Source organism: Equus caballus, chromosome 1 (genome assembly GCF_041296265.1).
Source record: "Equus caballus isolate H_3958 breed thoroughbred chromosome 1, TB-T2T, whole genome shotgun sequence".
NCBI classification, from domain to species: Eukaryota; Metazoa; Chordata; class Mammalia; order Perissodactyla; family Equidae; genus Equus; species Equus caballus.
Window position 1 is genome coordinate 135,781,721 of NC_091684.1, and position 70,776 is coordinate 135,852,496.

The following is a 70,776-nucleotide window of genomic DNA, read 5'->3' on the forward strand; positions in this document are numbered from 1 at the left end:
TTATAGTAATAGATTACGACTCACAGTAAAGGAAGAATCCCTGAGTCTATACTGATAGAAACAAATGAACAAATAAATGAGGAGAAGGGAAAGCTCTTACTTATAGAAAGATTCCAACCAATAAATGTAGAAGGAGTGCTGGAATTAGAAAATCACCCTTCAGCAACCACCATTGCAATAACTGTTTCAGGCAGGAGTCATCAATGGATGCTAAAATTGGCGGGCAAAGTGTCATGACAAACAAAATATTTCTGCAGTCTCGAGATATCTTCCCCCATAGTACTTCTCATTTTACGAAGGGAAACAGAGTAACTTTGCAGTGGAGGAAAGTGGCAGACAACTTAACCAAGTGATCAAGGTTGACGTCACTGGGAGGGGACAAGTCAACATCACGTGCTTCCTGAGATGATGCACCAAGGACAGCAGCATTTCTGTGTCAGCCTGCCAACATGGCACAACCCAACCCTGATCCTCTTCAACAATGTTGAGGCAATGAAAGCAAAGACAGGTCAAGAAACTATTACCAGCTAGAAGAGACTAAAGAGACACAGCTACCAAATGCAATTGGAATTCCGGATTGGACCCTGGATTAGAAAAAGGATATTAGGGGCCAGTCAGGTGGCACTGCAGTTAAGTTCGCACATTCCACTTCTCGGCGGCCTGGGGTTTGCCGGTTCGGATCCCGGGTGCGGACATGGGACCACTTGGCAAAAGCCATGCTGTGGTAAGCATCCCACATATAAAGTAGAGGAAGATGGGCATGGATGTTAGCTCAGGGCCAGTCTTCCTCAGCAAAAAGAGGAAGATTAGCAGTAGTTAGCTCAGGACTGATCTTCCTCAAAAAAAAAAAAGAAAGAAAAAGGATATTAGTGGGACAATTGGTGAAATCTAAATAAGGTCTTTAGATTAGATACTGTTGTAGAAATGTCAATTTCCTGATTTTGACAAGTGTACTGTGGTTGTTTAACAGAACTTTTTTCAGTGAAAACATGCTAAATATTTAGAGGCAAGGTCTCAAATGCTTCAGAAAAATTATGTAGATGTACACATGTATGTATAGATATACATGTATAGATATACATGTGTATACATATATTTGTAGAGAGGGAATTCTAAAGAAAATTGTAAAACAAGACTGTGGTAAAATGTTAACATTTGGGAATTACTTTGTATTATTTTTGCAGTATTTTTAAAAATCTGAAAATATTTTTATAAAGTTTAAAAAATAAAAAACTAATAGGGAAAAAAAGTTAGTAGGACTTTTCACATATAAGAAATTGCTGTTACTCATCTAACTGGTAATTCGAAACAACTTTGCATTCATTTCCTCAGGAACATCACGCTCAGGCTGCCCTCCCCAGGGTCGCGGCGCAGCCTGGACGTTGCCAAGGCGGGTTTAGGGAGTGGAGGAGGGAAGTGCAGTGGTGTCCCCCACCTGCCTCCTCAGTGCAGCCGTGGACTTACAAGGCCAGTCCTGGGTCAGCAGGAGTGGGAGAAGGGAATCTTTCTGTGGGACCTAATCTCTCCTAATCTTTCTCTCAAAACTATTCCCTTCCTGGAGAAACTGAAGGGCCCGATCAGACATGGCCCATGCAGACAGGCAGATTCCCCCGCTCTCTGGAGCGCCAAGGCAGGGCCTGGGCCAGGTCTGTGGGACCAGCTTCAGCTCTACTCCTTAGAAGCAGCTGACTGAGGCCTGAGATGGCCTGGGGCCTCTCCTGCCTCCCAGGCCTGTGCTCTGTACATATCACACAGCTTAGAACTAGGAGTGGAGAAGCCAGAGGTCTGATTTCCACTCTTCTTTAAACTAGCTGGGTGTCCATAAACAAAATCCTCAACAGTCAAGTTCTCACTTTCCTATCCATCAAGTGGGGCCGGTAACTCTTGCTTTGCTTCTCTCAGAACGGGCTTAGCAGGACCTGAGGAATAGAGAGGTTTTCTGGAAATGTAATATGTAAAGTTGTACTCTGGACCTTCAATGGGCAGGGCTCTGCACAGGGAAAATAAAAGTTCTACAGATGTAAGAGGCAGAGGACTTTGGCTGTTCTATCAAGTAGATGAACCATCCATTCACCCAGTCATCCATCCATCCTTCCATTCTGACATCCATGCATCCATCCATCCTTCCATCCATCCTTCCTTCCTTCTGTCCCTACATCTATCTATCCAGTCAGCCAGCCAACCAGCTAACATCCACCTATCCGTCCATCTAGTAACTATCCATCCAGATATTCAGCATCCATTCATTTATCCTTTCATCCTGTTATCCTTGTATCCAGCCAGCCAGCAAGCTAACATCCATCCATCCATCCATCTAACATTGATCCATCCATCCCTCTGTCCACCTTTTTTCTCGTTCACCAAACAGTATGTTGGTGCCAGACACTAGGCTGGATTCTGGAGATTAAATGATGACTGAAGCCAAATCACAGAGACAGCTCACAGTCTAAAAGAAAAGAGTGTATAAACTAAAACAATGCACTACGAGCTGCTATGAAGAATGAACCAGCTGCTTTTGGAACTTGAAGGCGAGGGTTGACATGGAGAGGGCAGCACCACTAAATTGGGTGACCCAAAAAGGAAAGTTGGAGGGGACAGTATAGAATATACTATAGAGCAAGATAGCAATGGCTGCATGTTTAAAGCAACAGGGTGGCCTGGAGAGTGAGGTAGATCCGGCGGGAGAGGCGACTATGAAGGGGGTGGTTCAGCTGGTGATGCAGCCAGGTGTGGAGTAGGCAGGGCCTTGGGGAACCACTAAATATAGGATGTGTCTGCCCATCCCCAGCAGTGCCATTCCAGGTCAGCCGTCTGCCCTGGAGGAGCGCCACTTGGCTCCAGACCCTCCACGGCAAGCCAGAGTAAGACCGCTCAGCCTTTGTGTCTGGAGTGACTGGAGATCCAGACTGCTGAGCTCCAAGTGGGAAAGTGGGGTTGACAAGGAACCCACCAGGTCAGGGCTGAGGTGCAGGTGGGCAGGGAGGGCGGCACCCAGGAATCTGGGTGGCCTGCTTGGAATCCTTGGTGGTTCCCTGCCTTGGGAAGCCGCCCTGTTCAGTTTGCTGGCTGCGGCGAGGCAGGGCCCACGCCCCAGGAAATCAGGTGTTGGCTCAGTTTCTCAGTGGCTTCCTAGCTGTGTGAGGGAGGGCAAGTCATTTCATTTCCCCGAGCCTTGGTTCCCCACTCTGTGAAAATGAAAGGAGTGAGATGAAACAGCCTGTGGGCTCCTCCCGGCTCTGAAATCCTCTCTCTGGGACCCACACTCAAGGGCAGGCACACTCTGGGCTCTGAATCTTTTCCTGCACGGATGGCCCAGGTGCTGGACGTCCTACCACTGGGGTGATTTGACTCGTTTCTTCTGGCCTGGGCCCCCAGATCTCCTTGAGAATGGTAACACCCATGAGTTCTGTTCTATACGTGGCCCTTCCTCGGCTTCTGCTCCCCTAACCCCGGCAGCTTTGGTATGAGGAGTTGAGTAGACCTAAAGCTGGCAGCTGAGATCTGGGCCCAGAGGGACTGGGGTTTGCTGGGACAGAGGTCCTGGCGGGATACAAGGAAGTGCCTGAGTTTTTAGAGGTGAGTGCCCTGAGGAGGGGAGGAGGGCATTTAGGGTGAGGCTGCCAGAGATAGACATTGCTGATCAGACAGCTGTGCCAGAGGCCCGCCTGGGGCCTGGGGACGCTGGTTTGGAGATCTGAGCTTGATCTCCTGGAATTTATTTTAAACCTAGCTAGCGGCTAAGGCAGCAAATGAAAGTTACACACATCTTTAGTCAGTAGCTAACGAAAGATCCACCATGGCGAGGCCTCCCGTCTGTCACCTGGTAACCACTTCATCTTCCAGCCACGGGCCTCTCACCACTAAGCCAGCCACCCCACAAGGGGCCCCAAGATGTACCCCTCAGTCATAGCTGGTTTCCATCTGAATGTGCCCTGGGTTTCCTGTGGGGCCCAGAGCTGCGGGCTTCCTTCCATCTCTTCTCTCTCCCAGCTTTCTCCAGGCAAGGCTTCAGGCAGTCCTCCACGCAGCCGGCCAGTGACGTGCTGGGGCTCTGGCCAGATCTTCCCACGTGGAGCCCTGAGCCTTCCTTGTGCGGTGGCCACCCCGTTCCTGGGACGCAAGCTTCAGTCACCGGAAGAATAGTGGTTACTGACACTTAGTGAGCACTTAGTCTGGCCAGGCGGTGTCTGAGTCTTTCCCATGGCCTGTTCTCTTCAACCCGGTGCTCATCATTCCCATCTGTGGGTAGCGTTATGCGTCAGCTTGGCCAGCCTGCAGCACCCAGTTACTCAGTTAAACACTAATTCTAGGTGTTGCTCTGAAGGCATGTTATAGATGTGGTTAACATCTGCAATCAGTTGTCTTTAAATAAAGGAGATTATCCTCCATAATCTGGGTGGGCCTGATGCAATCAGTTGAAAGACCTTAAGGAAAAAATTGAGGTTTGCCTGGAGAAGAAGAAATTCCACCAGTGGGCAGCAGCTTCAGCTTCTGCCGGAGAGTTCCAGCCTGCCTTCCTGAGGCCGGCCCTATGGATTCAGACACCAACCCCCACATCATGTAAGCCACCTCCTTTATGTGTAAACTCCTACTGGTTCTATTTCTCTAGAAGAACCTGAACTAATACACCATGTAACAGCAAATGAGCCTGTGTCACACAGTTAGTAAGCAGGGGGGCTGGGGTTCAGGTGTAGGCAGCCCAGTTTCTGAACATGGGTTCTTAACCTCTAGTCCGCTGTTTTACCCATGTTCACACATTGCATTCTTAGTTCTGTTTTATTGATGAGTCTCAGAAAGGTTAAATAACTTGTCCACAGTCGCACAGCTTATAAACGTCTGTCTGACTCCAGGGCCTGAGCACTTTCTGCTCTGTTCAGTGGTGTGCTGGTGAATGGTTAACAGTCAGAAATAAATATATGCGCACATCTCTACATAGATACATTTATTATGAATTTTACTTCTATAAAGGATTGTAGCACATGGTTTATAAATAGTAATAAAATATACAATACTTTTTATTATAAATTCCATCTAGTCAATTGATCCTCACAGAATGCTTTCATCGATATTTCCTAAACTCCTGTATCTGTAACCAACTTGTTGTTACAATTGACAAATGAGTGTAGTTCCTACATGAATGTTAGTTGATCTTCTCATTTACATTAATGAGCTAGATGGAAGTGAAACAATGAAGACGTTTGTTGAATTTCATTTGTTCAGCAATGACATGAATGAGTTTTTTGCTGAATCAGGTAATAGTTTTTGAATACTGGAAGAATACGTCCTCAGATTTTCTGTGCTATTCGTAATGGAATGGCTACAGACAAAACCCGTTTTTAAGTTTAACCTACATCATTATCATTTTCACCCTCATTTTCTTGAGTCTAGACGGTCACCAAAGCAATAGTCAAGCCCTGATGAGTAGCGTTTGCCAATTTCCATGGTGTAAATACTTCCATGGCTGATTTCCAGCCACCAGCGTGAGTGACTGGAGGAGGAGTTGGACAGAGCCGTGCACTAGCACACCGTGACACAGCGTTTCCACACACACACACAACTAGCACACCGTGACACAGCGTTTCTACACACAGATACAACTAGCACACCATGACACAGCGTTTCCACACACAGACACAACTAGCACACCATGACACAGCGTTTCCACACACAGACACAACTAGCACACCGTGACACAGCGTTTCTACACACAGATACAACTAGCACACCGTGACACAGCGTTTCTACACACAGATACAACTAGCACACCGTGACACAGCGTTTCCACACACAGACACAACAGCTGTGAACAACCTCAACATCATAGGGAGTCATAAATTACAATAAAGCAGAAAATGCTTTAGTAATCATTAGCTCTGTTATGAATGATGTAATTGATAATGATATAAATAATATAATTCATTTAATTATAAATTTATCTAAGTTAATTTTTTAATAATAGCTGTTTGACAATCAACTGACAAAATTCCTGAAAATTTAACAATCAGCTTATGAACCCATATGAGCTGTCTCTAGCACACCTAAGTCTGTGCTATTCTTGAAATCACTTATCCTCAGACCTTCTGCCAATGATTTATAGGCAAATGACAATATGGAGCAAATTGTGGGCTGGGGTAATCTAAAAAGGCATTTTGGAATGATTTTCACTTAACTCTAAAGAATGAGTGAGATTTGAATAGATTATAGAGAAGTCCAATAAGAACTAACACCAGTAGTGTCAACGCTTTCCGTAAGTTATTATGTATCATCCTTACAATGTTTTGTGGAAATGGGTGCTATAATTGTCCCCATTTTACAGATGAGAAAACTGAGACACCATGAGGTTTACCCAAGGTCAAAAGTCATATTGTGGGGGCTGGCCCCGTGGCCGAGTGGTTAAGTTCGCGCACTCCGCTGCAGGCGGCCCAGTGTTTCGGTGGTTCGAATCCTGGACATGACACTGCTCATCAAACCACGCTGAGGCAGCATCCCACATGCCACAACTAGAAGGACTCACAACGAAGAATATACAACTATGTACTGGGGGGCTTCGGGGAGAAAAAGGAAAAAAATAAAAATCTTTAAGAGTCTTAGAAGCCCAGGGTGAGGCCAGACTCCTTTAAAAAAAAAAAAAAAAGTTGTATTGTGGTGGAGCCAGGATTTGAACTCAGAGGGTTCCAGAGCCTACACTTTTAGAAGTTTATTAGAAATGAAGGAAATCTCCCAAATTTTTATTTAAAAGAAAGGACGAGAAAGGGACTGATGGTTGAGGCTCAGACTCCCTGCCTTCTGCTTGTTCCCCTGGACTTATTTCTACCCAGGGCTCTGGGGGGTTGGGGGTCGCCCCCTCTAGAAGATGAGCTCTTGGCCCAGCCCCTCTGAGCATCAGGAAAGTCGGCATGTACTGACTTCTCCAAAGATGCTTTGGCCTCTGTCACCCAGGTGTCCTTTAGCTCACATCCATAGCATTAAGCATAGAACAAGTTTCTGTCCCCGTACACCAGGGCCTGCCTCGGCTTCCTGCAGGACCACGTGGAGTTCAGGAGCCCTCCCAGAATAGCCCTTCACCTCCATGCCAGGCTGCTGAGCCCCGTGTCTGCTTGGAAGCCCATTGGGTAAACTGGGAAGGAAGCTTTGCTCAAGTCAAGTCAGCAAAGTCCTTCTGTGCATTCACTGTGTGCAGTCACCACTCTCGGTCATAGACAGTGGGCTAGAAGGAAGGAGGAGGAGAGAGTGATCCCTGAGGAGCCTGAAGCCCAGATGGGCAGCCAAGACCAAGACAACGGAAGAAAATGGTCCAGGATGCTGTCAGGCCATGGGCAAGGGTCTGGGTGTCCCATCTAGACATACCCCTCGGCGGCATTCCGAGAGATCAGACAGAATTAGGGCCTGGGAGTCAAGACATCAGACAGCCTATGTCCAAGTCCAGTTCTAGCCACTTCCTTGCTACAGGATCTTTCTTATATATGGAGACAAAATACGTCTAACCTGATGGGTGGGAGGACTGAATGAGGTAAAATGCCTGTTAAGTGCTTAGCAGGAGGAGATGCCCATTTAATCGTAGCCCACATTTTTCCATGTCCTCTAGCCCCTATTCAGTGAGTTTTCCCTAAGGACCTACTGTGTGCCCAGATCTTTTCTAGGTGTGGAGAGGAAGCCGAAGAACTAAGCGAGAGGTGGTGTGTGCAGTGGGCAAGCTCACAGGCTCCAGCCTGGCTGCCTGCCCTCACATCCTGGCTTTCCCTCCTATGAGTCCTGTGATCTGGGGCAAGTTTCTTTACCCCTCTGTGCCTCTGTTTCCTCATTTGTAAAATAGGGATAATTATAGTACCTACCTCGCAGGGTTTCATCTCTGTAAAGCAGGGGAAAGAATCTGTCTTGCCTTCCTCACAGAACCACTGGAAAAGTCAAGTGAGGTAATGGATGTGAGAGCACTCTGTCAGCTAAAAATGACCTGTGGTCATCAGAGACTAAACTTATTATTAACAGCAATAATAATAAAGCGCAGTCTCTGCGTGCAGAGGGTAAGACCTTGCCGGGGGACACCCAGAAGATCTTCATTCAGGGCGAATAAAGAACGCCCCTCAGTGCTGAGGAGGTTGTCGTTGGGCTGGAGTGTCTAAGGGAGCTCTTGGATGAGGAGCCGGCCCTCCGATCAGCCTGTCCCAGGACTTCCAGAGGGGACCTTTCTAACACACTACCCCATCCATGTCATTCTTTTCCAAATGACCTTCTGATGACTTTCCAAAGCCTGAAGGACCAATTCCAGACCCCCTTGAAGGCACACACAGACCCCCTTGAAGGCACACAAGGTTCTTCATGGTCTGGTTCCTGCCAACCTTGAAACCTCAGCCCTAGATTCGTGGCCTCTCCCTCCCACGTTCTCTCATCCTCCCTGAACTTGCCCAGCTATGTCCTCTGCCTGGGATGCTCTTCTTCTCTGCCTAGAAAACTTCTACTCATCCCTTAAGAAGCACTCAGGCGCCACCTCCTCTGTGAGGTCTTCCTTGATCTCCAACAGGCTGTTCGTCACTCCCTCTTCTGTAAGGACCTCTTGTGCACCTGTCATATTGTCATTTATTTGACATTTGCCTCTGCATCAATTGGGCTCTTGAGGATTGAAATCATAGCTCATTCATCTTTGTAATGTCCACAGCACCCAGCTCAGTGCCTAGCACTGGTCAAGTGCTCAAGAAAGTTTATTGATCAAATGCATACAACAGAGATTTTCAAACTATGTTTCCAAATGCTCAAGAATTCCACAGAGATATCTCTGGGGTCACCATAAGGCTGATGAGAAAGCTGAATGGGTGCAGTTCCAAAAGTCAAAACAAGGTGCCATGAAAAAGCAGCAATCAGTAAATGAGAAGGAGCTCCTGGAAATTACAGTTCTTACTGCCAAAAGTTGTAAAAATTAACAGAAAGGTTAGAATACAAAGTCAAGAAAATGTCCTAGAACGTTGAACAAATGGCATAAAATATGAGAGAAAAAAATATTCAAACAGGATCAGTTCAGAAGGTTCAACATCCAGCTGCTAGTAGTAGTTCCAGAACGAGAAAAGAAAGAAGATGGAGGAGACAGAATTATCATAGAAATAACAACATTAAAAAAAAAATCCACAGGAAAAAAAAAAGGGACACTGAGTCTCTACATTGAAAGGGCTGAGAGAATGCAAGGCAGACATAGAATTGAGCAATTTAAAAATATCAAAGATTAGAAAAGATCCTGAACATTTCCAGAGAAACCAGAATGTCGACTTACAAAGAACCAGAACATCTACTCCTTTGATTGACAAAGAAGCAGGATCAGACTGAGATCATCTTTCTCATCAGCACAATGGAGGCCAGACTAATAACTGCTTCCACTTACATGATGCTCACTACATGCAGGTGCTGTTTTAAGCAACTTACATACATAAACAAATTCAATCTTCATCACAACACCATGAGTTAGGTACTATTTTTACCTCTGTTTATAGATGAGAAAACTGAAGCAAAGAGAGATTAAGTGACTTACTGGGTCCAGTAAATGGTGAAGTTTAATATTTAACCCTGGCATCTCGTGCCAATGACTGGCCTTTGAATCTCCTGGCTATACTCCCTCTCTAAGTGCTAAGTGTAAATGGCTTTGAACCTGGAATTCTATACCCAGCCAAACTATCAGTCAAGAGTGAAGACAAAAAATAGCTCATATTCAGTCAAGGACCCAGAAATTTACTTCCCATGCTGCCTTTCTGAGAAATTATTTGAATATGTATTCAAGCAAACTGACTTGGAAACCATGAAGGATAAAGTTATGGGATGAAAACTGGTAGAATTAATCCAGGGATCTAGTGTAAACGAATTCGAGAATGACTGGTGTTCAGCCGGCCCATGAAAGCTTGAGAACAAATAATAGCAGAGGACCAGGAACCTAAATAGAATGAAATCAGAAAGAAGAGAGGAATAGATTCTAAACAATACATAAAAGAAGGCTGGAAGACTTTAGGAATATGGTGAAGAGTGGTGTGTTTCTCTTACAAAAACAAACAAAACCGTAAGAAATGCCAAGAGGTAGGGAGAAAGAAAAAACTTCCGCAAGAAATTAATGGCTCAAATATGAAACAAACTAAATTTTGACATGATTTGTAAGAATTGGTAGAGAGCAAGAAAATAAAATCCATTTAATGCTGATGTTAGAAGCATTTTCCTGAGAGTGGTGTGGGGCCAATAATACTGTGACCATAGAGAAGGGGCTGTGGTCACTCAGATCCGCTGCTTGGCTCACAAGGAACAAAGTTACACCATCAACACAATGTAAACACTGAGCCCTGGGTCTTTATGGGCAAAATAGGAAAGGCTTAAGAATGACTACAAAATAGAAGCAAATGCTATCAACCTTGATGAAATGAACAAAGATAAAAGAGATAAGAAATTGGGAGCTAGAAGAGGACAGAAATGGAGGGAAAAATAGGGATACTAATATCCTCATCTTACCAAGTGACCTCGGGAATAGGGGTTACAAATATTACTTAAATTTACAAAGTTAAGCAATGGAGAAACTAAAATAGGAAAAGAATTAGCAACACTTGGGAAGAGGAAGAGAGCTAGGGGTGGGGTATATAAGTCGAATCCTCATCCGTGAAGGCTGGGCATAAATAGAGAATGTTAGCTTGACCACATACCCTCATTTGCCGAGGACAGTCCCATTTTACACATGTTGTCCTGTGTAATAATTAGTTCTCTTCCGTTTTACTTTCAACAGTCACCTGGTTGGAGGATTAATGATATGCCATCTTATCTGAAGTTGATAGATGAAAAAGTATCAGTATAAACACATGACATGGAAAAACCACCAGAGAAAATAAAATGAAAACTGTTTAAAGTCATGTCTCATGGGAGGTGGGGGGTGGAGCAAAATGTGTCAAAACTCACCCAACTGTGCAGTTGAAAGGTGTGCATTTTATGGTATGTAAATTATACCTCAGTTAAGTTGGTTAAACCAAATATGGTGGCATTTGGGGATGGCAGGGTGGGTGAGAAGCCATTCTGTATTATTTGATTTTGTTTCAACCATGTACATTTTTACTCTAAGAAGAGTCTTAAAAACTTGTATTAAAACCTATTTTTAAAAACAGAGTTTGGGGTGGGGGTGCTGGATAATGCCTAAGGCTCAGATGCTCCCTGAGGTTTTAGACCAGAATTGGGGAGCAGGGAGTTTCCTCTGAGGCCCCTTTTTCCTCTTCTGGACAAAAGGGGGATCTGAGGAATTAGATGACTGGTTCTTGTTAGATTTGCCTGGGCAGCTGAAAAAGTTACCAATGCCTAGGGTTTACCCAAGAGATTCTGATTTATAGACATTTTTAAAGGCCTCCTTGGTGGTTCTGATGGGCAGCCAGGCTGAGAACCACTGAGTTTTTGAGGGATCCCTGGGCTCCAAGATGTGAGAAATTCAAGATGGCAGGTGGTGACTGAGCTGCTGGTTGGCTAAGAGGTAAGAGTCACCGGATCACATTCTCTCCTTCTGTAGGTGTAGAAACTGTGGTCAACTGGCCCAGAGAGAGAGAGGGTCTAGCCCAAGGTGGAGTGGCGAGTCAGTGGCCTGGCTGAGGCTGGAACATGGATCATTCAACTCCTAGCCTGTGCTTACTCCTCCCCAGCATCAGGGCTCCATGGCTTTAACATGAGAAGGACAATCACAGACGTCCAGTGGTTCACTGAGCACCCGCTGCACACCAGGCTCTATGCTGGGCATTGCACGTGGCTTCTCCCCTTCAATCTTCCCGCCCTCCTGTGAGCCCCAGGTCAGACTTAGCATTACCCTGTGCCAGTCTCACTAGGCTCTAACCCAATATTTCTCAAGGTGTGGCCCTCAGCAATATTTTGCTCTCAATTTCCTGAGATGCTTGTTTAAAATGCAGATCCCTGGGCCCCTACCCCAGACCTGTGGAATAAGAATATTTGGAGGGGGGAATTCAGGGAGGCGCTTTCTACCCAGTGTCCCAGGTAGTTCTTAAGTCCACAAGCAATTGAGAGCCACTACTCACACAGGCCTTCTTTGCCTTTCTTGAGTGGGCCAAACGCCTCCCACCTCAGGGCTTTGCCCCTCTATTGCTTTTGCAGAGTTAACAGCCCCCACCTCCAACTCACTCTTGAGTCGCAGCTTCCTCTGGGAAGTCTTTTTGATTCTTTAGTCAAGGAAAGCTCTTCCCCAACACACTCCTTCTCACATAGGCTGTTCCTCCATGGTGCTTGTCACAGTGACAACTTACAAAACAATGTGCCTGATGTTTTGTCTAATGCCCCCTCCCTGCTACTATCGTGTCCACGGCATTGTTCACAGCCCCTAGCCCCACACTTGGCACCCAGCAGGGGTTAAATAAGCAGCTCAGTTACAGGGCCAGAAACAAGTGGAGCCAGGATTCAACCCCAGACCTGCCTGACGCCGCATCTGCTTCTCAACCTCCGTGATGACCTGTCCCAGAGAGCAGCGACCAGACCAGATGTGGGAATCCTAACATTTGCTCCATTTCCCAGACCCTTAAGCCACTCTGCTTTTGCACAATTAGTAATTCTTTTTGATAAGTACTGATAGCTAACAATTAAGGGGCAGGCGAGAGCTAGGATCTTCTCCCAAGGCCTCTACACCAGGCACGGTGCTCATGAGGCACAGGCAGAACTGAAGTCCCAGGCCCGCTGGGAGTTGCTGCCAGCAGCGCAGACAGGCAGACAACTCCTGGGAGCTCAGTGAAGTCCTGGGTCTCCGTCCTTTTAGGGGTTCGGGTAGCATCACCAATGGAAGTTCCCCCTGCGTCAAAGCTGGCAATAGTGACAGTGTGCTATGCTTCCAGTCAGAGCAGCCAGTCAAGAATCGGCCAGTCCAGTGGCTGCACACGGGACCATTTAGGAACTGAGTCTGGGGAGCCTTTCCTGGGCTCGCTGCACTCATACCTCCCTCAGACAGGGCACGTTTCCGTCGTATTCTAGCTAACTCGCATAGCTCCAATACCAACGTGCCAGTGAAAACATGTTTTTAACATCCATTCTACTAATTAACAAAACCTTCATATTGATCAGAGATAAAAGTAAAGGAAGTTGCAACTTGTAGTCGCTGCCTCTCAAGATGAATTTTCACTTGGTGCAATTGATCATACCTAGGGTACAGATCGAAACTAACACATGCACACATTTTCATCTTCCTGCACCAAATGAAGTATTTTAGAAGTCATATAGTAACCCAACCAGCAGTGGGAGGCAACTTGGATCCTCCAGGCCCCTGAACATCTGCTCTGCCATTTGGGCCAGTGCTGCCCTGAGGCCTGGTCTGACCTGCCCGCTCGAGCTCGGAAAGCGCTGGGATTTGCTCAAAAGTTGGCACTAGTCTTGGTCTGGAGAGGCTCTCTGGGTCCAGGCAAGCCAGAGGCCAGAACGGGTCTAAGATAGTGCTTATCAAACTGTATTTTGTGTCAGGAAAAATTGTGAAGGACTAAAATGGGGTGGAAGGGAGAGAAAGAGAGGGAAGAAAGAGAGATTCCTGGATCTCCTGTCCAGTATATCCTTCTGGGTTTTTTTTTTTTTCCCTCAGCTTTTCATTATCTGAGCTATTTTACAACTCTGGAAGTTATAGAAAATTGATATTGACGTAAATGATTCTTGTCCATAGAAATGCAAACTATGTCCAATGCAAAGCAATTGATTATTGCCCTATGGACTTTTTGCCAGTTTTGCATCTATTTGTAAATTCAACTCAGATTCCTGATGACCTATATATGTGTCTACTCTTTGCAGTCTCCTTTGAAATGATTATAACATCTTAGTGGTTTCCTCGTTAATTAACGAGTTGAATAAAATCTTTGACCCAGATTCACTTTATATCTGTACGAGAGTCATGATTGTACCTTCTTTTAAAAATTTCACGTGCTTATAAATCGCCTGGGGATCTTGCTAAAGCGGAGATTCTGATTCAAGGTCTGGGGAGGGGCCTGAAGTCTGCATTTCTCTCATGCTTCCAGGGGACGCCCACGCTGCTGGTCCCACAGACGCCACTTAGATGTTAAGCTACTCTTCTGATGATTCATCTTAAAATACCCAAGTGAGATCATGTGAATAAGTTCATTATTATCTTTACCTTAGGTTTGGCTAATTAGCATAAGGAGTGTTAGAAATTGTTTTTCACTTTTTGGTGAAATTATGGTGTAAAAGGACCCTCTGTGCTTGCATGAATAAGGTTTCAGAAACTGGCCAACCCCGGGCCCTGGATCCTCCACTTCACCAGGTTCCACCACCTCATCCTCAGTGTGAACCCCACAGCTTTCCAGGGCCCTCTGCACACTTGCAAGTTCTGTGGGCTCCCAGCTCTGGCCTAACCCCTTGAAGGGAGCCAGAGGGGTGTGGGGGGAGGCAGTTATTAGCCCAAACAGGGTTCCCATTCAGGCTTGGTTTGGCCTACCCCTGCAACGGGGATGCGGACTCTCTACTCCCGTGGCATTCCTGCCCCTCACAGACCCCAGAGGCTGTGCACTGGAGGGTCCCTGGGTGCCCCTCCTCAACCCAGGAGCCCTTCCACGGATGGGGCTGTGCATGCTGAGAGGTTTCCTGGGCTCTGCTGCTCAGGCGGACAGGCACCTGCCCTTCCCCTGCTGACTTCCGGCCACAAGGGCTCACAGGGGAAATCCTGGTGAAACACCTTTCAAGGCAACATCCTGAGCTGCTGTGCATCAGCGGCCTCGGCTCCTGGGGCAGCAACTTTGGACCCCACCACTGCGGTTTGCCGGCCTCTGGGTCACTGTGGGCTGCTGAGCCATTCCTGCAGGGGAGCAGGAGAAAGGCATGCTCAGTTTTTCACCTCCCTGAGCCTGGGAAAGGGTGATATGACACTCTGGGTCCCACAGCCTGAATCCAGGGCAGGAGGACAAGAGTGCAGGGAGGAGGGTGCACTTCGATGGGCTGGTTCCGGAACTCCCACTGCCCCGGATCTTTCTCTCTCCAGGCCTCAGTTTCTTCTCTCGTGCTATGGGGACATGATTCAGAGCCAAGACCTGTGGTGAGGCGGAGCAGACAGGATGTAGGTGAGCATTCTGGCAGAGTTCCTGCAGCCTGAGATGCTCTTTCTTCTGCATGACAGATGACAGGTCGTTTCTCCACATTCAGAGGCCTCTGTGGACACGCCCCTTCCCTCACACCTTTGCCAGGCTTTATCCCTGAGATTCGTGTTTGTGGGTTTGTTTTCATTTCCTGCTATCTGCTCCATGTGCCCCCACCCCCAGAGCAGGCGGCTCGTCTGTCTGTTCCTGGCTGTGTCCCTGCTCCCACCTCAGTGCTTGCACACAGAAAGCACTTGAGGAACTGCGGTTGCTCGGGTGAAGGTGTCCAGCCCTGTGCCCAGCACTTAGTAGGTCCACAGAAAACAGGAGTGCTTTCCCTAGGACACTCGGCGCACACAGCAGCTTCCTCGCTGTCTTATTCCACCTTAAATCCAGCCTCAGTGGGCTTTCTGCTCTCTGCCAAAGCAAACAGAGCATTCAGTCTACTCGCCACTCCTAATTGTCTTATATTTTTCCCGTCAGCCTAGGCCTGGCCCCAAGGTTCCCAGTCACGGGTCGTTGTCTCCCTCGCTGCTCTCAGAGCCACAGAGCAAGCGTGAGCAATTAGAGCTGGAAGCTGCCTTGGCCACCGAGTCAATACCCCACCCGCAGGGCGTCCTGCCCACATGGCAGCGGGGGTCATGTCTCGTCCCAGCCAACACCTGCCAGGGGCCTGCTGGACCGGGGACCCCACACGTGCCAGTTCATTGCATCCTCATAAGGGCATGTTATCCCCATATTTCAGAGGAGGAAACTGAGGTTCGTGTAGTTAAGGGTCTTGCCTGGTGTCCTAGCTGGAAGCGACAGAACCAGTGTCTGAGACCAGGCCTGTCTCTCTTCAAGGTCGGGTCCTCACACAAGGTAGAAACAGAAAGGGTCTCAGGGCAGAGGGAAGAGGCCGGGGCCAGCGGTGAGGAGCTGACCTCAGGGAGGTGGCTCCTTCTGGGTGTGGCCTGCCCAGATGAAACCACAGCCCCGTTGGCTCCTGGGCCCTGGGGCAAATCACTTGCTTGGGCGTTGAAGGCCTTTCTGAGATGCAGAGATCCCTCCGCACCTCCACTGCTTATGGGATAAAGCCCAAGGTCTCCTGCCGCACAGAGAGGGCCTCCGCCGTCAAGCTACAGCCAGGCTTTCCAGAATTATCTCCCCAGCACAGGCCACACTCCAGCTTCTTATATGGCACCCAGACATGCCCTGCATTCTCCACCCCCACCCTCGGCCTTTGCTCCAGCCCGCATGTCTGTCAAAGTCTGATCCACCCTGTAAGGTTCAGCTTAGAACCCAACCCCACAGTCCCTTCATTTCAGCCTCACGGCAGATACTGTAACTGTCCCCATTTTACAGATGAGGAAACTGAGGATGGATATTAATGTCTTGCCTGGAGTCGTGCAGTGAAGTTGGGGGATCTGGCAGCAGTTGAGTCCCTCCACCTCACTTCTCCCTAAGCCCCCCAGAACTGATCCTAAAGGAGGTGAGTCTTTTTGGGGTTAGGGGCTGGAGATTAGACCAGAGGTCCTAAGCCCCGAGGTAGTCTCCTGGGCCCTGGGCCCTGTGCACCTGTCCCCTGCCTTTGATGAGATGTACCAGATTACATTTTCTGATTCAGGGATCTGACTCATCCTTGCTCCTGGCCAGTGGGAGCAGAAGCCTCCCAGCAGGGGACAAGCTGACATTCCTTTGGGCTCACAGGAGTCTTTGGGCTCACAGGAGTCGGGAGGGAAGACAGCTGAAGGAGAGGGGAGTTGGGGCAAGTGGTTGGGGGGCAGTTTCAGTCATCTCTGCTCCTGCAGGTTTGTTCGGAGTGGATGCTGCTGCCTCCCACTGTGGAGCTGGCTGTCCCCACCTTCCTCCCAGGGCCGCCACTGGCCTGAGTGTGCACCCTGCTTCCCGGCTCTTCCCCCCTCCTTCCCTTCCTCGGTCACTCCTGCCCTCTAAAAGCTTGGGAACTTCATCTTCAGGCATCTCTCTGCCCCTCTCTCCCTCTCTTTCTCCCCACCCCTCAGCCCTGCACCTGCTCTGCTTACAGAATCTCCCTTCCACCAAGGTTATCCTTAGAGACCTGCTTGAGCCTAGTTTGGATTCACTCTCCTACCCCTCCAGTGGAGCTTTCAACCTTACAGGGCAGTGCTTAACATGGGGGAATGTGGTGATAACGGTGGAATTTCAGGCATTCAGCAATTGGACTTGTAAGCTGCATCTGGCCTTCCAGGCTCAGCAGACCAGGAATTTGGCACGTCTAGGATGCTGCAGATTTGTTCTCTGTACCTGAGGCTAACGGAAGGCATGTCTTCTTGGCAGCATGCAGGTCTGGCTCTCGGCTCATGGAAAACTACTGGGACTGATTGGTGGGGCTCTGGCCTGGACCTCAGTGGAGTCCAATGACTTGGGCTGAGCAGAGTTGTCCTAGGCATTCGAAGAGCCACACCTTCTCCCCTTGGCCAGCTGGCTCTCCAGGCTGGCAGTTGGCAGAAAGCTGGCACCTTGGTAACTAATATTGGTGGCAGGAGTGATAAACTCACATGGTTTCAGGGGCGAGGCAAACACAGTGAGAGTGTGGAGCAGACTGGAGTAAGCAATAGGGAGGAGTGGGGACTGGGGCAACTGGAGAGTCCTGATGTGCCTAATGTAATTCAAAAGAAAATATGTTCTGGCTCCCTGACTGACTGCCAACCTCTGTTAATGCATTACAGGGTCCACAGCTCTTTTCCACATGGTTTCATTGAATTATCATCTCCTTTCTTTCTTACAGTAATTACCCCCACTTGGCAGATGAGGAAACTGGATCTTAACAAGGCTAAGACATTCTCCTGGAATCATTTAAGGCAGTGATTTGTGGGCAGTGGCTTGAAGATATGCAAAGAGAGTTCTCTGCCCCGACTTTCTCACGGCTCATCACGTTTGGAGGTTGAAATACAACTATCCGAGTCAACCGTTAGGGACGTGATCTGTTCTAACTCAGGATTTCCATTCAAAACGTGCCCCTCCTCCTCCCCCGTAGACTAATTCTGTCCCACCTGTGACAGCGCATCCTGCTGTTCACCCCATCATGAGGGAGGATCCAGGGGGCCGATGGTGGGGGCCAAAGGGGGGACACGGAGGGCCAGAGGAACAGGGCCCCTGATGGGAGAGAGAAGCCGGAAGAAGACTCTGAGGCCTGGAGGGCCAGATGCTGGGACAGCCCCGTATCCCTCGGCTCCGTGCCTGCCCCACACCCACTCACAGGCAAGGGCACTTCCTCGTGGAGACACGGCCTTGGAGGTCTGGAGTCAGACCTGCCACCCATGGCCTTCTGAACTCCCTGGACTACAGTTTCTTCGCATAATACAGTGACATGCAAGATATAATATGCAGTGACACCAAACACACTTCTGCACGTTTTACCTATTAACTCGTTTAATCCTCACAACGTTTAATCCTCGTTTAATCCCCGTAATCCTAGGAGGTAGGGACCGTTATTATTTCCATTTTGTAAATGAGGAAACTGAGGCACAGTTCACGCGAATGCAGAATTTGGAAACTGAGCAGGTTGTATAAAAGACAAAAGCTGTTCATCAGTTCCCAGCTCAGTCCAAATCATCCATCTATTCATTCCACAAACCCTGTTTCCAGGCGCCAGGCTGAGCGCCAACATTATGGTGGGGCACATAGACCTGGAAACCAATTATTATGAACAGTATGACAAATGAGACCTGATAATGTGCACTGAGGGGGTCCAGAAGTGTGGGGAAGTCTGGGAAGGCTTCCTGGAGCAGGTGACACCAGGCAGAGAAGGGGAATTGCTCAAAGTGAGAATGGTGGGTGCAAGGGCCCAGGGCAGGTGTGAGAGACATGTCACACTTGAGGGGCACCAGGAGGCAGAGTGTGGCAGGGGTGGCAGAGGAAGGGCAAGGGAGCTGGGTTTGGGATTATACTACAAGCCAAGGGGAACATTCAGATTCTATCCTGAGGCAACAGGCCTTGAAGTAGGGGAGGAGGGGCTGGCTGTCTTAAATGTTTTTGCTCAAAATGTTTAATAGGTTCAGATTCGAAAAGTGTGAAAGGTATCCAGTGAAAATTCCTTTCAACCCCGTCCAGCCACCCAGGGCCCCTCCTCATGGTCAACCATTTCATTCTTCATTCATTCATTTCTTACGTGTCCTTCCGGAGAGATTTTATTTCGCTTATATAAACTAATCTCTCCCCCAGCCTCCTTCTCTCTCTTTTTATTTATCTTTACATTTTTAACCCCAAAGATAGCACACTCTTTATGCATCTCTGCACCTTAATTTTTTTCACTTTAAGAATGCGTCATGACGTCTTCTATTTTTGCATGGCTGCGCCAGGGTGCACGGCTAGGGGACGCTGTGCTTTATTTAGTCAGCCCCTATTGATGGACATTGTGGTTTTTTCTAATGTTGAGCTCTTATAGTAAAGGTTGCAATAAATAATCTTGTACATATGTTATATCCTCTGTGTACGAATACACCTACAGAAAAAAACTTTGCAGAAGTGGAATCACTGAGGCAAAGTATACATAAATTTTATTTGCATTAAAATTTTTTTTATTAAAGTTTAACTTTCAAACAGTCAAGTGTACAGCTCAGTAAGTTTTGCATGTGCACACATCTGTGTAACCACCGCCCAGATCAAGGTGTAGCTTACTGTAGGACGTTTCCAGCATCCCCCTCATACCTTGGCCTGGTCAACACACACCCACCAAGGTAATTGCCTAATCTGACCTCTATCCTCATGCATTGGTTTGGCCTGTTTCTGAGTTTTGTATAAATGGAATCGTAAAGAAGGTACTCTCGTGCCTGGTTTCTTTTGCTCAACATTGTGTCTGAGACTCATCCATGTTGTTGTGTTCATCTGTAGCTCTTTCTCATTGCTGGCTATATTCCATTGTCTGAATATACCACAATTTATTTATCCATTCAACTGTTGACGGGCACAGGGCTTGCTTCCAGCACTAGGCTATTATTAACAACGCTGTTATATACATTCTTTCGGGGGACATTATAGAACTCATATCCTTTGGTTATATGCCAACGCATGGGATTGGTCTGCACATTTTTAATTTGGTGGGTATTGTCGGTTTGCCATCCACAGAGGCTGGTGCAGCGTGAGGGACGGCCTGTTCCTTCTTCTGCGTGGAAGCACTCAGCTTAGCACAGCTCCTAGTGTAGACTGACACATTAAAACCACGTGCCCCTGCTCCAGAGGTCATAAGAAAATGCTTCGGGAGCCCTGAAGCCCCACTTGGAGCAAGCGATTATGATTTTGCCATCCTGCCTCACCAGAAGGATCAGGCGAGAGTGAGGAGGAGCAGGGAAAACCACCTCCATCCCCAGAGAAGCCTCGATAATTAGTAATAATAACCCCTTCCGTCACGTCGCTCTGGCCTTTCTAAAGCACTCTGACGTGCACCAGTGGTTCTCAGCCCAGCTTGCATTAGGGTTCTCTGGGGAACTTTCCAGAAATACCAATGTCAGGGCCCCACCCCCATGATTCTTATTTAATTATTCTTGGGTGGAGCCTAAGCATCAGTATTTTATAAGCTCGCCAGACAATTCTAGTGTGAGGCCAAGGCTGGGAGCCAGTGATAACCCGGAACATCATCCCCTGACGTGGGAGAAACTGGTAAGGTGCTGGGTGCGGGAGGGATTTTTACGTAGTATCTGCAGTATAACCACTTGCTTCCCCTGCGCCAGGAACAGTGCTAGAGCTTTATAGCCCTCATTTCATTTGAGACTGTATGAGAAAGGCATTACAGCTGTCATTCCCAGGTACCACTGAGGAAAGGGGCTGGGTCGGGGGACTGCCCCAGGGCCACGCAGCTGGGCAGTGGCAATGCTGGGTCCAGAGCGAAGGGCGTCTCTGCAGACTGGCACTCATGCTCACACCTGCCTCCAAGTCCTGCCCACCATTGTGCCCAGCAAAAAAGACTAGAAGGAAATCCACCAAAAGGCTAATGGTGGATATCTTCGGCTGGTGTGATTATGGGGAATTTTTTCTTCCATGTGCTTTTCTGCATTTTTTGAGTTTCGATCAGTGAGCATGTATTAGGCGTATCATCACAAGCTAATAAAAGTCCCTTCAAGTTGCTGAAGTAAATAGCATTGCCATTGTCTGGAGGAGCAAATTGAGTCCAAGGGCATCTGAAGGGACTGAGTGACTGAATCGGGGCCACACTTGTCTCCCTGGCCCACACAGCGCTGCAGACGTCTCAGGAGGTAAGACAAGTGTTGTCTTTACCTGTAGGATGGGGCTCTGGGAAGGTGCAAGAAAATGTCCCAGATTAAAAGCTTGTTTTAATTTGATTATAGATGCTCTTGTAGAATAGCTGGGAAATACGGAAAAATGAAAATAAAGCAAAATAACTTGACATCTCACCACCCAGATGTAAACGGTGGTAAAATTTGAGGACCTATTCTTTCAGACAAGTCTCTATCCACAAATACTCATACAGATCTGAATAAACGTAGTTTTCCATCGGGGTCATGCTGTAAGCATGCGGTTTTGCAACCTTCTTTTTTTAATTCAATATGATGTCATGTGCATGTCAACGAATAGAGATACCTATCAGTCTCGGAATGCCTGCATATTATTGTGTAGCTATGCCATAAAATATTTAGCTATTCTCCTGGTGGTGGACACGTGACTTGTTTCTAACCACATCTTATTTTAAATGTGTCGGAAAATGAATATTTTAATATAGCCCTACCGAAAACTCTAGAGTAAAGTTTTTTTGGTTGTTCTGTCTTTATAGAGTAAAAAGTGGCTGAATTTGAGTGTGTGAATGTGTGAGAGTGTGTGTGTAAATATGAGTCTTCATGGGTTGACTTTGATTTAAATAATTTGATTTAAAGAATATTAATCCCACAGAAATCTTATCAAGCCTTTTCTCTCTCTCTCTCTCTCACATACACACACACGCGTGCGCACATACACACACACACACACACACCCCAGGCAATCTCGATCTCCCTGCATGCAAGGCGCTGGGGCAGCAATGGAGCTGCCTGTCCAGAGGCAGTCATAATTGACTGGCTGAGGGCATTAAGTCCTTGATTAAACTGGCTGTTCATTTGAAGGGACAATTAACCCAGTTAATATTCCAGGCCAGCCCAGCGGGTTCGTCCCCATCAAAGGACATACTGAACAGAAAGTGGCTGCATCACCTTTATAGAAGAGAGTAGGACTCTGGGGTCCTTACCCAAGGTCCACCACCCAGGCCAGGCTGGGGCCATGGACACTTCAAAGCAAGGAGATTCCAAGCCCAGCCAGCCTGGAGTTGTGTGAGCTTGAGTTTGTGGATGGAAAAGGATGTTTCTTCCAGGGAAGTTTTCTCTCACAGATGAGGCCTCCCCGTCTGCTTGACTTTGTCACATCTGCACATGATTCTTGGAGCTTCAGCAGCCATCTTGTGACCATGTGGGGATGTCACTGGCTCTGTCCTACCTCTGAGCCTTTTGCTATGTCACAGCTTTCTTATTGTTGAAGCCAGTTGGGTTGGGGTTCCCTGTTTCAAGCAGCAGGAAGCATCGTGACTGATAAAATGGGTCCTTCTCATCACCCACCAGCTTCCTGGGGGAGTGGAGGTGAGGAAGCAAAGAGACAGGGAAGAATCTTCCTCCTTTTTCTCTTCCAATGCCTGATGACAGTCACAGGGTAAGGTCTCCCCCAGAGCACACGTGTGCCAGTTGCTTGGATCCTAGAAGGTTGAATCCTGTAAGTGTACTTGTTCTGGCCCTAGAGGCCAGGCACGGAGGTGACTGTGCTGGGGGGAGCAGGGAGAGGAAGCCAGGGCCTGGCCTCGATGAGCTACTTAGGTTGGACAGGGCCAGAATATGACTGGCCAGCTGTCAGGCCTGGCCGGGGATCCACAGGCTGGCAGAGTCCAAGAGTGGGCAGGAATAGGCGCAGGTGAGCAGTTTGGTGGGCAGTGCCAGCTCCTGCAGGAACTAGTAGAACTAACACCCATGATGGAATCGTGTCTTCATGCCAGGCGTGTGCTATGGGTTTGCATGTATTGCCAGTATCATCTTCCCCACACCTGGAAGATACGTGCTGTAACCCTATTTTCAGACAAGGGAACTGAGGCCTAGAGGGGTTAAGTGGCTTGTCCAAAGGCACACACTGAGGAAATTGGAGGCAGATTAAAATTTAAGATCATACAACTCCAAGCCCTTAACCACCCTTTGTCAACCTATGTGTCCATCCATCCAGGCATCCAGACACCCAGCCATCATCCATTCTTTTGTTTGTTCTACAAATATTATCTGATCACGTGCCAGGCACTGTGCCAGGTGCCAGGAATAGAGTGATGACAGCCACAGACCCTGCCTTCTCAGCGCCCTGAGTGGGCAGTGGCACGCTTGACTAAGGGCTGATGACCGCACTCAGGCTATGGGCCAGTCTTCTCACATCACCCAGGCAGGATTTGTGAAGATACTTTCTCATTGCTGATCCCCTTTGGAATGTTCTGAGCCAGGAGATCACAGTCCCTGCGTTAGGCTTGTCTTGGCCTTGTGTACTTACTGTACTTACAAGCTCGGTGTGACCTTGAGCAAGGCACTCTCTCGCCAGGGCCTCGGTTTTCTCATCTATAGAACTGGGATAAAAATGTCTTGTGTGCTCTTTGCAGGGGTTTTGAGAACATGAAAGGAAATTCTTCTCTTAAAGAACTTTGCGAACTCCAATGTCTTAGGCGAATATCAAGCAGTAAATCTATTCACCCACGTTTGAGGAAATGGGCTTCTCTTTTTAGTGACCAGCAAGTCTCAGATAAAAATAACCTTTGAAAGCTCATTTGTCATGTGCTTTAGACTTGTCCAGCAAGCACCACTTGGGAACCCCAGAGCCTCACGTGTGCCTATGTCTTAGCTACCCCCACCCTGGCCCCATCATAAAGGAAGGCGCTGAGGCCCAGATCACTAAGTGCAGCCAAGGATGCACAGTGACTCAGATGCGCTGGTCCAGGGCCTATCTCAACACCATGGCTGCTGGCCATGCCAGGAGAGGGGCTGCTGTTGGCTCAGATATTCTTTGGGGTTCTGCACCAGGAGGGTGACAGAGATGAGTATGTTTTCTTCCAGACGTAAAGGAGAACAAGCGTGGCTCCCTAGTGGCTCTGGGGTGGAGCGACCTGCCAGGTGAGGGGCAAAGCGGAGCTGACACTGCTTGACACAGCAAAGGGGTGCCCATCGCCCGGTGGGGGAATGAGGAGGCTACAGCCATCGTAAATTCCTGGAAGGGGAGCTTCCCGTTTGCATAGAATCTATAGACTCCTGGGCTGACAAATCCCACATTTAAAGGTTGAAAATACGAATTTCTTAATAAGGTAGAGGCTGGTTTTAATTTTTCTCTATTAAAGGCATTTACAAATTATTTATTGATTAAAAGGAATAGAAAAGAAAATCACCACCAAACCTCACATCACTATGATTTATCTGATGTAAAGGTTTAGGATATCCCGAACAAGAGCTGGGGCTTCAAAAATGCAGAAATAAATTTTTCAGTGCCAAAGAATCAATAAACTACACTCAAGTTGAGACATAAAGCGGTATGTGGAAGGAGCTCTGGAAGTCAGAGATGTCTATGGAGGTATGTGTGTGTGTGTGTGAGTGTGCGTATATGTGTGTTCATGTGTGTGTGTGAATGTGTGTCTACATGTGTATGTTAGATGTTTGTGTGTCCTTGTGTATGTTGTATTGTGTCTGTGTGTATGACAGTGTGTGTTTGTGTGTCTTGTGTATGTGAGTGTATATGTGTCTCTGTGTGTCTGTGTGTTTAGCATGCGTGTGTCTGTTCACATGTCTGTGTTTGTGAGTGAGTATGTGTATCTGAGTGAGTGTGTGTGTGTATGACTTGGAAGTGACCCACTGCACCTGTTCCACGATTTCACAACGAGCAGTGGGGACTGAATAAACTGGTATCCGGGGGGCACTGGCGTGCTCAGCTATCCCATTGGGCCTCTGATGGGTTCAGTCTTCCTCCCCTTCCCCTGGAAGTTTGCCCGCTGACCTTTCACCCTCCCTGCCCCTCACATGTTTGTGCAGGCCTTCCTGCTGCCCAAGTGCTGCTCCAGGCACTGGCAGGAGGCCTAGCCCTTTGCCTGTTACAAGCTCAGCCATCTCTTGCCCTTACACCCCGTGACCTTGGACAGCCTCTTCTCCTCCCTGGACCTCAGGCAGGAAAGCGAGGTGGTGACAGGCTTCTCTGGCTTTGACATTGTCCACATGGAAGCTTCCTGCCCCTGGTGAGCAGGTGGGATCTGGGACCTCGTCCAGGAACCATCACACACACCACACTCCCTTCCAGACTAGACACTCCTTCAGGGCAGGGACGAGCACTTCAGTGTCCCAGCACCAGCAGAGGGCCTGGCACGGAGTGGGGCTGTGGAAGCACGTACAGGAGGAGGGCAGACTGACTCAGTGGAGCCAGTGCTCCTGGAGCCTCCTCCCCGGCACCCCAGCCCCAGATGCAGCCCTCAGAGCTCTCACTCACTCTCTCTCACCTTGACTGCACCAGGATCACCTGGGGAGTGTTTACAAGTAGTGGTGCCCAGGCCCCCCAGACCAAGTGAGTCAGCATTTCTGGGTTTGAGGTCCAGCCATCTGCATTCTCATTATTCCCCAGATCACTCTAACACATGGGGAGAATGGAGAACTGCTGTCGGGGTGACCATGGCATCTCCAGGCACTGTCCACAGACTCTGTCTCATGGAGACCGAATCACAGGTCTGCAGCCAGCACTCTGCTTCCAGGTTTCCTGCCGAGCTCATAAAATACAGATTTCAGGACCACTCCACAGTTTCTCACTCCAGTGCTCTGGCCTGGACCTGGAAATCTGCATTTACATCAGCTCCTAGGCCTCTGGGACGCGCGGGTCCTTCTGGGACCCAGTGGCAGGAGGCTTCAGTGGCTGAGCCACCTACAGTGTGGTGCGCATGCCACAGGCTGCTTTAGAATAAACATCATCAGTGACAGGAAACCCTAACTTCCCCTAACTGACCCCCTCCTCAACTCTCATACATCCTTTAAAAACCAGTCTGCTCCTGTTCCTTCCTTTTTCGGTGGCTCTGATGACCAGACCCTAATCTCTAAGGCAGCCTATGAAGACCTGTGGGGTCTGGCCCTGCCTGGGCCCCTGCTGAGCCATCTCCGATGGCCGGAGGGCCTCTGTGTGTACAGCTCGCTGCCCGGCTCGCTCCTGCCCATCTCCCCACTTGGCTGGGCTAAAACTCCTGCTCGTCTCTCAGGGGTCCCCTGACCCCAGGTGGGCCCAGGTCACCAGTTTCTCTCTCCTACGGCTCCCAGAGCCCCAGGATGAATCCTGGGGCCTCCACCAAACCATACCCTTCAGGAGGGCAGGACCTGAGTCGGTTTTGCTCACCACTATTCCTGGTAACCCACATGTCTGCCTAGGGCCTCCCATGTAATGGGTGCTCAATAAATATTTGCAGAATGAATAAATGACACAATACAAACGCACACTTCTTGAGTCTCTTTGTTGCTCACTCTGAAGAGGCTTCCCAACCTCACTGAGTGAGCAGGCAGGGGAATGTATAATTGAGGATGTTCAGAAAGTGCAGAATGCCACCACACCTTGCATGTGTGTGCATGTGTGTGGGCAGGCATGGGCCTATGTGTGTGCGTGTATGTGTATGTGTGTGCCTGTGATGCCTGGTAGTTAGAGGCTGCATTTGGGTTGAACTCAGGCAGCTTGGCCCAGGGCCTTTTTCTAACAATCACACAATGGCTCCTGGGAGTCTGGTTTTTCTCCCTGGAATAGGGCCATCCTCCAGGTGTCTGCAGTGCGCAGCCGCACACAGAGCCTCAGTGCCCACAGGAAAGGGGAGAGAGGGTTCCCCAGTTGTCTGTGGTTTGACCACTTTAGGGTAGTCGAAAGAGCATGGCTCTGGAGTCTGACCGGGGTGGTTTCAAATCCAGGCCTTGCCCTTTCCTCGCCAGCTTTGTGACCTTGGGCTGCTTCCTCATTGTGCTCCTGGGCCCAGTGGGAATAATGCCAATGGCCCACCCAGCTGGGAATGTGCTGATCGGTGGGACTGGCTGGTGATGCAGTGAGCATTGTTCTCACCTTCTCAAAGGGAATCTCTCCAAACACCTGTCTCCTCCTCTTGATCCTCCACCAGTGCCCGGCACAGAGCAAGACATACAGTTGGTACTTAATAAAATCTTGTTAGCTTGATTTAGCACCTTGTTTGGAGACTGGCACATAGTAGGTACTCAGTAGTTCCCGTTCACTCCTTGAGACAGTGCTGGCCTGAGACTTAGGGACTCGGATCACAGCCCAGTGGTGTGTGTGTGACTTGAGCAGGCACACTCCCTCTTTCTGAGCCTCAGCCTTTTCCCGGGATGAAAGAGGAGGCTGAGCCACAGCCGCTTTGCGCCTTCCCTGTTACATTCTGTCTTGTTTGAGATGGTTCCACCTATGGCGCTGAGGTCCTGGCGTGGGTGCCCTGGGAGGCTGGTGCAGATGAGGGGCTGGCTGCCAGCACACATCTGGGCGTGTTCCTGGCCTGCAGGACCGGGAGCAGTGTTCCTTCCCTACCTGCTGATAACAGAAAGTTGCTCCTTCAGCTGAGCTGGTCCCCTCTTTTGCCCTGAGCAATTGGATGAAACTTATCAAGACTCCTCGTCTAGAATAAATATTATTGAAATGGAGCGAGTTATAAATAAGCAAGCAGCAATATCCTGTGTTATGAATATATAATTTCCACCTTTAATAGCTGACTAGGCCCCAGGGACTGTCTGAAAATGGCCTGTCTGGTCCTGATATTTTATGTTTTTCAAAAAAGGCCTTCAAACTTTTGTTTCTTAGCCCTTGGAGAGTTAAGTCTCCGGGGAAAATAATAAGAGTTGAAAGTCACAGTGAATCCATACGCCAAGGGGAAGTACTTTTTCCTGAAATTCCAGAGAATGCAAAGGCTCAGGCAGAATCCTAGAGTGAAGGCTGGGGGCGGCGGCTGAGCTTGGCTGGTCCCACCCCCTCATTTCACAGAACAGGAAGTGGAGGCCCAGGTAGGCAAAGACGGGTCCAAAGTCACACAGCAATGAAGTACATTCTAGAAGTCTAGGATGCAAGCCTGTCAGATTCACGAGGCTGTTGGCTGGCTCTCTCTTCTAAAAAGCTGGAGAGCCTGGGGCTCCCTGATTCTGGAGTCCACAAAACCTCACCAGGATGATTGACAAGGAAATTCGCTTCTAGCGGCAGCCCAAGCTCTGGATGAGGGGAGTTGTCTGGGCTCAGAGGCAAGACTGAGAGGTCCAGTGAGCACTGGGGGCTGACTTTTCTCACTTAGATCTTCTGGTCAAATCTGCATCTCATCCTGGTTTTCAGGAGCCTCTGACGCCCATCCTTTCTGCTTCTGCGGCCCCAATACCCAAGGATCAGTGTGGTTACGTGTCACTCCAGCCTGGAGTCATGAAAAGACAGTGGGCTGTGAGGCCCCACAGATCCCAGCAGACCACTGGCCTCTCCACTTCCTGGCTTTGTGATGCCGAACACGCTGGTTGGTAACTTGATCTCCTCATCTGTCAAATGGGTATGGGGATGTTTATCAGAACTAAATGAAATAATGTGTGTAAAGTGCCTAGGATGAGGTCAGGCAGGACCCAGGTGCTATGAATCCCATCCATCCTTCCAGGGCTGCAAGCTCTTCTTCCCTAGGCCACAGCCCTGGAGCTGTGACCATCTCTCACTGCAGACCAGCCCCTGAGAGCCCTGGATTGGCGTAGTCCAGTGATTTCGTGTTGATTCATCTCATCTCTCAGGGAGGATAAATCTTCTCCAGAACCCTACATTCTCCTCCCTTGTCCCCAGCAGTGTCCGGCGTAAGGCCGGTCACACTGTAGGTTTCAATTCGGGACACAGTAAATAAGCACGTTAGTGCCAGGTACCAGGTCTAGTAATGACTATCAGTTATTGAGCATTGATGGTGTTGCATTCAGAAATGCGTTGACTCCTTTAGTCCTTAGCACAACACCGCACTGTTATCCTCATCTTAAAGAGGAGTAAAAGGAGGTTTGCCGAGGTGATTAAGTTGCTCAAAGTGACAGTGTCAGGCATGGCGGGGCTAACACCAGCCTAACGCAAAACCTCTTTTCACCCCTTTCCGTTGCCTTCTTGCAGGGTGAACTGCTTTTTCCAGGATTAGAGTAAAACTGGAAGACAAATGAATTCAGCAGCAGGTCCCCAAATGGTGGGAGCAGGGATAGGTGGGGGAGATAGTAAGGCTTGTGCAGCATGCGAGTTAAGATGCAAATGTCCTCTCTTGTGGGTCTTGAGGTACACTCATAATTATAACCCAGCATCTGAGGTTCTGATTTTGATGGCATTAGCTTTAACGGCTTTTTTTTTTTAAAGCCATTTAATTACTAATCAGTGCTGCCTTGCAAGCTAATGTGAGATGCACACTTTGCATCTGGGGACAAGGGCCCTTCTCTGTGGGCAGCTGAGAAGCCTGCCAGGGGCTGCGCTGGGCCAGCTGGTCTCCCGCCTTTGACAGGTTCCCCTGTGTCCAGTCCCCAGTCCTCTCTGCCATTGACACTTGTTTCTGAAATCACAGAATCGTATCACATCTTGGAGAAACCTCAGCAATTGGCTAGCCTAGCCCCTTCCCCCCTCACCTCACAAAATGGGAAACTGAGGTCCCTAAATGTGCCATGAGTTGCAATGACTAGAATTTGTGGGGCTTCTTTCTTACTTGCTAATTGATTTCATATACTCATTTGCATTCCTAATTTCAATAGTTAAAAACTTTCCAATGCTAAAACCTCATTTTCTGAAGCTAATTTAGGTCTCATTTTCATTAACAGCTTGGCAACAATCATGCAGTGGAAATTTCTCCCAGGTCGAAGAAGGAGCCTCAGCCAGGAAATTAGGGTGTCTGCTAGCTCCTGCCGTGTGTCTCTGGACAAGCTGAGTCACCTCTCTGGTCTGTGGTTTCCCTCCACAGTCAAATGAGGGGTTTGAGTTATCTCAGTGTTTTTCCAAACACTAGTCTGTAAAACAGAGCATGCCACAAGATGTAAATATTTATTATTCAGAAAAAAAAATTTCTTTTGAAAGGTTACATGGCCTAATAAGTTTGGGCAATGCTGGATTCAAGTTAAGTGTCGTTTGTTTGCCAACATGTGCTATGTGTCATCACTATTACAACACAGTGCCCTGTGGCCCTCGAAGAGGAGGCTAGCTTTTCATGGCACATTTGTCAATGTCTTTTGGAGCACAGGGCTTCCCAGGAGCTTGGAATGGGAAACCGAGGAGGGTGGGTCCCAAGTCTCTTCTGCCCTTACTCTCTGGGACTTCTGGGACTCTAAGACTCAAGGAATAAAGGAGACAGCTCTTGAGACATCCTCTTAGCCATAAGACTTAGACCACTCGCTTCCCCAAAATGTCCCCATGCTCATGTTTAGGGGCTCCCTCAGACCGGACCCAGTGTCCATCTTGGGGTCTGATTTTGCCACTCGGCCAGGAAGCTTGCGCCGACCACACCAAAGCTCACCACGCCCTGCCTCGCTGCCCCGGCCAGCCCTTGCTCCCTTCAGCCCAACAGGCTCCTCCCAGGTGAGCCCATTTCTTTATCCTTCCCAGTGCATCATTCCCAGGCTTACCGCCACAAAGCCTTGCTCAGAGGCAGCAGTCTCAGTGCCCTGGAAGGAGCCCAGTCTTGGAATCAGAGCCAGATTCAAATTCTGTCTTTGCGACTTCCTTGTTATGTGGTTCTCAGCCAGCGGCTGAACTTTCCTAATACAGACTGAGCAATGGTCGTGGTCCTCACTGACTAGACTTAGGGTAAAGATGAAAAGGGCCTGACATTTTGCTTGGCTTAAGTTCCCTGGAAAACAAAGCCTGAGGCAAAGGCTGGTGTGCTCCTGCCTTTTTAAGGAGTGCAACTCCTGGGACGCAGGAGTGAGGGAGAGGTTTAAGCAGAGCTGGAGACAGGAAAAACTAAGAGAATAAAAGAAGACAAGAGAATGTTGGCTACCCAATGGCGTCAAGCATGATGGACTGATTGATCTCATGAAAATGTCTTTCAGAAGACTACATGGGGACTGTAACTTAGGATGGTCCCTCCAGGCGGAGTAAGGGAGAAGAACGTATCCATAGGCTCCTACATCCCATTGCTGAAAGGACTGCCCCATGGGGTCTTTATTCCTCTATGCTTCCTGGTGGCACAGGTATGGGTACTGCATGGATCTTGTTGATTTCAGGACTCAATATCAATAGGAGAGCCCCAGAGCAAGGGTGATAATTGTGTGGCACAGACAGGAGATGTGCCTACATTAATTGATCAGAGTCACACAGAGTTGGCCACTGCAGTGGAATGCGGTGGGAACAAATGTTTAAGCCCCTAGAAACAGCTGAGGTCAAGAGGATCTGAACTCGTGCATAAGAAGTGCCTGTCCGTCTACCCCTTGTCCACCCAGATCTGCTCTGCCCTCCCACTGTGTCCTGCTCCCACGCTGTAATCCAGGGCCTCAGTTTTCTGTGAAAACAGGATGTTCTCTCTTTTGCTCCAAGAGGAGGGCTCAAGTCCAGTTAGTCATGGAGTCTCCGTCCAATCTCCAGGAAGACTTAAGGCAAAAGGGTTGGTGAAACAAGCCACTGTCCGTGCTGCCTCAGCTGCTCCTGAGGCCCTAATGGAGTCCATCACATCTCCGCTCCACCACTCAATCTTCATGTCCCTCATCCTCAACTAGCAATTTCGCTGATCTGCGTTGCTTACCAGGCGAGGTGAGCCAGAGCATCATCGGAAAGGGGTCTGAGCTCTTAGTTTGCCCAGTCCTCATGGAGCTGTTATTGCTGCAATTGCTCAGTCACAAATCCTTTGTATCAGGCAAAGGGGCACAAGACACCCCAGAGAATCCCTGTCCCCACCGGCAGTAAAAGCCCTTGCCCCTCACAGTAACCATGGTAAATTACCCCGCCCGTGTGGTGACTCCTTTCTCTGCTCACTAGTCCACTGACATGAGGGCCTAAAGTCACGGGTGGTAATCACAGCTTTAAGTCCAGTGGGATCCTTACAGTGTCACCTGCAAGAAGCATCAGCCTCACAATAGAAGTGACAGCTGCCTGGGGAGGAGGTCCCCCTAACCTTGCAAAGCCTAAGTTTTGTTGGGACAGGAAGCAGAGGGTCACCGGGAGTGATGGCAACAGCAGATGAGCTTTCAGCCCTCGACTCGCAGATAGATCCATGTATTCCAGTAGTGGGGACAGCACCATTTACTGCTTGTTGGTTAGGTGCTGAGACACATCCTAAAGGACAGTACTTTAACCTCGCAGGGGGCTGTCCCCAAGCTGGCAACTTAGCTCAGCCCTTGATGGGCCATTTCACCACTGTAACAGACCCCTGCTTCTGGGTGCTGGGTACCTGATCCCAGGGCCATGTGTCCATCATCATAGCTCTTTTGCCATACAATGGTCGCTTGATGGGAGTCAGTGACATGAGGAACTATGCAGGTAAATAAGGCATCCGCAGCCTTCACATGCTGGTGCTCCTGGAGGCGCTGAGCGGAGGGAGGAGAAACCTCTACCCGGTAAGGACCAGTCAGCATTCTCCCAGGGAGAGGAAGGCTCCAGCGTGATCAAGCCATCAGCGACTGGTGGGCTAGTCTTCTGTAGGGATGGTCTCACACGGAGGGCTCAGGGGCAACATTTGCCATTGACATATTGGGCACAGTGGAGGGAATGAGATGAGCCTTGATGAGAGGGACCCCCCTGCTGTTGGGGCTATTCGTGGCTCACACCCTTGCCACTATGGTCGATGAGGCAGGGAGAGAGGCTGGCTGACACACACAGGATGGGTCCTGCCCTCCTATTGTCAAATGCCTCTCCGGCAGCAGGCACTAATATGACACCCAACACCTGATGTTGTGTGCCTGTTCTCATAGGTCCTCTCAGATGCCTTTTCCCTGATCTCTCACTTTTCTTCCTTCCAGGCCCTTGATCAACCAGCCAAGCCATTTCCCACTGCATCTTTGTATATACTTTCCTCAGATCACTTTTCCTTGAGCTCTGCCCACCCAGGGGATGTCCTTTCACTGCTGTCCCTTCGGGCCGTCCAGATTGGGACCGTAACACAGCACAGTCTGTTTTCAACCACTGATGATATGTCATGTTGACCCATGTATGAACAAGGTGCAAACTTTCTTCTTCTCTGTCAGGTGATCGTAGACAATCCCGAACCATGAAGTCTTAGTTGTTCATCAAGAGGAATCAGTGCGACGGTCTGGGTCACCTCATGCCTTCTGGGCATGATTGGACTTGATCCCCTTTCCACCATAAATAAACTACCCAACCTTATGACTTGGTGCATCTGATAACACCCAGCTCCTGGTGGGCAGGTCTAGTCCCATAGTCACTTGGTGTCCCACGCCAATTTCAAGTGGTACCCAGAGTAGGGGTTCTCTGCCCTGAGAATAATGGCCTTGCTCTGGAACCGGGGGGTGTCTGCCTGCAGTTCTACAAGGGCTTGCCAGAGACTCCACCTGGCAACCTTGTCTGCCGTGGAGACCTCTAGCACCATGGGACCTTTGGGTCAGATGGACCCAGTGACAGCCAGCTCAAACCACAGCCTAGATGTGCTGCAGAGCCCTCTCTTGATCTCAGAAAGTCACTTTGCTTTAACTATGTGCAACTTAGAAGATCTAGTCGGATATTAAATTTTATTTTTGTCACTTTTTTAAATTCAATTTTTTGAATAAATAAAGCATTAAAATAGTTCAAAAAATAAAAATATTAAAAAAAGGTATAAAAAGATGTGCAGTAAACAGCCTCTCTTCTACCACTAATTTCCTTTCCAGCAGAAAACCACTGTGTTTAGTTTCTTGTGAATTCTTCTAGAGACATTTATGCCTATATAAGCAAATATAAGTGTGTGTGTATGTAACTTCCCATCACCACTTTTTTTTTTTTTTGGGTGGGGAAGATTGGCCCTGAGCTAACGTCTGTTGCTAATCTTCATCTTTTTTTGCTTGAGAAAGATTGTCACTGAGCTAACATCTGTGTGAATCTTCCTCTACTTTGTATGTGGGATGCTGCCACAGCATGGCTTGATGGGTGGTATGCAGGTCTGTGCCTGGGATCTAAACTGGCAATCCCCAGGCCACCAAAGTGGAGCATGCAAACTTAACCACTATGCCACTGGGCCGGGTCCACCCACTACCACCATTTTTGAACACAGTTGGTGGTTTACAGTTGTGTCCCTTACTTGTTTCACTCAACAGTACATTCCAGCCGTCTTCACACAGGAACACATAAAGAGGTTCCTCATGGCAGTTCACGACTGGCGAGGCGTCCATTTAGTGGACGTGTTGTAATCTAGTTAACCATTCTCCTACTGATGGACCTTCAGCCTGTTTCCAATCGTCTGGAAACCGGGAGGACTACAGCGAATAGCGCCTACACATGGAAGTGCGGCTTCCCAGGAGGTGTGCGTATGTCATTTTAAGGATATTTTCAAACAGCTCCACTTAAAGTTTGTATCAATTCACACTCCCACCAGTAAGTAGAAGTGTGCTCACTTTTGTGCACCACCACGTTCAGTGCATATTTTAATCTTTTCCAATCTGATCAGTAAAAAATGTTATTTCAGCATACTTTGCTTGGAAGTTGTTTTATTAAACTCTGGTATGCTTATCCCTTGTGCCACCAGTCAGATTTAAAGCTACTTGGGCTTTCACAGACTCTGTATCTTGTGCCTTGATATATAATCATGGAAATGAGGAAGAGAGCAAGAATCAGGTCTAACTCGCTTGTGGCTCTCTCCCTGGTTCCAGGTATGGTGTCTGGCCCCTAGTAGATGCTCAATAAATATTCCCTGAATGAATGAATGGGCCGAATGTGACGTTGGTCCCATCTGTGGAGCAGTTTGTATGTTAAAGAGTACTTTTTCCCCATTTTATCATCAATTCCATCCTCCCCAAAGTCCAGTGAGAGGGCACTAGAGAAGCTGATGACAGCCTACTCTGCACAAATCCCTGCCAAGGGACAGTGCCTCACCCGTAGACCCTGCTGAGAGGCCGTGGCCATGTTTCCATGTTTTATCCCATGGAATTCCCTGTGTCTCTTGCCTGATTGGACCAAGAGGTAGGCAGTTGATGCAAAGGTATCTTATTTATATACTGGCCAGCAGCCTATGATCTATGAGAACTGGCTGGAAAAGCTGGACTGGGCCAGTCAAGACTGGGGATTGGGACTCTGAGTGCAGTAGACTTATAGCTGAAAGGTCAAGAGATAGAATTTGAGTCATAGTGGCCATTATGGGTCATGAAGAAGCCATGAGCTGTGAGGGAGGACTTGCGAGCCTCTGAATGAGCAAAGGAAGCTGGACAGACAGCAAAGAAGGAAGGCCACAGATTCCCCAAGAGAAGTGAATTCCCTCATGTGGTCCTGGGAGGCAAAGTGAGAGCTGTTTCGTTACTGATGGCTTCCCAGTTGAGTTTCATGATTCCTGGGAAAAAATTTAGGATTCTGTCCTTAGATTTCCATGGGACGCCTGAGTGACCCGACAATAAACATTTCTCTACTTGAGCTGCCTGGATTGGGTCTCTGTTTCTCGCCATCAAAAGATCCCTGATTGGACTGCATTTTGCAGATTGGAATCTGAGGCTCTGAGCAATGGAGTTCAAGTTCTCTGCCTGCCCCATCCGCTGACTCAGTGCTTTGCACACGGAAGGTAGTCAGTATATGTTCGGCAATTGCCTGATTGGTTGACTGATTTCTCAGTGGCTTGATTTAAAGCAACAACAGATCTTTTAGCAGAATGTATGTTTCAAAGATGGTGGGAACAGTGACTCCCATCCCACATGCTCTTCAGCAATGCCACCTTGCCACTCCCCCATCAAGAGATGAAATCTAATCCATCTACCCTGAATTTGGGCTGGCCTTAGTAATTCCTTGTAACCAATAAAATGTGGCAGAAATGATACTGCATGACTTCCAAGGTTAGGTCATAAGAAGTCACAATCTTTTTTTTTTTTTAATTGAGTTAATGGTAGGTCACAATCTTGTGAAATTTCAGTTGTACATTAATGTTTGTCATTCGTGTTGTAGGTGCACCACTTTACCCTTTGTGCCCACCCCCCATCCCACCTTTCCCCTGGTATCCACTAAACTGTTCTTAGTCCGCATTTTTAAATTCCTCATATGAGTGGAGTCATACACAGATTATCCTTCTCTAGCTGGCTTATTTCACTTAAAATAATTCCCTTAAGGTCCATCCATGTTATTGCAAATGGAATGATTTTGTTCTGTTTTGCAGCTGAGTAGTATTCCATTGTATATATATACCACATCTTCTTTATCCAATCATCTGTTGATGGGCACTTAGGTTGCTTCCACGTCTTGGCTATTGTAAATAATGCTGCAATGAACATTGGGGTACCTAGGACTTTTGGGATTGCTGACTTCAAGCTCTTTGGATAAATACCCAGTAGTGGGATGGCTGGATCGTATGGTGGTTCTATTTTTAATTTTTTGAGGAATCTCCATACTGTTTTCCATAGTGGCTGCACCAGTTTGCATTCCCACCAGCAGTGTAAGAAGTCATAATCTTTTGCTTGATCTCTTGTAATACTGGCTCTCCAGATGCACTCACCACCCCAAAGAACCCAGCCCCGATGCTGTGAGAAGCCCCACCCACACGGAAAAGCCCAATGGGAGTGCTCTGTTGATCAGCTCAGCTGATATCCCCGCCCTGGTGCTGACAGGCGAGTGAAGAAGCCTCCAGTTACCCCAGCAGTTCAAGTCACCCCCAAGCCTTCTTCCCAGCCGAGGCCCTAGACACGGTGGAGCAGAGACACGCCCTCTCCACTGTGCCCTGTCCAAATTCCCCACTCCAGAAGCTGTGAGCTTAATAAATCAGGCTTTATTTCACCCCACCAAGTTTGGGGGTGATTTGTTACACAGTACGTAACTGACCTGGAACAGACTTTCTTTGCCCTAAAATCATGACTTCACTTCCTATCCATGTCCAGCTAAGGGTTAATAGACACCTTCTAAATTCAGTGCATATTTCCCTAATTCGAGTCCATACACAAAGGCAGAACTTTTCCAGGAGTGAGACTGGCTATAAAAAGAAGGTTCCTTGACTTTAAGCCCAAGAGAGCTTTGTTCGTTAAAACTGGTGAAAAGAGGCTTCCTGATGCATGAAGAAATGACGTCTGTTTCTTGGGTTAAACCCCCACCCTACACACACACACTCAGGATGTAGATTGACTTCTTGTGTGGACAATATGGGCTCAGTTTTCTGGGAAGTAGTTATCCAGTTAGGAAATTCTCCAGTCAAGAAAACCCACCCCGGCCATCTGGCTCTGGTGAGGGCACATAGGCACAAAGTGTGGCGGAGGAGCCGGCCCCTCCAGCACACCTCCTCCTAAAGAGATGGAGCCACCAAGGAGCCCCCAGTGCCGACATGACCTCCCAAGCAGACTGCAAGCTCCTGCCTGCACACTGCGTTGTCAGCTGTAAAGAGCTCTCCAAAGGCACAGCTGTTAGCCTGGACACCGCCTCTAAGTGAGCAGGCTTGGGAAGGGAAGGGACCATGACATGCGGGGAAAACAGATTCCCCGGCATCCTGCTGTGGCTGACGGGAGCACCCACACAGAGCTCCAGAGCTGTGTGCAGGCTCATGGTTTGCACAGAGCTCTTTCGCTGCATTCTTCGGAGCCTCTCCCCGTTAGGCAAGGCCTCGTTATTTCCGTTTTGCTAATGTGAACCTGAAGCTCAGAGAAGCTGAAGGCTATTTTAAAGGCTACAAAGCTATTAGGTGGGAGAACCAGGGCTGAGGCCTGGGTCTCTTTCTTCCTCGTCTGGTGGCCTTTGCATGGAGCTCACTGTCATTGCTCCTTGCATTTGCAGAAAACTTTACTGTTGGCAGACACTTTCACGTTCAACACGTCCTGCGTCGTATCTCCACAGAACCGGCAGTTCAAGTGAATTTGCCTACAGTCCTGCTGCGGAGCAAGTGGCAAAGCCCGGCTCTGAGAGGGTCTCATGGCTCCCAAGCCAGTGGTCCTCCCACCCCGCGGCTGCTCAACACTGATCAGCTGCGGTGAAACCCTTTCATGTGTCTCTCGCCTTTCTCCCCCGGCTGCAGGAATACACGTGAGCCTGGGAAGGGGGCTCGCTGCCAGCAGCCTTTTAGCAGTGATGTTTCTGTGATTATTCAACACTTATTAAATAGCCACAGCATGTAAGGCGCTGCCTAGCTCATCATGACCACGACTGATGTGATATTAAAAGGCAGCCGTGACTTGGGCACCAAAGGGCCGGCTGCACCAGCGTCAGGTCTCCTGCTGGGCCCGCTGCCCTTTCCCAGGCTCTGGGAGCACCCACCCCCACACCCCCTCATGGGAGGTCGTGGAGCTGATCTCCTGTGAGCCGAGGTGTGGCCACAGGAGAGCAGAGACCCCCGGGGCTGCAGCATGATTAAACTCTCTGTTGTGAGAAAGTGACACTGTGATCTGATTCATATCAGTAAATATGTGATTTACATTTAATTCTGAGTAACCTTTCTGGGCTCGGCGAGGTGTGAAGGAATCTGATGGGGCCGACTCCGTGGAGGGGGAGGCGATTCATATTCATTAAGATCTCCACATCAGCTAGCTGAAGGGTGACAGCATCCCAGCCTGCCCTCCTCCCTCTCGCCCTCCAGGGTCACAGCTTCAGGGAGGCCCACAGTCACGCTAGCTGCTATTCAGGGCAGGGGTTGTAGGTTAGCGGAGAGGGCTGGAGATGCTGGGGGAAACTGGGAGGAAAATAAACAGCAGGCCCCCAGGAGACCCTGCCCAGGCTTACGGAGCTTCAGATTGCTGCATTAGCTGTATTGATCTCCCGGACGCGGTGGGTATCCATCGAGGGGGTGGCCAGTCTCAGAGGCCCCAGCCGATCTCCTTTGTACAGATCCACAAGGCACTGTTCAGCCACCTCTGGTTCATATAGGCCTGGGGCCGAGAGAGAAACGCCAGCAAAGGCAGGTCGGGGTCTCAGGGCCTCATCCCCAAGGTGCTGAGAGCAGGGGTGCACTCCTGGCTCCTCAGGGCGTTAGTTTGGGTTTGATGCCCTGAGCTGGGATCACTGCAGGTGCATGGGGCCTGCTGAGCTTGGGAAGCAAAAGAAGTGCCCTGAGAAAAAAAGGTGCTTCTCCTGCAGAAGGGCCGTCAGGTTGCTCTCAGACCACTGGCTTGTCCGTCCTCTTGCTGGGCATAGCTGCAGGGATTGCTAACAGTCCGAGAGCTGGCGTCTGCTGCCCGCTTGCTGGGCCGGCCCCTCCCAGAGCCCCACGTGGCTCTGCGGGAGCCGCAGCACTTTCCTTGGTTCTCGGTGAGGATGCTCGCCATCAGGAGTACGATTCAAGATGCGGCCCCCCAGATCACGAGTAGACCGGAGGGAGGTGACCAGGGGTCAAGGCCTCTTCAAGGGGGCCCTTACCCTGCTTGAAAATGTGCCTCTGGCCAGCCCCTGACGTTGGAGGTGTATTTTGTTTGCCCGAGACCTGTTTTTCCCATAGGGCAGGGCTGATGCTTTGCCTGGTCCCATTCTGGGCCCTTTGAGGGACTAGAAGCAAAGAGAATATGGCCTCAGCCCTCAGGGACCTTTCTCCCCAGCTGGGGACACAGCTGACCCAGAAGCCATTAGAGAAGAGAAGGTCTGGACACTCGACCTGCAGGTGCAGATTCAAGCAGAGGGTGAGACCCCGGCGGGGACAGGTGGAATTCTAGGCAAGGACAGCTTGGCCCCTAGCTGGCTGTGACCTGGGGCTGGGCTCTCAGGCCAGCTCACCCAAGGCAGGGCTGTCACCCTCAGAATCACACTGTCACCAGGACCCTACAAGTGCTGAGGAAGGTGTTTCAGAATAAACGTCCCTCAGTTGTCCCACTGAAGTAAGTGGGGAGAGTAAAATGGGGGTGGGGGGATCAGTCTTAGGTCTCAGACTGCGGCCGTGTGCTGGCGATGGGGCATCCAGCACAGGGGTGTTTGAGGGGCCCCGGGGCCGGGCGCTGTGTTCTTTCAGTACATTATGCAATGCCTGGGCTCCGGGCTCTGGGCCAGTCACTGGGCCAGACCGCCAAGGGCAGAGGGCATTTAACCATCCAGGCTGAAAAGGGCCAGGAGGGAGTCAGCAGGCGGCTGTGAGAGGTGCCTGGCCCAGGCCAGAGCGGGGGAGGCCAGGTGCTCCAGGAGGTTCCCTAGGGGGAGTGACAGCTGAGCTGGGAGCTGAAGGAGGCCAGAGTCCCCACCGGCCAGGCAAAGAGGTGGGGAAGAGTGTGCCAGGTGTCCTGGGAAAGGATGGGTGGGCGGGGTCATGAGAGACCAAGGAACCCTCAACGGCAGGCAGTGTTTGTGTGTGGGGACAGAGGAGAGACACGCCTGTCCCAGGCCCTGGCACGGCGTGTTAAGAACTTTGAGCTTATTCCCGAGGGTGATGGGGAGCTTTTGAAAACCTTCAGGCAGAAGAGCGCTAGAGTCAAGCAGGGTTTACAAAGCTCATTCCAGCTGTGCTGTGGGGAGCAGAACACGGAGGAGAGAGACCCGAGGGCGGCTGGAGCCATCCCCCAAGGAGAGGACAGGGCGCCCGACCTGGGGTGAGGGAAGCGGATCAGGCAGGGAAGGGTCAGAGGTGACTGCTGGTCAGGGTGTAAAATGGGGGACAGCATCCAGGACGATGCTCTGGCTTCTGGCATCGGTGATTCTTGGCCCAGACTAGAGAGGAAGAGGAGCTGATTTGGAAGGAAGGATCATGTGCTCCATTTTGGACCTGCTGAGTTTGAGGCTCCTGGTGAGATGTCTGGGAGGCAGCCGAATGCTGACCTGAGGGGCAGGAGACAGGTCAGTAAAGATGTGGGAGCCATCAGCTCAGAGGTGGCATGTGGAGATGTGGGCGGGCAGTGAGAGAAGAAAGACGAGAACAGACCTCTAAGCAGCACTACGTGTAGGAGGAAGAGTACACTGTGGGTGTAATCAAGACGGCGCTGTCAGCCGCCGGGGAGAAAGCTGGGACACTGCTGAGACCAGCAGCCCAGGCGAGAAAGTGTGTCAGGAAGAGGAAGTGGTCGGCAGTGTCAGGCCCTGTCCATAGACCACGTGGGATGTGGAGTTAAAAGTGTCCACTAGATTTAGCAACAAGGAGGTCAGAGGTGGCCGTGAGAGGCCAGCCTCGGGGGCCCGGAGGGGCCAAAGCCAGACTGAGAGAAGTGGGTGGTGAGGAAGTGGGAGACACTTGTGCAGACACCCCTGGTTAAGAGGTTTGGCTGCAAAAGAAAGGCCAGGATGGGGCAATAGCTGGAAGGGGCTGGCAGGTCAAGAAAGGGATGTTTTCAGGACAGAAGAGGCTAGCTCGTTGAAATGTTGATGGCTAGGAGCCAGGAGAGAGGGAGAGAGAGTGGGGACGCAGCAGATAAGGGTGAGTGGGCTGAGCAGTGTCTGAGGAGGTGCAGGTCCAGATGGGACAGGGGACCTGTGGTAGAGACGTGGAGGAAAGAAGGAGGGATGGGCATGGGTGCCCATCCATCTGCGGGTTTGGTGGGTAGGACTTGGGGGTGGATCCTACCATGCAGGGATGCTGAGTCTGGGAGCACCTGGGCCTGTGTGGGAGCGCCAGGTGGGCCACCACTGGTGCTGCCCTGTTCCTCTGTTCCCTGTCCTTCTCCACCTCTCCACTGTCCCCACAACCCGCCCCTACCCCGCAGCCCGGAAAAGAAAGGAAATGCGAAAAGGGCGGTCACCTCGTGGCCCTTGGCCCCTGCTACTCTGGTGAGACCAGCCGACATGGGAGAGGCACCAAGGAAGTCCCTGCGAGGGCCACGGCCCCAGACAAAGTGGTCGGAACTGAGGCGGAGGCCCTGCAGGTGGAGCAGGGCCCATTATCAGCCCCCTCCGAGGGCCCTGGGGGCAGCCGGGTGGGGCAGAGGGTGAAAGGAGCAGCAAGAATGTCTCGGGCTGTGCATGCATACGCGTGAGCTTGGGTGGGCAGGGGAAGCTGTTTTGCAGCTGAGGTTTGAAAAAAAGCACAAAAGCTAGAAAGAGGAATTTCTCCACAGGTCCATGAGTCCCAGAGTCTGAGATGGTGCTCGTTTCCTCTATAGGGAGCCTTCAGCTAGTGAGTGAGTAATTAGGGATAATAATAGCAAGATGGACTGGTTTTTAATCTGTGCTTGACATCTGCCATGCAAAATGTCACAGAGTGATGGTGTGGCAGAACAGGCACCCAGATGGGTGTCGTCCTGGGATGGCCTGTCATAGGGCTCTCAGGGAGTCGCCTATGGGTGTCGCCCCATCACCCCAGCGTGCAGGGGGACCACCCCTCCTCCTGCCCAGCTCCCTTTCCCGTTGTCCAGAGCGAGGCCTCTCCTCTCACAGACACCACCAAGACATGGGGCCCAGTGGGACGAAACAAATACCTGAATGCTGGGGGCAGGACCCAACCTGGGTCAGCTGGCTAGAGTCTGGCATGGTGCTGTCCGTCTGGCTGTGGCTGTTTCTGTGTTCACCTCCCAAGGCGTATTTCTCAGCCACTCAGGTGCTAGGCCTTAAGGCCCACTGCTCACTCCAGGAAAGAGTTGCTGTGATCCACACAAGGTGCCCCAGTTTATTTCGGTCTTTTTCCTTTCACAACATGTGCTGGGGAGAGGGGGCTGACGTTGGGGGAGAGGGAGGAAGGGGGAGCCTCGGTTAGTTTTCATGAAAGTTCCCTTCTCTTGGAGAGCTTCTAGGGGCTTGGCTGGTCTCCAGAAAGACAGAGGAAAGCAGGGCCATTGGAGAGGGTTGTGCAGTGTGTGCACTGCTCAAAGGCATCCTGGCAGGGCATTGGGGGTGGGTGGTGTGGGGCAAGTAGAACCTGAAACCCACCCTGAGTCCACTGGCCAAGCCCAACACTCTAGCTGGGCTGTGTCTGCAGAGAGGGGGCACCTTTTTCCAGTTCACACAAAGGCACTGTATAGGCTTAGCTCAGTCCCCCAGAGAAGCTTCCTGCACCTGTCCGCAGCCAGATGGGCCAGGGTGACCTCCACAGACAAAGGAGTATGACAAGAACCATCTGGTAACCTGGATGTGCCGCTCTGGTGACCCAGAGGAGGGCTGGGAGTCAGGGAATTTTCATTTCACAGGTCTCATGGAAAGGTGGGGGGTGTAGTGTAAGGGTGAAGCTGGCAAGAATGGGCGTGGGAGGGTCCAGGAGGGCAGGTTCAAGGCTGGGATAGGAAGAGGTCAGCAGATGACAGCACCGGCCAGGGAGTCCAGGCCGGCCCCCAGCCCAGCTCTGCCACTGCTCTCCTGGGGGCTCTTGGCAAGTCGCATTCCCTCCCCATGCCTCAGTTTCCTCAACTGACAAAGCCAGAGGAAGGGAGGGGTAGACGAGAGCCGTGACTTGGATTTGGAGTCACAAGAGACAGAGTTCTAGCTTTGCTCCCCACGGAGTCTGTGACTGCGGCCAGTTCACGTGACACGTCAGAACGTCATTTCTTCCTCTGCTCAGCAGGTGGCTGCTTGTCCTCAGCCTCTTGGCCAGCCACCCAGGCCTAGGCTTGGGTTCCAGTTGCCCTCCCTCTCGCTGCCTCCCCGCCTCTCCTTCCTGAGGGGGAATCAACCAGAACAGGACTGTCTCTCCTTTAGCGGGAGGGGGTTCCGTTTCCACCAGCCCCAGGGGAGCAAGAGGAACAGGAAAATTACAGTATCAGCACGAAAATTACAATTGGAGGCGTCTGATTCACCAGGGAGGGTGACTTGTTCCTCTTTCTTTATTTTTAGTCGCTGTTATGCTGGCAAGGAGGCCTGTGCTCATTAACCTGTACTGCCGGAGTGGCGGCTCTGGGAAACGGGCTGCTGGATACACCTGCCCCACCACCCCTGTGCCCCAAGGGGTATTTATAGCCTTCCTTCCCTCTGGCGAATTAATTAACTCATGCTCGTGGCCTCGGACACTGGCTGTTGTGTTTAGTTGGGTGTCCCTTTGAGGCCTTCGAGGGAAGCGGGGAGGGGGACCGGAATGGGTGGGAAGGGAGCTCTGGCTGCAGCCCATCCCAACCTCCCCCACTCCAGCTCTGAGGCCTCCCTTGAATGTCCCTGTCCCCAGCGGAGTGGGATTGAAGGGGTCTCTTGCACCCCAACTTCACTCCTTAGAGGCTTGAGAGTTTGGGATTTTAACAGTCAGACAATCTGACCCATTTGCAGAGCATGACAATGTACTGGGGGAAGAAAAATGCAAAATAAAGCCCCTCCCCTCAGCAGGGGAGCAAGGGCCTGAGACGGAAGGCTTCAGAGTTCTCTGGGCCCAGAGCAGGGCAGCGAGAGCCCAGCTGCAGGGACGGGGGTGCCGCGGAGGACGGTGCCGACAGGGGAGGGCATCCCTCAGGGACCCGGGAGCAAAGATGGGGCAAAGGCCTGCACAGGGGAGCATGAGGGACCCCTTCAGGGTGGACTTCTCAAGCCCAGCCCCCTGCTTCACAGATGGGGAGTCTGAGGCCCAGGGAGAGGCAACATCTTGTTCATTCATTCAGCCCTCCTTTCCTTCCTTCATTCAGCATGTATTTATTAACTCCCCAGGTAGCAGATGAATTAGGGAGCCTACTCTAGGGGACCTATTCTGTCCCCTTAGTGGTCACCACACCACCTTCTTCTGTCTCCCTGCCTAACTGGGATCCAATGTGCCACAGCGAGGCCAGTGTCCACCAGGCTGCACCTGGCCAGTGCCCAGCACATTGCAGGGGTTGCTTATCATCTGGCGACCTCCTCGTCCCAGGTTTCTCCAGGAGGCAGGACTATGATCACTGCTGCAACCCTCTCCTCCATCTCCCCACCAGCACTCTCACAGCTGCCCCAACACAAAACCGAGTTATGCAGAAAGAGCCCCCTGGCTTTGCCCATGCAGCGTCCATGCCTGTGCTCTAGGTGTTCCCGGCCCATCCCCCACAAGGACACTCCTGTATCCTGTATCCCAGAGCCCCCTCCCCTCCCGGCCACACCCAGGGTCCGGGCTCCAGTGCAGGCTTCCGGGACAAGGGCACACACAGGGGTGAGCCCTTGTCACCTCCCACAAGCCCCTCACAAGCCCACAGCCCCAGACACCCACTGTCCAGATTTACAACCAGCTGATCTCAAAGCAAGTGGCTGACCTGGGCACTGGTCACACTGGAGGGGCTGCTTTTGGGACACACGTCTTTCATGGGAGGTGGATGTCTTGCTTCTTTCTTCCCCAGCAACGTCGACTCCTGGAGGAAGGGAGTTAGAAGAAGGGCTAGGCTTGGGCCCCCCTCCCCTAAAATTCAGGAGCGTTTGCTCCTCAGGCCACTCTGTGCCACTCCTCAGTGAGTGCTTTTGGCCATCGAGCACCAGGTCCGCCTCTGTCCTCTCCCGGGGCTCCATCCTGCACCCCAGAAGTGGCCTCCTGGGGCGGGCATGTGGTCCAGCCCTCATGCCAGCCAGGAAAGGGAGTCAGGCGTTTGTCCTCTCCCAGAGCCTGAATGCCCTTGCTGAGACCAGCTGATCAGTCCTCACCAGCACTAGTGATAACAGGAAAACCACCCCCATTAAAGCTGGCAGGCTGGCCTTGCTCTGTGCTGCAGACTGTGGGACTTGCGTGGAGGGAAATTCCCCACCCTCTGGCCCCCAACCCCACCCCTGTCTGTTCTTGGAATCTTCCCTGGGCTGGGAGAAACCTTCACACTCCAGAACTTGCTCTCTCCAGCTCTCCCGTCTTGGCCCCCAGGGCTGAGGCCAAGTTCTCTGGACACAGTCTTGTGCCTAAAATTATTTCCTTATGCCTGCAATTTGCCATTTGCACCTTTAAAATACAGAGCAACTGGCCAATTGCCACGGGAGTTAGGTACTTGCAGGTGCAATTAGCATCTCTCTAGCAAAGCAGAGGGAGGGAAGTGGAGGCAGACAGAAAGAGAGGGATCCGAGAGAGGAAATGCAGGAGCGTGCAAGACAGACCCAAGGCTGTGAGAAAGAAACTGTGAGGGGTGGGGAAGAGAGAACAGGAGTGGGCAGACAGGGAGAGGGACAAGGATGGCTAGAAAGAGAGGGGTGTGTACAAAGAAAAAGAAATCAGCAAGCCAAAGCCCTGTCCTAGAGGAGATGCTGGCCTAGAGGAGAGAATGAGCCCAGAGCATGGCAGGAAGACGGACGTGGGAGCCATGCAGGCTGGCTGCAGCTGGGGGGCTTCTTGGGGAAACTGAGCCCCACGAAGGAGTGGGTTTCCAGAAGCAGACAAAGGGAGATGGGCGTCCTGGTAGTGTTCTAGCAGAAGCAAAGGTCCTGAGGTGTGAGAACCCAAGTCTGAGGACTGAGCGAGACTAGCCACAGCACTGTCCAATAGATGTTTCTGCCATATTTCAGGATGGAAATATTCTGCATCAGCGCCATCTGAAGCAGTAGCCACACCAGCCATGTGTGGCTATTAAGGACTTGAAATGTGGCCAGTGCAACTAGGAACTGGTTTTTTATCGTATTTAACTTTAAGTTAAAATGTAAATAGCCACATGGACAGCACAGACTGCTGGGGGATTGCGAATGAGGCTTGGATGCCAGGATAAGGCCCCCATAGAAACTGCCTTCCTCCCAGCCCAAGGGACTAGGGCAGTGGTGCCAGGCACTGGCATGGGGAGGACGCAGGAGGGGCTGGAAAGAATGGGTGGATCCCATGTCTGCGTGTGGACTTGTTCAGTTGGGTGTCGGGGTCACCAGGAGGAGAGGTGCAGTTGGCCTTTGGACATTTGAGATTGAAGCCCCTACTTCTGTCCCTCCCCCCACCCCCATACCTGCACAGGTGTCTCCTGGTGTCCCATTTCGTGAAGGCCCCAAGGTCTGGGAGGAAGAGGGGGCTGTGCATCTTCCTGTCCCTCCAGCCCCATGTTCCCCAGGCACAGACCCAACCAGGACCCCTACCCAACTTTACAGCAAAACAAGCTCTCAGAGAGGTAATCTGGACTAACAGGGTTGCCACACTCACACTCACATGCATTCACACCCACATTTGCAAGCAGACACGTGGTCACGTGCATGCACACACACCTGGGGGGCTTTGGGCGGCTGTTCCTGGTGGTTGCGGGGAGACAGAGGGGCTTTGCGGTATCGGTGTCAGCCCTGTGCAGGCTCTAGGGGTAAGTGTCATCATCAGCTCCAGCAAGAGTCAAGAAGGACAGAGTCCGCAGACGGGAGAGCAAGGTGCAGAGCCCAGAGACCCGCTGCAGGGGTGTATTCTGAACCCAACGGTCACTGGGTCCCTTTCCCTTCCGCACCTTGGGGTGGGCAGGGCTGCAGCCTGGGCAGGGCTGTGAATGCCAGGCTGCATCTGGGGAGGGGCATGACCCCAACACCACACTGTGCCTTGCCCCACCTTGCCCCTGCCATCTCTTTGCTCTCTTTCCTCACCTGCCACCCCATCACACCCCACCCTACCCCAGCCCACTCATGTCTCAGCTCTGCCTGCCTGGCTCTTCTCCTTGCTCCATCTTGGCTCCCTTGTTCCATTTCTCCTCCTCCCTCTCTTGGGTCCTTCCCTGTTTCCTTTCCTCACAGTCTGTGGCCCCTTCTTCTGTGCTAGAACCAGACATTCTAACCCACATGAAACTCCCACCCAAGGACTGCCACGTGGGACTTGCAGAGCATCTATTTCTTTCCCAATATTGGGCCTGCCTGTGAAAGCCCTCCAGACCTGGGACAGGAGGTCCCTGCACAGCAGCAGCAGGATGAGTAGGATCAGCCCCTAGACTGGCAGAGTGACAGCGGACTTCGTAGGTGACACAGGACAAAGGCCCTTTGCAGAGTCCATGTCTCACCATGTGCATATGCATCGGTGCGAGCTCGTGTGCGAGTGTGTGAGGGCAGCAGCTTCCTTCTCAGCATCTGGTCCCAGTGTGCAGCGTGCTGCGCAGGGCGAGGGAGGCACCCCAGAGCAGCTCGCCTTTGGTTGGGCCGCATTTGATGTTACTGGAAAGCAGAGCCCTGTGGCTAACGGTGCATGACCACGGGGTGCCCTCCATCCCTGGAGTCCTGTGGTGGGATGAGTCAGGGGGCCTTTTCCCTTGTTCCCCCACAGTACTTGATACAGGCCTGGGCACAAAGGGCTGGGTGAGCCAGGGGAGGCCCAGAGATGGTCAGAAGCCTGAGCCTCTGAACTCCAGGTCTGTCTGTCCGCCCTCTCAAGGTTGATGCTGCCCAAGTCTAGACAGGCGGTGGGGAGGGACAAGCCGAAGACCCCACATCAGGCCACAGAGTTGGGAGGTAGCAGGTGGGCAGGAAGGACATGGCTTCACATATTCAGCTCCAAATCCACCTGCCCCCAAAGCCAGGCAGTGGGACTGCCCCCACCTCCCCCACACTCCATTCTCAGGCTGCACTTCCTCATTTTGTGGACACACACACACACACGCACACACGCTGGCGGAGGCAGTGCTCTGCGTTGATTTCCGCTTGATTTCACCTGTATAACCTCAGGTGCAGAAAGCTCACACAGGGGACCTGCAGATCGCTGCTTGGATTCCTCTCAGGAAAACCCAGTAGTTGTTAGAGGTTGGGGTGGAGGACCCCTAGGGCAGAGGAAACAATAGAAATCCAGACTGTCTGAGGAGAAAAGGAATGCATTAAAGGACGCTAGCTTGATCCCAAGATGAATCTCTGGGGGAACCAGAGACCCAAACGTGGAGGCCTCACAACTGGGACCAGATGCGAAAGCCACCCTGCAGGACTGGCCTGGGGGTCACCACAGTCCTCTCGGCCAGCACACTTGACGCCATGGACGCCGGGCGTGAGGAGCCACCCGAGTCCCGCCTGCAGCTGGCACCCCTGCCGGACGGGGCCCTGCCACCTGCTTCTGCACATGCTTACTTCAGAGCCGCGTCTCCTGTGGCAGCCCCTGGCAGGCTGAGCCAAGTCCGCGGCTGCACCTGCTGCAGAGGAGGCAGGGAAATTTGCCTGTTCCCCGAGGAGGCAGGGACTCCAGAACCCGGATTCCCAGTCAGAGGGAAGGCACCAGTAACCAGAAAGATTGACAAGGGCCCCACACTCCGGCCTGCCCCAGCCCTCTGCACAGGCTGCTCCCAACGACCTGCTCTGCCAGCCCGCCTCTCCAGCCCCTCACCCCTTCTCCTTGGTATCCAGAGTCCACAGCCCCCGCAATTGGCCCCGGGAGCCCCTCTGCCTTGGGGGCCCCATGTCCATGGCAGGTTTCTAGGGCTTGCAAGGCAGGGGTGTCAACAAACCACAGGCTGTGCCTTTCCGGTGACATTTGGCTCAGGCTGGGGCTGAGGTCACCCTCCACGACCTCAGACTCAGAGGGAGAAACACACACCACCAAGCAACCTTCTTCAAAAGGCCTCTGAGAGCAGGCCCCTGGAGCAGCAGAAGGGACCAGGACGGAGCGAGGGGACCCCTGCTGTCTCCTAAGCACAGTGGTGTTGAGGCTGACCCTTCCTGAGCACTCGACACGCACCAGGTGTTGTGCCCAGCTCCGAGCTCCCAAAAGCCAAGCCACGACTTTGTTATGGCCAAGTGACAGATGAGAAAACCCAGGCAAAGGGAGGTTAAATAACTCACCTGTGGCCACCGAGCTACTGAGCAGCATACTCAGGGTGTGAACCCAGTCTGGCCCCAGAGTCCTTAACCACTTTGTTATGTGGTCTCTCTGACTGTTTATCCTCTGCACCTCTACTTCTCTCTCTGAAAGATGGGCCCCAGGGGGTCAAAGGATGTGGTGTGGTGAAGGAGGAACCAGCTCATAGTTGGTGACGTTAGGTCTTGATCTGGGCTCTGCCTTCTGTTGGCTGTGTGACCTTGAGCAGTTACTTAACTTCTCTGAGCCTTAGTTTCCTCCCCTGCAATATGGGGCAGTGAGGTCTCTGCAGGGAGTTTGTGGGAGCAGTGCAGTGCTGGATGCTTAGTGCCTAGTGCAGGATGGGGGCTCAGGAAATGGAGGACCCAGGACATTCAAGCCTGAGTCCCTCAGATGGCCCCGCAGATAAGCAAGCTCTGCAGTTCCCCACGCCACCAATCACAGAGAATCTTAGATGCCCAGAGTGGGATGAGAGGCATGGAGTCCCACCTCCACTTCCAGGGAGGTGTCCTTTCCAGGTATCATGCCCATCACCCCTCTCTGGGCCCACTGAAACCACCTCTCTGTGCCCCCTCATCTCCCAGATCCCTCCTGTCCTCAGGAAGCAGCCATGCCCCTTCCCACTCTGAGCCCTGAGGTCCCCGGGACCAGCGCTTCCTTTGAAGAAAGGAAGATGGAAGAAGGCATGCTTAGCCTCACCAGGAATGCTTCTCTCCTGTTGGAATCAAGAGTGTTTAAAGGGGGGAAGGAAGTCCCCTCAGGTCAGAGAAAAGAATTCTTCTCTGAGAAGAATCTCACTCTGGGAGGGCAACACATTTTGTCTTGGGTTACCTTACTGAGCTGTGGTGGCTGCCTGGAACCTGTGTCAAGATTCTGGAAGAGTGTCCTGACCTAATGGGAGAGAACACTGTGATTGATTAGTAATGTCTGCCTTGGGCGTGGGCTAAGCACACACACAGTATGTATGTGCCATTCTGGATCTAAACATCTGCTCATGAGGCCCCAAAACTATTCTCTTCTCCCTGTCCCCCCTAAGTCTTCTCTCCCCCAAAGTTCCCTGGAACCAGGGATCTGTCATCTGGGATATTGCCCAAACAAAACTCTCCACAGCCTTCAACCACTGTCTGCTTGTTTTGTTTCTTGGACATTCCTCCTTTTTTCCTGAATGATGAGGGTCTGGAGCAGCAGTTCTCCAATCAGGACCAATTTTGCCACCCAGGAGACATTTGGCAACGTCTGGAGACATTTTTGATTATCAAAATGCCAGGGTAGGGGGAGGAAGGGAGAGGGGGTGGTTGCTACTGGCACCCAGTGGGTGGAGGCCAGGGATGCTGTTAAGCATCCTGCAATGCACAGGACAGCCCCACAACAAAGAATTATGTGGTCCCAACCATCAGTAGTGCTGAGGTTGAGAAACCCTGGTCTAGAGAATAGACTGCTTTCTTGCCCCTACTAGAATGATCTGTAGGGCTCCCTACACCAACACCCCCGACCTTCCAAGCTGGAATCAACCTCTCTCTCCTCCTTACAGCCTCTCCCATCACTGACCCCACCTGCCCCTCAGGGTGGCCCACGATTCCTTTCAGGATCTCCCTCCACCCCGGGCCTCATCTCTCACCCAAATGTTTCCACCTTCTATTCCCTGCGCTGCCCCCTTCTATCCACACAGCGAATATCTATCCATCCTTTAAAACTCAGATTCGACATCACTTCCTCCAGGAGGATTTCCCTGCCACGCCCTCCAAGAGGACCAATGGAATCAGTTACCCCTCAATGCTACTTCTGTATCTTGCAAAACCCTTTGCTGTTGTACCATCATCCTGAATTGTATTTTTAAAAATTTATTTAAATAACCACTTTCTTCGTAGGACCATCAACTTCCTGAAAGCAGGATGGGCTGTATTCGTTTCCTTACTCCTAGCCCAGCCCAGTGCCTGATACACTGTAAGGGCCCAGTGAAGGAGACGGCTGGGCTGCTGGTCCCGCCATGCCTGGGCCGGATCCCAGGGCTGGCCCCTGCTGGATTCCCCTCAGCAGAGTGGTGAGGGGGGTGGGCTCCCATCCAGCCCCTGCTAGTCACAGCTGAGTGACCTTGGGCAAGATGCTTCACGTCGTCCCCGTGTCTCAGTTCCCTCTGTAAAGTGGAGTAATAATCAACACAATAATCCCACGCAACTGTCATGATTAAATAAATGTATGTGAAGTGCTTAGAGCAGTGCCTGATGCACAGTAGGGGCTCCACAGAGCTAATGCTGATCGCTAGACAATTACCTGACTCACGTTGTAATCCCGCCTTGGGTGTCCTCTGGTTGGTCCATTTCTTCATGGACAATTCCACCTGGGAGCCATGATTGTCTTCCACTGTGGCTGCTACCTATTGGCTGTCCCTAATGTCTTCCTGAACATTCAAATGTGCCAAATGCTCTGGGCTTCTAGGCTGTTCTGATCCCCTTCTCTCCCTGCAGGCCCAGGCTCCCGTGTCCCCCACTGGATCCAAGCCCCCCATAAGCGCTGCAGCACCTAGCAGAGAGCTAGCCTCTTAGATTTACTCTGGAAGGACTTGCTGAGTGAATGAATGACTGATGGGCCTTGTCTGGTGGGAGCCAAGGGCTGCAGGGGAGGGGGAGAGGAGCCTGCGGTTGGGGGAGGAAGGGGGGCAGGCCTCTCCAGAAAGCTCAGGGACTGTTTCCAGGCCGGCTGATTGGTCTTGACAAGCAGGATGGAGGCTGAGCAGCCCCTTGTCCTCTGTACTTTAAAAGGCCAGCGCCCCTCCCAGAATCTTTCCTTGGAGACCTGCTAAAATAATACATTTAGACCTGCCAAACCCAATCGCTTCCGTCTGTCAGGCTCCCTGCAAATAGCACTTCTTAGCAGAGCTCAGCGAAAATACGATTCCAAACAGCATGGGGGCAATCATCCATCAATGGAAGAAAAACATTTTTCCCCTTCCCTTCCACCAGCCCCCATAATTGCATTTTAAAACCATTCCTGTGTTTCTGGGAGAGACACCACGGTACCTGTTGCTTTTTAACTCGGAGCTGAGCGATGCGGCAAAATGAGGCTAAACACAGCAAAGTTATTTTGATTTATTTCCTAACGTCGGAATTTGGAGCTTGCTGCAGGGACTCAGCCGCAAGAAGACGAGATGATGAAAATGTATTTTTCCCTGTCGTTACTCTTTTAAATAGACGCGTGTTTTATTCTTCCTCTTTGCCACTTTGCTGTGCTAGACTGAGCTTTATGGCATCCTGGCATGCCTGCGCTCTGCTGTCAATATCAGAATGGCTGCCCCAGCCTCACTCTCTTCCTCCTGAGGCAGAGAGCTGCAATCTGCCCCCTCCCCACACCCCCCAACCCAAGAGACCTTCGCCTTCAGGTTCGGCGTTGCCCTCTCCAGGGGCCAGGTTTAAAGTAGAGCTCCTCCTGGGGGTGCAGGGGGATGTCACCACGGCATCGTTGGGAATGAGCCTGTAGCATCCTTTCTTCTCTGACTGGGAGTCAGGGGGGACCAAGGGGAGGGAGCTATGATGGAGCCAGAAGGAAGGAAAGGAGAGAGAAGGCGGATTTGAAGACAAAGGTGGACAGCGCCATCATTGGCCATTGCCCAAACCACACCCGCCAGTGAGTTTAGAATCAAGGAACCCTGGATTTGACTCCTGACTCCATTACCTACCAGCTGGGAAGTGGCCTCTGCAGGGCCCCACCTGCAGAGCACGTGAAGTGTACCCTGCCTCCCTGACCTGTGAGATCCAGGTCTTTGTGTCCAACACGATGACCAGAAGAGCCTGGGCCCACCTTCAAATCCCCAGTAACTCCTGGGGGCTCACTGGGGCTCAGGGTCCAGGCCATCTGCCTCTGGCTCCCGTGGCCAGGGGCTCTCCTTCAGGCTGGAGCAGACGTGGCCGAAGATGATGGGGCGTCCGGGCGTTGTTCCAGTGCATCGCACCCTCTCACCAGCTGCCTCCCTCCCTTCCCCCGCTCTCCCGGACAGCTGCAGATGCATGCCCTTCCATGCAGAGCAGCGTCCCTTGCTCTGAGGGGGCTCCCTCCCACACGGAAGGTGCCTCCGCAGAATTTCCTCAGCAGAGACTGTTCTCTCCCTGAGAGGAATTCCAGGGCCAGCGGCTAAGGTTGTTTTCTGCTTGAGAATGAAACGAAACGATTTATTTAATCAGCGGATAGAGGTGCCTGGCTCAGGACCCTGTCCCCACAGGGCTCGGTTTGGGGAAGGGGAGGCCCAGCGAGAACCAAGGAAGCCCCGCTCTGGCCTGGAACAGGCCTTCCCCTGAGAACTGAGCCCTGCAGCCCCTGCAGGCTCCCACACCTGAATGTTCACCTGCACACCTGGCTGGGGTCCCCCGACCCCTCTTGAGTCTCTCTTTGCAGCCTCAGCCTGTGAGGAAGCCATCATGGTTCCCCTCCAGCCCCACAGGCGCTGCAAAGCAGGATCCATGCTTCAGACCCACGTGGCTTCTTGAAGGCTGAAGCTGAGGACAATTCCTCCTCCTGGGGAGGTGGCTGGGAAGAGCACTGTTCTGGGAGTCAGTCCAGCTATGCCTTCCCCAACATGTACAGCCTTGTGGGGGCCCAGGCACACCCCTGAGCTCCGGTTTCCTCGTCTGGTCAACGTCTACCCTGACTGTGACCGACCGCAGGGCCTGCCCAGTGCACACGTTCCCTGGCACGTCCACTCCTCTCACAAGGCAATGCCGGGCCCTTCTGTGAACGCAACATTTCCCAGCTTGCAGCATTGGTGGAGAGGGTGTGCCATGTCCCTCTGCAGATGGAGACAGGTGAAGCCTGAGAGCCTGAGCAGCAACAGTTCCCTCAGCTGCTGCTCAGAAGACCCCGGCTTTCCCAAATCCCGGGCTGTCTCCTGAGCACCTGTGTGGATGGAGAAGGAGGCCTCCACGCAGCCGCAAGAGCTGCTTGCCAACCGGCTCTCAAGGGCAGGCCCAGCGGGTTGCCACGGAGACGCCATTATTAGCGGAGCTAACGGCAGGTCTGTGCAGCTCGAAGCACAGATAACAGGCCCTGGAGTTCCCACTGCAAGCGGTCCACTCCCTCAGGGCAGGTCGCCACCCCCACTCCTCGTCCACCACTGCCCCAAAGGGCCCCGAGCAGATTCCCCAGCTGCCTGCATCCATGATTCTCCCTTTACCCCTAGAAAACTATGTGAGCTTGGACAAGCCACCCGGCCTGTCTCCCACTCAGCTCCCCAACTACAAAATGTGGATCCCTCATGGGGTGTGATGAGGGTTAAATAAGGTAATCTCCATGAAGTGCTCACAACTGTGCCCACCCAGAAGAAGAACCCAGTAAATTTGAGCTATGCCTGTCCAGCCCTGTTCCCTCTGAGGCCAGCGAGGATAAGAATCCAGGGCAGGAACTGCGGGGCCCTGGCTGTCACTTAGGCCCCCCGCCTCTGTTCTATGTATTTAAAACTAATCTCTGCTTGTGCTTTTCCCACCCCCCTGAAACACCCATCCCCCTCCGGTCCCCAAATGACATCCTGACCCCAAAGTCAGGCTTGCAGCATCGAGGAAGCCATCCTCAGGTCCTCAGGCTCCAGCGAGAGTACTCACCTAAGGGGTCCCTCCTCTCTCACGCCTGCGGGCATTTCGTCGGCCTGCAGCATCTCTCTGACTAGTTGATTCCTCATTTCTGGTCTTGACCAGCCTCTCCTCTGAGACTGTGCACTTGCTGAGATCAGGGCAGGCTCCGCCTGCTAGCATCCTGGCCTGGCCAGATGGCTGGCCTCACCCTCCTTGGGGCGGTCACGAGCTCACCCAACACAGGGGTGTGGCAGCCCTCTGTAAACAGGCTGGGAGATGAAGTTTAGTAGATCGCAGATCCTGGCCCCAAATGCCCACCTGCGAAACAGGTGAAGTGACACAGTAGCTGCTAGTTATGGGGGTTCGCCACATGCAAAGCCCTGGGCTTTCTTGTCTCATTCTAGCCTCACAAGCGTATTTTTCAGGTGAGGAAACACAGGCTCAGGGCAGCTGAGTAACTTGCCTAAGGTTACACAGCAAGTTGCAGAGTAGGATCTTCTAGAACTCAGGCCCGCCTGACCCACAGTTGGGAATCTGAACTGCCTTGAATGCACAGAAAGAGAAGCCAAGGGCTCCAAGGCCAGAAGCCAGGGTGCAGCTCTGCCACCATCACACAAGGCAGGCCCAGAAGCCTCTGCCAGGGCTCCTGGCCCTGTCTGGGACTCCTGGGACCCGATTAGGGTGATTTATTTTCCTAGCAGAGAGGAGGCTGTGGGAGCACCTCTGAGGAAGGTGAGGGCAGCCAATTCCAGCTACCTCTCGTGGGACAAATCAGAGAGGAGCAGGTGTGCACAGCCCCCTGCTTCTAAAGTCTTCTGGAAAATAAGGTAGTGGGCCCGGCCCCAGCTGGGCCTGGTTCTCTTGCCTCTGATAGAAACTCTTCAGGTGAAGAGGGCAGCCTGGAACCTGAAGGGGCATTTCTCTGCCCCTGCCCTGCCCAGGTCCTCATCCCTCTCCCGCTTCCCTACTCCTTGAGGAGGGGTGGGGGGAGCGGGTGGAAGTCCTCAGGGATGTTCTCTGATTAGAGGTGGTTCCAGCCAACTGGGCCTGACGGAGAGGAAAGTGGCTTCCCCAGGGGCTCCCAGCAAGTCAGCTTCAGTTCAGTTCCCCCCTCCCCTGGGGAGGCCTGCAGGCTGTGGAAATGATGAAGCTGCTCCCTTGTGAAAACAGGGCCGCCTTGCACGCTGGGTACCATGGAGGAGCAAAGCTAGGTGAGACCTTGGAGACCTTCTAGAACACAGAGATGAAAGTTTGTGCATTAGATTACAGAAAGTTAGAGGCTACTGGGTCAGCAAGCGAGAATTGCAGACTACAAAGGCAGAGTGGGGAAGACAGCCAGCACAGGGTGGCCGGGGGAGGGGGGGGCAGGGCGGCAATGCCTGAAATAAACACGCACTGCACTGCTGTCTGGGGCCATCAGCTGAGGCTCAGGCAGTGGGCAAGTGTCCATTTGGTGTGGTTTTTGAAAGGTTTTAGGAATTTGATTTCAGTTTTTGAAAATAATCCAAGTGAAGCATCAACAGGAACAGGGGAAATACTGCAGGAAAATCCCCATTGAGCTGGGGCCCGAAGCTCTGGTTCTGGTCCTAGCTGGCCCTCTCTTGCTGAGTGACGTGATGCCATTGCCCAGCCTCTCTGCCTCCTTTATCTGTCAAGTGCAGGAAATAATCCCACTGCGCCAACTTCCCGAGGGGACCGCCGAGATCCAGCACAGGAAAACAATCAGACAGTTACAAGCCCCACAAACAGAAGAGGCTGTTATTGCTCACGCACACCCAAGGCGGGACGAGTCTGGCCTCAGGAAAGGACCAGGATTTGTCCCTGCAAGAAAGCCACAGAGAGCCATTCTAGCAGCTGGCACTGACAGAGCACGGCCGGGTGAAGGGCTCTCTTCATTCTGTGTACTGTTGTGACCCTTCAAGGTGACTTTCCTCACACCCCTTTCTGGATGCACCATCGGGGACCCAGAAAGGTTAGAGGACCTGCTGATGGTCACCCAGCTGGTAGTGAGTGCAGCAGCAGGAACTTCAGGCGAGGCCTGTCTGCTTCCGGGGCCACTGCCCTATGTGACGTCCAGGCTCTGAGGGGGAGGCACGGCTAAGAAGCAGACCATGGGATTTGGTGGGTGGGGATACGGCCTGGAGACCAGCCTCAGGGAGCCACCCAACCAGATGAGACTGAGTTCCCCGTCATAAGGAGGGAGGAAGGGTCACAGCATCTGCTCTGCCTCATGGGCTGTTGTGAGGGTTGCCTTGTATCTCAAAACTGCATCCACAGCTGTGCATGGCGATCATCACTATTATAACAGTAAACTCGTTGCTGAAGTAGTTGAAAAGTCATTGAAATGACTTCCCTCCCCCGGGCAGGGCTGCACCTTGGCTGGCCAGGGCCCTGGGACCACTGGGACCACTGCAGGATCTCAGGGAGTCATCTGCTGTGGGGTCGGGGGTGGGGGTCTCACATGGTCAGGAGCCACCCCCCTCCCTCCGACTGTGACCTGCTTCCACTCTCTCTGGGAGTTTGTGTCGACAGCCCAGACCTGCTCCATCCCGGGTGGCCTCACACTCAGACCTTTCCTGAAGCCTTTCCAAACCCTGCTTCCAGCAGCTGACCCCCCCCCCCCCGCCCCCCGCCGGGGAGTGTGGCACAGACAGAGACACTGGGCGTGGGAGGAAGCTGGAGGAGGGGCGCTTGGTGGTTGCCGAGGGTTGGGCTGCCAGTGAAGCCAGCCCTCGGGAAGGGGGAGCTCCCGCTTGGCTTAAAGGAATGCTGGAAGTGTTGACTTGAGCAGCTGGGAGGGGAGGTGGGAACTGAAACTGCAGGCCAGAGCAATGGCTGGGGCAAAGGTGGAAATGTGGGAATGAGGCAGGGAGGAGGGAGGAATGAGCTGGGGGGGTCACACAAGATTGAGAAATCAAGCCTCCCGGGGTGGGTGAGGGGCGGATCAAGGGGATCAGTCCGTCCTGCCTCTCTGACTGCTCTGCCTTCTGGAGTAAGGGGGAGCTGGAGGGGAGGCAGAGGGCCGTCAGAACCTATCCTCCCTCACAACCACGAGAGGCTGCAGGCCGCAGAGGCAGCATGTGACTCTGCACTCCCTACCAAGTGTGGCTTTCGTGGTCTGCCTTTCAGCAGAAGACAGAGCCAGCCACAGGCAGCCCCACCTGAGGTCACCCCCACAATGACCCCGAGCGAAGGTGGCCTCAGCACAGAGAGAGGCACATGCAAATGAGCACGGAAAAAGTGACAAGGGCACCTGGGCGGAAAGGTTTCCTTTCCCAGGCCCCGGTGGGAGGTGGGCGGTGGAGGTGAGCCGAGGCTGAAGGCTGTTTTGGACAGGGTGAGTTCAGCCCCTCACCTCATGTACCCAGAGAAGCAAGGCGCTGCCCTCAGGGCCTGGGCCCAGGCCTGGGTCTCCTGCCACACGCCAGGTGACCTGGGCAGGTTCCCTCTCTCTGAAGCCCAGTTTCCTCCAAACCTGTAGGGAGAGGGGGAACGGCGGGTCCCCCACGTGCACTTTACTGACTTTCTCCTCTGTGACCTGCGGGACCTGACATTTCCACAGAGTAGTCAAGAACTTGAATGTTCCCAGGCCCCGGCAGGTGACATAGGACACACAGGGCAACGGGCATGAGGCCACCCGATACGGAGCCCAAGCCTAATGGAACCTGGTTCCTCTGACTTCTAAAACCTCATGTGGGCAAACAGACAGAGCACGGGCGCGCAGCAGCCCAAGGCCACTGGCCGAAGCCCCTGCCGCCATCCTCAGGAGGTGCAGACGGAAATCTGGCAGGCTTTGAGGAGACAAAAAGCCCTGGGCAGACCGGACATTTCCCCTCCTCTATGGGCTTCCGCCATCTGGCTGGAGTGAGCCGGAGGGAAGGAGTGTGGCGGGCAGGACCCCAGCTCAGGGCACTGGGAACACCTGCTCACCCTCAGCTGGTCCTTCTCCCTGTCTTCTGGGGTCTCCACCTCCCCACTGACTTCGCCTGTCTCTCTCCTCAGACCGGCCCATGGGGAAGCTCAGCCCTCAGCACCCTGCCTTCTCCGGGGATCTCTGCAGAGTAAGGCTGCCCTAAGTCGGTGACAGGCAAGGATGTGGCCTAAATCAACACAATTTAAGGAAGAAGAAGATGGACAAGGAAGTGGTTTCCATGCTCCCCTGGGGATGGCGCCCCAATGCCTTCGGACAAGCCTGTGCACCTGCTGCTCCGGGAGGTTTGACCGGCCCACACCCAGGCTGGCGCTTCCTCGGTAAGGAGTGTGACCCTCTGGGAACTCATGGTCTCTAGGAAGCAGGCACGTGGGAGTGCAGGAAGAGGCAGGATGGGGCGGTAATCCACACAGAGCTGCCTTGCATCCAGGGCCTTCATGACCCAGCGATTCTGAAGTGAGATATTATTGTTCCCATCTCACAGATGAGAAACCTGAGTCTCAGAATGGTGATGTGACTTGCCCAGCGTCACTCAACGAAGGAACTGGCAGAGGAGAATGGGTCTCCCCAGGCACCTTCCCCCACACCTAACAGGCTGAACGCCTCTGGGCTCCGTCATCTCATCTGTAGAATGGGCTCTCAGCATCCAACCTGCACCTGGCAAAGGAGGTGAAGAAGGGCAGGGATGCCAGCCCCACACTAGGGCACACAGCCAACTGCCCCTTCCCAGGCTGACAGGAAGACAGGAAATGACTTGCCCAAGATTCTCCCTTGACCTCCCTTCTGGCATCAACTCCAAGCCTGGCAGGAGCTGCTCCGAGCAGTCGCCACGACTGTGACTCCTTGAGGTCAGTGTCTGTTACAAGGGCCATGGGGCGTAGTGAGCCAGACACTGAGGACAAATAACAGGACTTGAGAGGGCTGGGGACCCTCTGCTATGACAATCTAAGGGTCTGAGTCCTCCAGTTCAGGCCAGAGGCAGGATCTAAAGACTCCCAGACGATAAGAGAGCAGGCCCACTGGGCGCTGAGATTTCAGCAGCAGAGGAGTTGGTGTTCCACAGGGGAGGAGGCCAGATGGAACAGAGCAAAGACCACAGGAACCGAAACTCCACCCTGTGTGGGCAGGGCCGGGGGGGGTTGGGTGGGAACTTTCCCAGGCCTTGACGCCCAGACCCCAGGCACACCCCTTGACCCCATGACACCACAGAGAGAGGGCTGCAGCCTGGAGTTCCCATCCCAGCATGTGTCTGCCTTATCCTCAGTGGCTGTGCCAAGAGCCCGTTGGATCCATTCATTAACGCAAGCATGTAAATCCTTAGAATAGAAAATACAGACCTGTCATAAGAGAGGCAAAAGGTACGAAAGGATGAGCTGTGAAAACCACGTCTCTTTCCCTCCCCGGGATCTCTCCACCCAGCTTCCCTCCTGGGAGCCCTCCACCTTGATTAGTTTCTCTAGAGCCTTCCAGGTACCATATGCGTTTGCAAACACAAGCACAAGTGTGTATATGCGTGTGTGAGTGTTCTTTCCCTCTCTTTTCACACAACTAGTAGCAGATCAATATATCCCAGAGCCCTTTCCTTATAGGAACACATAGAGGCCACTCTTTTTTTTTTTTTTTCCAGAGATTTAAAAAAATAGCAATTCCTTACTTCGCACGGTTCTGTGGGTGACTGGTGTCAGTTGGAGGTCTGCTCCATGTGGTGAGGCCCATGTCCTCCATGTGGTGGCTCTGTTGAACAGCTGCACAGAATCCCATTGTATGGACACCATCATTTATTTAATATCCCCTCTTGAGGAACATTCAGCTGACTTCCAATCTTTTCCTTTTATAAATAACACCACGACGCAGGACCGAGTGCACCCTTCACGCATCTACATGCGTGGCCAGTGCCGGGAGCTGGGTTGGCTGGGCCTGAGGGAAGAGCAGGGACTCTGTGAGGGTTGCCCACTCACTCTCCTGAGACGGGCACAGGTTCCTGTCCCTGCCGGGCCTCTCTGCCAGCGCCGGTCCCCACTTCCTTAATGCAGGGAGCTGACATACTTTTGATCTTTTCCAATCTGAGGGTTGAAAGAGGGTTTCTTCTTGAAGTTTTAATTTGCATTTCTCTTCTGAGGAAGGCTAACTTTTCATATATTTAAGAGTCATTTATACATTCTTTCAAAAACTGTCTTCCTCTCCTTGGCCCATTTTTAAAACTGGGTTATTGGCATTTTCTCACTGCTAGGTCGGAGTTCTCTGTCCATTAAAGAAATTAGCGTGGCTTTGCAATCTGAGCTGCAGTTCTGCTTCTCAGTTGATCACTTGCTGTTACGCTCGGGGTCACCCATTGCCTAGCCTTGTGTCCTCCTTTAAAACTCAAAGGGAAGGGAAACGAGCTCAGCTCCTAATCCCCAGCGTGACCCTGGGCTGGAGGCAGAGCCTTCCCAGACGTGTCCTCGTCTGTAAAACAGGGGGGCTTCACAGATCCCTAAAACCCCTCACCGTCCCACCAGTCTGAGATTGGGGTGCAAAGCATTGAACGATCAGACACGGGCCCAAGGGGCTCTGGGTGCTGAGAGAGTGGTGGGAGTGGGCTCAAGCACAACAGGGGCCAGAAAGAGGAAGTGGGAAGACCAGACAAACCGCTGACTTCAGCGCTGCTGTGTGCAGGGCTGCGTCCGCCCCATCTTCCCAAGGAACAGGGTGCAGGGGGGGCCCGGAGCACCCAGCCCTAGTGTCAAGGGGGTCAAATCTCTGTGCTGTAACGATGGAGGGCTCCGCCACCTCTGGGCTTGACAGCCTGGCGGAGGTGAGTCCCTGCTCCTGGCAGGTGACTTGGGAGAGCGCACTCTGGCCTGGATGAGCTCCAGGGGCCCAGGCCCAGGCATCACCCCGCGAGAGGGAGGCAGAGGCCCAAGGGATTAGCCAGAGGCCACCAACAAGAGAGGGGCAGTGGCAACATGTGAACCCAGGGTCCCTGGGCCTCAGCTCCCTGTTGTGCACTTGAACCGAGTCCCTGGAAGCCTCTAGAAGAAAGGCAGTGTGCCTGTCAACAGTAAGAAGAGCTCACGTTCTCAGGGCTCTCCCATGTGTCCAGCTCTGCACACGCATTTGACCATCACCCTCCACACATCCCAGTGACTCCCTGGGGGAGCTCCCTGGTATGGCTCTCCGACAGATGAGGAAGCTGAGGCAGGTCTGCACACACACACCCAGGAGAAGTGGGTGGACCCAGGAGAAAACAGCAGCTGTGGCTCAGCAGAGAAGTCCAGTCTGCATCCAAGGGGCTCGCACTCGGGCCTTGCTGGGGAACAGGCCCCTGGCAGGCCGATCAGAGGCTTTCTGCCTCCCTCCCCTCCCTGGGGCTGGGGCACGAGCCTTCCGTACCAGCTGGTCCCTGATGTGTCCTTGAACAAACTGAGAGCAGCTCTCCTTCCCGTCTCAGCACCCGGCCCAGGGCCTGGCCCCAGCCACTGCTCTCCCTTTGTCACACGAATCAGAGAAAAGTCTCCAGGCCCAGGAGTCATGGAGAGGGGGCACAGGGCTGCAGAAACGGTGGAACTCTGCTCGGGACTCTCGGAAGTCCCTTGGACAATGCTTGCCCTCTCTGACCTCGCTGCCCAAGGAAGTAGTTGGGCCAGATCACGGGTGTGGTCCTTTGTTGCTGAGAGCAGCTCCATATTCCGGAAGTGAAGCCCCTCCCAGAGCACCCGACACTTTCGTCACACCTCTTGCCCACCAACATTCTACCAGTGGTTACTCTGTGAGGTCCAGAGGGCAGTGACCAGGTAGGTCCTGTTAGCTCTGTCTCCCATCACCCAGCATGTACTCACAGATGTTTGTTGAATGAATAAATGAGTGTAAGTGACAATGCTAATGAAATTGCTTACTGTGACCCAATACTTTTTTGATAATAGGTAATGGGGAGCATGCAGGTTGTTCTGTCTGTAAGGGGTCAGACAAGCTAGAGACAGGAGGATGGCTCAGCAAGGAAGACAAATTTCATTGCTTTGCCACAGGCCACATCTAAACAGCCAATAAGGAATGCAATCAGGTTTATTGATGCCCTTTTTAGAGCAAAACCCACCCTGCGCCAGGCACACCACCAGATTCCTCCCTGAGCAGGAGCATTTACACTCTGCGCCCCACGGGGGCCAAGCTTTGGGGGAAGGGGGAAAGGGGGAGTGGCGGTGTGGGGAGGGACAGAATTCCAAGCTAAATAGCTTCCAGGCCACCTCCCTCCCGAGGCTCCCCAGCCTCTGTTGCTAGCACCTTTCAAGGACCAGAGTGAGCAGATGCCCTGTATCTGCAAAGCCTGCAGCTCCCTGCTCATGCACCAGGTCACTCAGCAGGGCAGGAGTCCTGCCTGGTTTAACCCTCTGCAGACTCCTAACCGGAGGAGGCCAGGTGGGCAGCACTGTCTGTCCCGAGGCTGACTCCTAGCAGGGGATGAGGGAAGAGGGGTGCAGGCCTTAGCTCACACGCCTGGTCCTGGCTGTTCAGAGTCCACCGTGGCTCGTGGGCCTTTATGGTGGTTTTCTTTCATCTCACAGCTGCTGGGGAAGGAAGGCTAGAAGGGGAGAAATGTAGTGGGCTAGGCAGCAGCCTGAGCAAGCCGCAGAAGGCACTGGCCTGGAAATCCGGCTCAGGAGCCCGAGAGCATTGGGGAAAATCCCAGCTGTGCTGCTTCTAGGCTGAGTGGCCCTGGGCATGTGACTTAACCTTTGTGGCTCCGTTTCCTCATGTAAAATGGGGATGCCCATCAAGTTTCCATTTCATAGATAAATTAATACATGCGAAGCGCTCAGAACAGTGCCTGCACAGAATAGGATTTGATAAACATGAGCTCTTTGTACTAGTCTTGGCTTTCGCTGGTGTCTTCTATCCTTCCACGGATCCGGTGCTGCCCTGTGATGGGCCTGGACCAGCCATTTCACATCCCTGCCTCACAGAGTCCTCCACCCAGCTCCATGAGATGTGGATTATTACTCCAGTTTCCCAGATCGGAAGACTGGGACTCAGAGACAAGTCATTTGCCCATAGTCACGCAGCTGGTAAAGGCAGAGGGGAGGCACACCCCAGGTTTGCCATCCTGGAAGAGCGTGCCCTGCTCATGAGGCTGTTCTGACCCTCCACTAATGACTCTACGTGACTGTGGGCGAGTCATTTATCTCTTGGGTCTCAGTTTGTTCATCTGTGAAATGGCCTTGCTAGTGGCTCTGCCATACCTTGCTCAGTAGATCTGGATAGTGGGGACGCCTCGTCTCTGGCTGCCTTGTCTGTACCCTGTGGGGTCTGTGGACAGGCCCCCGAGGGGAGGTAATGGAAGGATAACAGGGCTAGACCCTGATTTTCACAGTCTTGGTTGTGGGGCCATGAGCAAATTCATTCCTCAGTAGTTCAATAAATACCTAAATAACATTGAGTGAGAGCAGGGTGGGGCAGGGGTCAGGAAGACAAATAGGACTCCGTTCTGCTTAAAGGAGCTCCTGGTTTCGCAGAAAGGCTCTCAGATCCCTTAGCTCCCCCGGACCTCAGCTGCTTTAATCTGTACAATAGTGCTGCTGTGTCTGGTCTTTCAGAACCCAGGAAGCCTCTGGGGGCAGGTGGCGTTCTGGCCTCAGGGGCCTGGGGTTGATGCTGAGGATCAGGCGGGAGTGGGACGGGGGCCTTTCGTGTCAGCGGCCCAGCTTTCTGGAGAAGCAGTCGCAAGGGGTGTCTGGCAGGCTGCTTCCGTCCCGGCGTCCCGCAGCAGCGTATCTACTGTTCCCAGTTCTCCAAGCAGTCTTTTTCGATGAACGCTACCCAGTCTCCCTTGCGGGTGTGAGCGGTAGACCGGTTTGTAGAGAACGAGGCAGATGGTGGGCTAGGCTGGGTCATCTCTTGCATCTCCATGCACCTCCAGCCAAGCAAAGAAAGAGGCACTGTCAGTCATCTTTTCAGGAAGCTGCTTCTGTGAAAGGCTGGCCCTGGCCCACTCTCTTCCTGGCCAAGGGGAGGCCCCTTTGCCCCTTGGACCTGGCCTGCCACCCACAGCGCATTGGGCTCCTCTGAGATACTGGACCACTTTAGCCCGTGAAACGTTGAGCTGTCCCTCTCTCCTACCCTTTCCAGTACAGCAGACCCTCGTAAGTTTCTTGGATTAATTTGAATTGACAGAGCTGAATGGAATTGACTTGAATCTAATTAAAATGAATTGAATTGGATGCCAGATTAGAGGCTTCATCAGAGCCCATAGAAATTTGGGTTTTCTAAATGCTAGTCCGTAGATCCAAAAGGCCAATTTTGAGCCCTTGTTTCCATTTCCCTCCTGGGGAGGAGTGGGTGGGAGTGGGAGAAGCAGGGGAGAAGGGGAAAAGGGAGCGGGAAATGATGGCTTCCTCTGGAAAACACCACCTTCCAGCAATGCCCACCCGCACATGCTTTCCCACTCGAGCTTAAAAATGCCAGAAAGGTTTTTGCCCAGCAGCTAAACAGAAGCCATTTGGAGGTTCTTCCTTTGTTCTCTTTGCAGGTGGCACATGTGAGTATTGGCAATGCCCAGTGGCGAAGCTCCAGATCAGGTACAAATTGGGGCCTGCAGAAGAACGTTTGGGTGTGATCGGCAAGAAGCTCTCCCATCCTGTGAGTGAATGACAAGCGTGCGGCCTGAGAGGCCCGCCAGGATGCAAAGCCCAGAGTTTGCCATGTCCATTCTCTTGACCCTGCAGAACCCGGCAGTGCTGACCACTTCCTCCTAGCAAACCTCCCAGCTTTGGGGTCTGTGTCTCCCTCTCAGTACCCTTTGCAGGCCGGGCCTCCCCTGGGCGGCGAATGCTGGCCTCCTCCAGGGCTGGGGCGCCTCTCCCTGGGTTTTCCTCTCCTCCAGATTAATCCCATCCACTTCCTCCTGGGTGGCGGAGGGTATGCCCTACATCGATTGTTTCCACCACAGTGGTTCAGTGATCACCAGGACCAGAGAACTCAGAGGCAGCTCTCGGACTCCACAGCCACCCTGAGACTCAGACCCAGAAAGCCACCCACCTCCTTAACTTGCCCACCTGCTTGCCCCACAGGCACCCTCAGAGTTAAAATTTCCAATAGCGAGTCCACTGGTTAACCCCTCCTCTGGCCTTCCCCGTCTTAGGAAACAGTAACAGCATCCATCTATACGCCCAAGCCAGAAATGGGGCTTCGTCCTTGACATCTCCTTCTCCTTCACTCTCCATAGCCAGTCCACCCCCAGACCGTGGCCGTTCTACCTCCTAAAATCTCTCGGATCCCTCCACTCCTCTCCATCTAGACCACCTGAGTCGTCCCTTGCCTGGACAAATACAGTAGCCTGCTCTCTCTTACACCCCCTGTTGCCACTTCCAATCAATCCTCCACAATGCTGCGGAGTGATGTTGCCAAATGCAAATCGGATCACGTCACCAGCCCACAGTGGTAAAAGCCAACAGTCGTTGCCCATTGTTTTTGGGTTAAAGCCCCAGCTCATTAATATGCAAGAAAAATAATCCCTTGTACCCTCCCCACTTGCCCCCTTCTGGGTCCCCAGTGCCTGGCATGCTCCCTTCTGCCCTGCCCAGGACCTTTGCACATGCTGTCCCCTCTACCTGGAATGCATTCCCTCTTCCATCCCTAGAGTTAGCTCCTGTTCATCCTTCAGGTCATGCCTCCAACATCAGGGAAGCCTGCCTTGACCTCCCTGATCAGTCAGGCCTGTAGTAAAGGCTTTGTCCACACCATCCCTCATGTCACCAGCTCCAGCTGGAATTGTACATCTTTTGGCATGGCCATTTGATTAGCATCTGTCTCTTCCTCGAGACTGTAAGGCAGGGAAGGTTCTCCTTTCCTTCACCACCCTACTCCCTGGGCCAGCCCCGGGCCTTACACAGCAGGGGCCCAGTGATGAATGAATGAAAGAGTGAGTGAATGAACAAATGCAAGCAGGCAAAGGGGGCCTATGTCTGAACACGGGTGTCGCCTTCCTCCAATGTGAGGCTCCTCCCACAGCCAGGCTGGCCTCCTTACTAAGCTCTGAGACAGCCTCAGTCCCGCCTCCTGGCTTTGCTCACCCATGACCTCCCTCCCCGATCCTGTAAATACATCGCTCCCTCTTCCCTCATCCAGCGAAATTCGTCCCTTCAAGGCTCAGCTCGTGTTCAATTCCAGGAAACGATCATGAGACAGTTACCAGGAGGTTGGCTGGGAGGGGATATTATGTGTTGGAATTTTTTTACCCCATATTGCAAATATACTCAATTCTCCACGGCCTAGTGGTTCCTGGAAGGCAGAGCGTGAGCAATAAAAGCATTTGCTTCGGTCATATTTCCAGAGACAGAAACTTTCCCGCTCACAGTGAGGATGAGGTCTAAGAAATCTCCAAATGCTGTCAGATCTGCTGAGAACCACATCTCATTTCACCAAAAAGCTTCTAGGAAATCAGCTGGAAAACTCACCGAGCACAAAGGTGGGGCTGGCCCCAGTGACGGGCGGGGGCAGCTGCGGCGCAAGGCCCTAGACGTTCCCAGGAGGAGCAGGGAGAGGTGGGGAGGTCCCAACGCCTTGATGCTGCCGACACCTTTTTCTCAAAAGGGACTTTCAGAGGCTGAGCTCATGAGGGGAAGTCAGGCCGGGACTGGCTTAGAAGGCAGGCACCTCGGAGGACTCTGAGAGCTTGGGCAAGGTTTAGGGCCCAGGTGTGACACCAAAGATGATAATCGGGACAGTCCCTGCAGTGGGGATGGAAAAAACATCAAGTCCCACATCCTGACCCGAGTGTATGCATCCCCAGAGCTCCCGGATGGTGCTGAGGAACACTCCAGCACATCAGTAGAATCACCAGATGGCAGGGCCAGAAAGGGCCACAGAGCTCATCTAGTCCAATCCCCCATTTGATAAATGTGGAAGCTGAGTCTAGAGGACCATGGACTTGCTCAAGGCAACTAAATAACTCCGTGCAGTAATTAGAGCTAGAAACTGGTCTCCTGGATCTTCCTGCTGCATCAAGCTACATTCCAATTTGGATGGCTCCGAGCCTGTCACGCTGCTGCCTGCCTGTCCCTTCTGCACACTGACTACACCCTAGTCAGGCGGAGGGCAAGCTGGTGGATAGATGGAACTGACCTCTCCTGAGCTGGAAACTTGAACGTAGGAAGGGAGCAAACCTGAAACTAGTATTTATTGAATACGCATCAGGTGCCTGATACTGCGCTTTCTATGCAGAATCTCGCTGTGGTAGATTAAAGACAGCTGCGATTTTTTGCTTCTCCTTCCATTAAAAGGTGAAGTATAATCCTTAAATCTGGGCTGGACCTAGTGACTTGCTTGACCAAATAACAGACTGATAGAATGTGCTGGAAGTGATATTCTGGGACTTCTGAGGCGAAGCCATGAGAAGCCTTGCATCAGAAGCCTTGGGCTCAGGGTGTGCCCCTCAGAACCCTACAACGTCAGAAACCCAAGCACCGGGAAGCCATGTGTTATTACTCAGATCAACAACCCCAGCCAAGCTCTCAGCCAGCAGCCAGCATCAAATGATAGCCAGAGAGTGGGCCACTTAGCATCCAGCCCAGACGAGCCTTTGGAGGACAGCAGCCCAGGTGATGGGGGACCCCAAGCAAGAACTGCCCCACTGAACGCAGTCAACCCACAGAACCACGAAAGAGAGTAACGCATTTCTGTTTCAAATCACTGTGTCGCAATGCTTTGCTCCGTAGCAATAAATACTTCAACATTCATTCCATCCTCTCAGAACTCCTGGAAATGGTTACTATTTTCTGTTTCCATTTTAAAAATAAGGAAATCTAGGTACAGAGAGGTTAAATAACTTGCTCAAGGTCACACAGCTAGGTGAACGGCAGATCTAGGATTTGACCAGCCCACTAACTCCCGCTGTCTCCTAAAGAATTGATTGGGATCTTGGTTGCGAACTGCAAAATCCACTCTGGCTGGTTTCAACAGAAAAGGACACAAGCCGGCTCACAGAATTTGTGGGAGGGCCAGAAAGCCAGACTGAAGTGACATAGCCAGAAATGCCCGACTCCACCTTTAGGGCCTCCATTGAAACGCCTCTGCCGAGTCCCTAGAACACGGGACGGATGCCTGGAGCTCTGCCACTGGTGCTCCCATCCCCCACCAGCCAGAGAACTGAACCCGTCTGCCACGTCGGTGCTGGAATATCAGCCCCTGCACCCTGACACATGGCCCTGCTCGTACTTCTGAACCTGAGTCTCGTTGGGGACAGGGAGTATGGTTAGTGACATCAGGAGCGCACGCCTGGACCCACGCTGGGGGTGTGAGCTGTCTGGCTCTGGGAGCGGAACTCACCTGTGAGGAAGGTGTAAGCGGTGTTCATTCATTCCGGCAAAGCTGTCTCCTGAGTCCACTCTGCGCAGCAGCTCCAGGCTCGCACAGTCCAGGGTGGGAGAAGGCCAAGTACGGCAGCAGTCACAAGAGACCACGCAGGGGATCCCTAAAGGTACGTGAAGGACGTGGGACGCTTTGAGAGAGGGCGGAGGGACCCTGACTTCGCTGGGTGGTCAGGGAAGCCTCGTGAGGAGGTGACAATGAGTTGAACTTTGAAGGATGGGGAAGAGGTCACCAAGTGGAGGAGGAGAGAACAGAACATGCAGAGATTTGGAGATGGGGGAAAAGCGGAGCAGGGATTCTAGGAAAGCGGCAAAGGCTCCAAAAGCGGGAGCATGGGCTCCACAGGGAAGCCAGGCTCCTGAGTGCAGGCCTTGATGGCGGGGTTACAACACTGGGACTGTAGCCCCGGGGCAATGGGGAGCTGTGAAAGGGTTTTAAACAGGGAAGTGGCAAGATCAGTTTCGAACATTAGAAAGACCATTTGGCCCATGGGCAGTGGTGTACTGGAGGGGTGGCGTGGCAGCAGGGAGCGCAGGTGGGGAGCTGCGGCAAGAGATGGGGGAGTCCTAAACCGAGGCAGCAGACTTGGGCATCCTATGGTCACCCTCTCCCTCTGCACACACAGACACTAACTCTTCTTCGGTCATGATGCATAATACCCAACCTGTCCTCAGCCACTGCCACCGGCACCACCCCCTTCAACCACCCCTGTTCTGGAAGACTTGTCTCAGCTTCTACGGGTTGTTCTCGTGCTCTTTTCCCCACTGATCTTCACCATTGTCCAAGAAACCAATCAAGGGCTGGCCTTGGCCCTTTATAGCTGCCTTGGCCTGGGTTTCCTAGAAAACAGTTATATGCTAAGGCTGTCTTGAGAGGTGCAGGGTAGCAAGAGGAAGAAAATATGGAAATGAGGCAGTGATGGAAGAAAAGCAAATACAGAGTGGGGTATTACTGAGCTGGCCACAGCCTCACAGTCAGTTTCTCGGCCCCTTGGGATGTCTTCGGGACAGGCCGGGTGGAATCACTGAACCTGGGAACAGCCCACTGGGGGCAGGAAGGGAGGAATTTATCTTCTGGCTCCTACTGTCTCCTGTTTCTCGTAGGTCAAGTTTAGCTTCACGGGGAGTTAACACTCTCTGCAAACTTGGGTTGCATTAGGGCTTTCCAAGAAGCCTCAGGAAAGCTAAATCCCACACGCCATGGCATACCACTTCATCTGAGCCCAGAGTACTGGGAAGACCCCTGTGGGGCCACTCCAGTCAGAAGTGGGCACCAGAGCCACCGCAACTCCCACCACAGTGTGTGTGATGGAGTTCGTGCCAAAGAGGGGCCCTC

The 70,776-nt window shown here is 52.1% G+C and overlaps 2 long non-coding RNA genes across 5 annotated transcripts; one reads left to right on the forward strand and one right to left on the reverse strand.

Annotated features, from left to right (window-relative positions):
* Nucleotides 1-20,607: 20,607 nt before the first annotated feature.
* Nucleotides 20,608-33,825, forward strand: LOC106782136 (uncharacterized). Its single transcript, XR_001378982.3, has 3 exons — nucleotides 20,608-20,678; nucleotides 28,404-28,575; nucleotides 29,882-33,825. It is a non-coding gene; the product is annotated as an uncharacterized lncRNA (long non-coding RNA).
* Nucleotides 33,826-38,541: 4,716 nt separating this feature from the next.
* Nucleotides 38,542-55,348, reverse strand: LOC102149374 (uncharacterized). 4 transcript variants are annotated; one of them, XR_002811994.2, is made up of 5 exons: nucleotides 51,889-55,348; nucleotides 49,602-51,751; nucleotides 45,179-45,274; nucleotides 42,470-42,703; nucleotides 38,542-39,732 (listed from the first exon to the last, which is right to left on the reverse strand). It is a non-coding gene; the product is annotated as an uncharacterized lncRNA (long non-coding RNA). The 4 variants fall into 4 exon arrangements; XR_011439523.1 differs by having other exon boundaries at nucleotides 38,542-40,880; XR_011439524.1 differs by having other exon boundaries at nucleotides 38,542-42,703; nucleotides 51,889-54,394; nucleotides 55,203-55,343.
* Nucleotides 55,349-70,776: the final 15,428 nt, after the last annotated feature.